This window comes from Scyliorhinus torazame, chromosome 16 (assembly GCF_047496885.1).
Source record: "Scyliorhinus torazame isolate Kashiwa2021f chromosome 16, sScyTor2.1, whole genome shotgun sequence".
Taxonomy (NCBI): domain Eukaryota; kingdom Metazoa; phylum Chordata; class Chondrichthyes; order Carcharhiniformes; family Scyliorhinidae; genus Scyliorhinus; species Scyliorhinus torazame.
Window position 1 is genome coordinate 154,527,070 of NC_092722.1, and position 72,089 is coordinate 154,599,158.

The window sequence follows — 72,089 nt, forward strand, 5'->3', positions numbered from 1 at the left end:
GGATATTGTCAGAATGACCACAAATTCCCCAGTTTGAGTTGTCATGCAAATGACCTACTATTCGAATTCAAAATGTTTAAACAGAGTGCAGAGCTATTACTTCTTGATTCAGGTGTGTTTCAACCAGACAAGCAAGCCATAAAATTCACCATGCAAATTGGAATGAAGGTCCACACAGGTTGAACATGACAGGATTAACAGAAGAAGGATCCCCAAACGTGCTGGAGTGCTGCTTTGGGCTGCAGTAGAATGCTTAAGTTGCGGTTTGATGACTGAGGGATTTTGGTGAAGAGGACAGGTGGTGCTCCTTTCCTTTTTTACTTTCCCTCAGAGAGAAGAGCAGTGGCCTTTGTAAGTGGGACCTGCTGAGCATTTAATATATCCTAAACTAAAGGAAGTAAAAGTACGGCAGCACAGTAGCACAGTGGTCAGCATAGTTGCTTCACAGCGCCAGGGTCCCAGGTGCGATTCCCAGCTTGGGTCACTGTCTGTGCGGAGTCTGCATGTTCTCCCCGTGTGTGCGTGGGTTTCCTCCGGGTGCTCCGATTTCCTCCCACAGTCCAAAGATGTGCAGGTTAGGTGGATTGGCCATGATAAATTGCCCTTATTGTCCAAAAAAGGTTAGGTGGGGTTACTGGGTTACGGGGATTGGGGTGGAGGTGTGGGATTGGGTAGGGTGCTCTTTCAAAGGGCAGGTACAGACTCGATGGGCCGAATGGCCTCCTTCTGCATTGTAAATTCTATGTAAAGGGAGCAATTTAAGGGTAAAGTAAAACATAACTAAATAAAAAAATTAAATATTTATTCGGAACACATTAAGGCTTTGCAGGATAGGTGATGTGTCACAGCTTCAGCATGTGGGAGTTCCTTGATACCAGTTCAATCCAGGGCAAACATGTCTGCAGTGTTTGAAGTTCAAGCAGCTTGTACTCAGAGTCTTTGAGCTGGAGGCTGAACTGCTGACACTAAGAAGGAGGAAAGTTACCTGCATTAGAAAAAACTGGCTTTCGAGAGACTTTTTCTGCAGCTGGGTGTGACTAGCTGCTGCTACTGCTTTGCTTTCCCCAGTTATTATGCTACAAATATATAATTATTTCCCTTTAATTTTACCCTCCCTTTGGACCCGGCTTTTAGCATACAAGCGTCAACTTCCTTGTCTCTCAATTTTGAAGTTACCTTTTCTATACCCCATTGTTTTGCACCTACTTTTCTCACTGGTATGCTAATTCGCATATCAAAACCTCTTATCAATTCACCTTTTTATTTTATCTTAATTTTCCCTAATTCTTAAAACCTTGCCTCTTTTAAAAATTAAATGCCATGACTTGAAAGACGATTCAATTTCTCAACCATTTCTTTTCAGTTCTACATCATCTCACAGTACAAAGATTTAAAAGCAACCATTAACAAGTTTTCACAAACATAGGCTGGATTCTCCGTTCCTGCAGCTAAGTGCCGACGCCGGCATGGGACCCGTGGTGTTTCACGAACGGAAAATCGGCGTGAAACCCTCACTGACTCCGGTACCAATGAGGGGCTAGCAGCAGCGCTGCGTGAAATGTCTGCAGATCGCGCAGAAAATGGCTGAAGAGTGGCCAGGCATGGCCCGACCGTGCTCGTAACCTAACCCACAAACCTGGACCCCTAGCCACCCCCCACCAGTCCCCCCAGCCTTTGCAGAAGCCCCCCCCCCCCCCCCCCCAGCCAGCAACACGGATGCTGGACAAGTGTGGCGGCGCTGGACACAGTCTGTGTACCGCGCCATCACGAACTCGGCCCATTGGGGACCGAGCATCATGGGGGGCCAGCCGATGACATGCCAACGGTGTTGAAATGGCACGCGGCGCATGTCACGGTGACGGCTGTTTGCAGGGGGTGGAACTTGGCGGACCAGGGCCAAACCGACGCCGGCCCGATTTCAGCGCAACAATCCATTCTCCGGCAGATTGCCGAACACGAGTTCGGCATCGGGCTAAGGAGAATCCAACCTAATGTTCTTTTACAATTGCACCAGCAATTATGTTTTCTCTCCCAGCCACATGAATGATTTCCAAATTAAATGGCTGCAGTTACAAACGATGTCTAAATAACCTGGTGTTCCCATTTTGAAACATCTGCTGGAACTTTAGAAGATTATGGTCCGTATCGATGATTGTTTCTGCTGAATTACTGGCAACATAAATCTCAAAATGTTACAATGCCAGTACCAAACCTAAAGTCTCTTTTTCAATTGTAGAATACAATTGTTGATGAGGATTTAATTACAAGTTGTTGAGGATTTAATTTCATTGAGAAATACCCCACAGGCTTCTCAATTCTAAATTAATCTTCCTGTAACAATACAGCCCCCACATCAGCATCCACAGCCAGTTTAAACTGTTTGTCATAATTTGGTGTGGCTAACACTGGTGCTGTTGTCAACACAGTTTTTAATTCTTGGAATGCACCCCTCCATGCAGTTAAATTTCTTGTTCTTCTTTGAGTTCTGTTAGTGGTGCTAACACACTGTTAAAGTTCGATGCAAACTTACGATAAAATCCATTCATTCCCATAAATATTGAAACTTTTTTCTTGTTGTAGGCTCTGGAAAATCCCAAATGGCCTGTATTTTCACATCTCATGCAGCCATCTGACCATGCCCCATGATGTGTCCTAAATATGAAATTTGAGCTTTAGTAAATTCACTTTTTGCCAAATTAATGACCAGATTAACTTCAAACAGTATTTTATCTATTGCAAATGTATTACCTCCCCATCTAAATATTTCTTATACATTATTTGGGTCTCTTTCAGGCAGTGAGTTAGAGACTCCCACCACCCTCTGGGTGAAAAGGTTCCGCCTCAAATCCCTTCAAACCTCATGCCGCTTACCTTAAATCTATGTCCCTGGTCATTGTCCCTCCTCCAAGGGAAAGGGTTCTTCCAGTCTACTCTATCCATGCCCCTCATAATTTTATACATCTCAATCATGTCCCCCCTCAGTCTCCTCTGCTCCAAAGAAAAGAGAACACCTCTATCCAATTTCTCTTCATATCTAAAATTCTCCAGCCCAGGCAATATACTGGTAAATCTCTTCTGCACCCTTTCCCGTGCTGTCACATCTCCCCTATGATGCGGCAAGGGCCCTCCCTGTTGGTTCCCTTATTTCCCCTTTCTTTATTTTTGCTGTTATCATTTTGATCCATGGATGCTGAATGGACCTGTATCTTTAAGTCGAACAGGGGAAGAAATTAATTCAGAAGTTACAAAACAGAACACTGTGCTAGCCTTCAGACAGCTGAACTCAGACTGTTTTAGCACCCATGAGATCGGTGGGCTCGGTTCGATTGGTTGACTGGTAGCCAATGAATTGGTCAAATGAATGCATTCTGCCCGGTAACAGGTAGTGAGTGGGTCCTGCCTGAGTGGGATGATTCTCAGAGAGCCAGAGGAAAGACAGTTTGAGTTCTGGACAGTCAGAGGGAAAGACCTGCTCTCTTTTTTCTTTCTCGCCAGAAAAGTTATGGGCAGCACGGTGGTGCAGTGATTAGCACTACTGCCTCACGGCGCCGAAATCCCAGGTTCGATCCCGGCTCTGGGTCACTGTCCATGTGGAGTTTGCACATTCTCCCCGTGTTTGCATGGGTTTCACCCCCACAACCCAAAGCTGGGCAGAGTTGGTGGATTGACCATTCTAAATTGCTCATTAATTGGAATAAAATGAATTGGATATTCTAAATTCTCAAGAGTATTGAAAGTCAGAGAGATCTAGGTGTACAGGTCCGTCGGTCACTGAAAGGGGCAACACAGGTGGAGGAGGTAGTCAAGAAGGCGTATGGCATGCTTGCCTTCATTGGCCGGGGCATTGAGTATAAGAATTGGCAAGTCATGTTGCAGCTGTATAGAAACTTAGTTAGGCCACACTTGGAGTATAGTGTTCAATTCTGGGTGCCACACTACCAGAAGGATGTGGAGGCTTTAGAGAGGGTGCAGAAGAGATTCACCAGGATGTTGCCTGGTATGGAGGGCATTAGCTATGAGGAACGGTTGAATAAACTCAGTTTGTTCTCACTGGAACGATATAGGTTGAGGGGCGACCTGATAGAGGTCTACAAAATTATGAGGGGCATAGACAGAGTGGATAGTCAGAGACTTTTCCCCAGGGAAGAGGGGTCAATTACTAGGGGGGATAGGTTTAAGGTGCGAGGGGCAGGGTTTAGAGTAGATGTACGAGGCAAGTTTTTTACACAGAGGGTAGTGGGTGCCTGGAACTCGCTGCCGGAGGAGGTGGTGGAAGCAGGGACGATAGTGACATTTAAGGGGCATCTTGACAAATATATGAATAGGATGGGAATAGAGGGATACGGACCAGGAAGTGTAGAAGATTGTAGTTTAGGCGGGCAGCATGGTTGACACGGGCTTGGAGGGCCGAAAGGCCTGTTCCTGTGGTGTACTTTTCTTTGTTCTTTGTTAAGCTGCTGTATTTCTGAAATGATATAGACCTGAATGAATCTACAGTGAAAACCACTACAGACTGGAAACAGAAAATCTCGAACTGAAAGCCTTGAAGGAAGGTGTGCTAGAACCATCCATATGAAACAAAAGCTCTTATCTTTTTACCTTAATTATTATTTTTACACCCCTTTTCTCCCCTCTGTGTCTGTCTGTCTTGTGTATGAGTATAGTGGGTGGGGAGAGTTTAAGAGGGGGTTAGGAATTAGATAATAGTTAACCTATTGTATTTGCTGCATATTTAATTATAGTTATTGTTGTCAATAAACTTAATTGTATTTACCTGATGACTGTAGTTATTGGGCAGCTAAGGGCCAAAGACTTTGTGTGTTTTTCTGAGAATTATTTTATAATTTCAATTGTGTTGTGACTCCAGGTCAAGTGGGGCTGGAATTGACCGCGCACCAGCCCATGGCATCGTAACAAAGTGAATTCCAGACCTGCGCACTATACTCCAGCTGTGGCCTAACCAACCTCTTATACAGTTCCAGCATAACCTCCCTGCTCTTAAACTCTATGCCTCGACTAATAAATGCAAGTATACCATATGCCTTCTTAACCACTTTATCCACCGATTCTGCAATCTTAGGTGATCGGTGTACATGTGCACCAAGGTCCTTCTGATCCATAATGCTTCCCAGGGCCGTTCATCATGAATTCCCTTGCCTTTTATCAACTCACACTTATGCGGATTGAATTTCATTAGCCATTCTTCATCTGACCAACCTGTCTATAGCCTCTTGTAATCGATGGCTATCCTCCTCACTATTCACCACCCCGCCAATTTTCGTATCATCCATAAACTTACTGATCAACCCGCCTATATTCAAGTCGATATCATTTATATAAACCACAAACAGGAAGGGCCCCAGCACTGATCCCTGCGGGGTCCCACTGGACACAAGCTTCCAGTCATAAAAACACGCTTGATCATCAATCACCCTCTGATTCCTGCCACTCGGCCAATTTTCCAAATTCCTTGGTTCTTTCAGCTCACCAACGATAGTATCAGATAACCTTATTTCACTTTTCTCATCCTGTGCTCTTAACTCCTCCTTCTTTTGTCTCATCTTATGTGCCTGTGACCTCGGTACCACACAATCAGGAAACACTCCAGGTTGGTCCTATCATATTACTACTGCTGATGGTAATGTTATATTGCTTTGTGCAATATATGTTACTCATTTGCTTCTTGTCAGCATGATTTTTAACTCGATGTTGATTGACACTCGTAGTCTTCCAATTCGAGCAAATGCTTTACAGAGTAACATTGACAAATTAACTGTGAGTTTGTTCTCTCTCCAATGCTTAAACTAGATGTTACACGAACAAGATTAAATAAGAAATACTTTTGATGATCTGCACCTGCGCTGAGCTGTCTTTGTCTACCTGTGGTCACTAGTCCCTGTCCTTGCGAAGAGGTGGATCTTGGCTTGAGTCTGTCTCTTTATACCTGCCTCTAGTGCTGCCCTCTGGTAATTACTTAGCTGTTACGTCTATACATTAACCCCTTGCGTACATGCAGATATGCAGATCACTACAGGTCCATTTGCAATTATACAGGAAGGTTAATGATGGGGAGGTCTTGAGAGTTGAGGGTAATAGAGGGCAGGTCAAGGATGAAAGGGAGGTGGTTGAGGATGATGGATATCAGGTTGAGGGTAATCGGGCAGTTGCAGGAATACAAATTCCTCACAGTCACACTGGTGCTGCTGGATGACAAGAAGTTTAAATATGGCACCGAGACCTTCCACCCCGTGAAGTAATGATGAGGCTGGTGACTCCCTCCCATATTATTTACCAGGGGCCTTACCTCTGCATATATAGTCGGCTTGCTGCTGAATATATGTGACCAGCTGCTGCCCTCTGAGTAAAAGCGCCAGACGCTTGCAGTCCCGCCATTGGGATCCTCAATATAAGAAAGAGATACTGCCTTGTGTGTGCAACACTCTGCAGTGATGCTCACACCCTAAACCTCAGTTTCACAAGCAAGAGTGTTACCACTGAACCACAATTTTTGGCTTAGAAGGCATATAGATGTAGCCAAGAAAATGTAAGTTGTTAATTTCTCACACAGATGAAAGAAACTGGCATTTTGAAAACAAAGATGACCCACTAATGAAGAAAAGAGAAAAATAGTGACAAGAATTACTTCATATCTTCGTAAAATTGAACACAAACAAAGCTAGAGAACAAAGAAGTGGACAAGACTGCATCAGGACATCAATGTAAGAACAATGCTTATCAGAACAAATGCAAATGGGAGAACTTGGACTTTAAAAAACTGCTAACAAAAAAGATTTACCCAATTCTAAGATTTCATCAATACTATCACAATGATAAAAGGAACATCTACAAAGAAGAAGAATGATCAAATGAGCTTACTCACCAACATAAGAAATAACTGCAGAGCAAGCTCTGACAGCGAGAAGATTATAGGGTATGGAAATGAATCAAAGGCCACTTACTAAAGTATGTGAACAAATCCTCCATTTGTCAATCATGCAGTTGGTTCTACCCTCCAGCAAGAATTCTTTGCCAGCAAATAAATGTTTCTCACCGTTCGCTTGTTTAGAGTTTTCCAGGAATGAAGAAGGTGGAAGGGGACATCCTGGAGTAACCATCCTTCAACAACTCTCAAAACAAAACCATTTTTGGAATTGAGATAACGCCCCATGAGACCCACGTGGGTGACTCGATTAATCGTCCCATGAGCCTGGTGGAGTATCAGCTCCCTTGTTGAGGGGTGGAGGCCGATCATTGAGCAAGTCAATTCAGTACCATAAAAGCCAGCCCAGGTAGGAGCTGAGCTGCAGAGTGGTCCCGGCCGGCACTGGGACTGTTACTTGTAAATATGTTCTTCTCGGAAATAAACCTTGTTTTTGACTCTCCATTCCTGGTTCCTTCATGACTATTAAAGGAGTTTAGACATTGAAGATTAAACAGCTTAGGAAACACAACAGGGGCGAGAGGGGTAGTACTTTCGACTCTGGCCATGGATCCTGCTTGCCAAAAACGGCAGCGGAAAACACGGTCCACATCAGCAGGAATTTCCTGCAGCAATCGTCCCCGCACCACAGCAATAACGCAACAGGAATCCCAAAGTTCACCATTGGGATCCCCATTTAAATACAAGTAAATGTGATTATCAGGCCTCTGTGCCTGATTGTCCATTAGATTGTCCATTAATGAAGGCGTGAGGACACGCTGACATGACGGGTCTCCCAGGGTGTGCACCTGGCAAGTAAAACCTACCAGAGGGGTTCAGGTGAGTGCATCACTCAGGGGCAGAGGCTTATGCCCAGGCACTGCCCCCTACCACTGCTGTCTGACACTTTCCCCGGCACTACAGTGCCACGGGGCAGTGCAGGGGGTTGCGGGTGAGGGGATATTCCAAGGGGGGGTTGCAATGGGTGGGTGTTCTTGGGGGTTATGGTTCTACCTGAGGGTCTCTGTAGGGGGTGGGGGAGCGGTTGTTGGGGAGGAGGAGTTCTGAGGGGCGTTGTGTAGGGTACTCTGGATCTGTGGAACACATACAGGTCACCAACACTTGAAATAGTGCAACACCATTTTATTGAATCATTAACTGTTTAACGGTACGGTAGCATTGTGGATAGCACAATTGCTTCACAGCTCCAGGGTTCCAGGTTTGATTCCGGCTTGGGTCACTGCCTGTGTGGAGTCTGCACATCCTCCCCGTGTGTGCGTGGGTTTCCTCCGGGTGCTCCGGTTTCCTCCCACAGTCCAAAGATGTGCAGGTTAGGTGGATTGGCCATGTAAAAATTGCCCTTAGTGTCAAAAATTACCCTTAGTGTTGTGTGGGGTTACTGGGTTCTGGGGGTAGGGTGGAGGTGACCTTGGGTATAGTGCTCTTTCCAAGACCGGTGCAGACTCGATGGGCCGAATGGCCTCCTTCTGCACTGTAAATTCTATGATATGACATACTCTGACTGTGGGTTAACACGATACTAGCTTTAACTAAAGCTAACTGTCCTAACCAGTCGATGCACTCAGCACATAGTGAATGTCTGTGCTGCAGGCTGTGAGCTCTGTCCTCCTAGCTAGCTGCAGCTCGAATGAGTGGGAACTCTGATGCCCACCTGTCTTTATAGTGCATGTGCTCTAACTGGTGATTGGCTGTGGTGTTATGTGTGTTGATTGGTCCCACTGTGTGTCCATCAGTGTGTGTCTGCACACTGATGGACACACCTCCAGCAGAGGGCAGTAGAGCGGAGCGGCTGATTGGCCGTTGCAGGGGAAATTTGCATACGTCCGTGTGCTCACCCTAACTTGGAGGCGTACCTGAACAAGAGACCCAGCTGTTCAAGTGAAGACAAGCATCCAGCAGATGGCCGTAGAATGGAGCTGCTGATTGGCCGTTGCAGGGGAAATTTGCATACGTCCGTGTGCTCACCCTAACTTGGAGGCGTACCTGAACAAGAGACCCTAGCTGTTCAAGTGAAGACAAGCATCCAGCAGAGGGCAGTAGAGCGGAGCTGCTGATTGGCCGTTGCAGGGGAAATTTGCATACGTCCGTGTGCTCACCCTAACTTGGAGGCGGTTTGTGGAGGAGCTGTTGTCAAGTGTTTCTTCAATGTTTCCCTCCCTACCCCCTCCTCTAACCCCAAAAAAACAACCACTGTAAGGATCAAGAGGAAGGCTCGAGGGAGGTAGCAGTGGAAAGTTGAACCGTGACGTCATAGCCTGCAGGTAAGGGACTGGTAAGTCGTTTTTCTTTTATTTTCCCTCAGGTGTTATTGTGCGGGGCGCAGAGGTTTCTGAGTGAGTGTTTGCTGAGAAGGGGAGTGAATAACAGGTAAGCTCTTTCTTTCTTTTTCTTTGTTTTTATTTAGAGGGGATGACAGGGAAGGTAGTGCAATGTTCCTCCTGCAGAATGTTTGAGGTGAGGGACGCCGTCAGTGTCCCTGCTGATTTCATCTGTGGGAAGTGCACCCATCTCCAGCTCCTCAGAAACCGCGTTAGGGAACTGGAGCTGGAGTTGGATGAACTTCGGATCATTTGGGAGGCAGAGTTGGTCATAGATAGAAGCTTCAGGGATGTAGTTACTCCGAAGAATAAAGATAGGTGGATGACAGTGAGAGGGGCAGGGAAGAAGCAGTCAGTACAGGGATCCGTTCCCCTTAGTAACAAGTATACCGCTTTGGATACTGTTGGGGAGGGGGGGGACTTACCAGGGTTAAGCCATGGCACAGAGTCTGTCCCTGTTGCTCAGAAGGGAAGGGGGGAGAGTAGAGCATTAGTCATTGGAGACTCCATAGTTAGGGGGATAGATAGGAGATTCTGTAGGAACGAGAGACTCACGGTTGGTGTGTTGCCTCCCAGGTGCCAGGGTGCGTGATGTCTCGGATCGTGTTTTCAGGATCCTTAAGGGGGAGAGGGAGCAGCCCGAAGTCGTGGTCCACATAGGTACCAATGACATAGGTAGGAAAAGGGATGGGGATGTAAGGCAGGAATTCAGGGAGCTAGGGTGGAAACTTAGATCTAGGACAAACAGAGTTATTATCTCTGGGTTGTTACCCGTGCCACGTGATAGCGAGACGAGGAATAGGGAGACCGAGGAGTTGAATACGTGGCTACAGGGATGGTGCAGGAGGGAGGGTTTCAGATTTCTGGATAATTGGGGCTCATTCTGGGGTCGGTGGGACCTCTACAAACGGGATGGTCTACACCTGGACCAGAGGGGTACCAATATTCTGGAGGGGAAATTTGCTAATGCTCTTCGGGAGGGTTTAAACTAGTTCAGCAGGGGCTTGGGAACCTGAATTGTAGCTCCAGTATACAGGAGGTTGAGAGTAGTGAGGTCATGAGTAGGGTTTCAAAGTTGCAGGAGTGTACCGGCAAGCAGGAAGGTGGTTTAAAGTGTGTCTTCTTCAATGCCAGGAGCATCCGGAATAAGGTGGGTGAACTTGCGGCATGGGTTGGTACCTGGGACTTCGATGTTGTGGCCATTTCGGAGACATGGATAGAGCAGGGACAGGTATGGTTATGGCAGGTGCCGGGATTTAGATATTTCAGTAAGCTCAGGGAAGGTGGTAAAAGAGGGGGAGGTGTGGCATTGTTAGTCAAGGACAGTATTACGGTGGCAGAAAGGACGTTTGATGAGGACTCGTCGACTGAGGTAGTATGGGCTGAGGTTAGAAACAGGAAAGGAGAGGTCACCCTGTAGGGGTTTTCTATAGGCCTCCGAAAAGTTCCAGAGATGTAGAGGAAAGGATTGCAAAGATGATTCTAGATAGAAGCGAAAGCAACAGGGTAGTTATGAGGGATTTTAACTTTCCAAATATTGACTGGAAACGCTATAGTTCGAGTACATTAGATGGGACCGTTTTTGTCCAATGTGTGCAGGAGGGTTTCCTGACACAGTATGTTGATAGGCCAATGAGAGGCGAGGCCATATTGGATTTGGTACTGGGTAATGAACCAGGACAGGTGTTAGATTTGGAGGTAGGTGAGCACTTTGGTGATAGTGACCACAATTTGATTACGTTTACTTTAGTGATGGAAAGGGATAGGTATATACAGCAGGGCAAGGGTTATATCTGGAGGAAAGGCAATTATGATGCGATGAGGCAAGACTTAGAATACATCGGGTGGCGAGGAAAACTGCAGGGGATGGGCACAATGGAAATGTGGAACTTGTTCAAGGAACAGCTACTGCGTGTCCTTGATAAGTATGTACCTGTCAGGCATGGAGGAAGTGGTCGAGTGAGGGAACCGTGGTTTACTAAAGCAGCCGAAACACTTGTCAAGAGGAAGAAGGAGACTTATGTAAAGATGAGACATGAAGGTTCAGTTAGGGCGCTCGAGAGTTACAGGTTAGCTAGGAAGGACCTAAAGAGAGAGCAAAGAAGAGCCAGGAGGGGACATGAGAAGTCTTTGGCAGGTAGGATCAAGGATAACCCTAAAGCTTTCTATAGATATGTCAGGAATAAAAGAATGACTAGGGTAAGAGTAGGGCTAGTCAAGGACAGTAGTGGGAAGTTGTGCTTGGAGTCTGAGGAGATAGGAGAGGTGCTAAATGAATATTTTTCGTCAGTATTCACACAGGAAAAAGACAATGTTGTCGAGGAGAATGCTGAGATTCAGGCTACTAGACTAGAAGTGCTTGAGGTTCATAAGGAGGAGGTGTTAGCAATTCTGGAAAGTGTGAAAATAGATGTCACCTGGGCCGAATGGGATTTATCCTTGGATTCTCTGGGAAGCTAGGGAGGAGATTGCTGAGCCTTTGGCCTTGATCTTTAAGTCATCTTTGTCTACAGGAATAGTGCCGGAAGACTGGAGGATAGCAAATGTTGTCCCCTTGTTCAAGAAGGGGAGTAGAGATAACCCCGGTAACTGTAGATCAGTGAGCCTTACTTCTGTTGTGGGAAACATCTTGGAAAGGTTTATAAGAGATAGGATGTATAATCATCTGGAAAGGAATAATTTGATTAGAGATAGTCAACACGGTTTTGTGAAGGGTAGGTCGTGCCTCACAAACCTTATAGAGTTCTTTGAGAAGGTGACCAAACAGGTGGATGAGGGTAAAGCAGTTGATGTGGTGTATATGGATTTCAGTAAAGTGTTTGATAAGGTTCCCCATGGTAGGCTACTGCAGAAAATACGGAGGCATGGGATTCAGGGTGATTTAGCAGAGAGAGAGAGTGAACTCTCTGAACTAGGTTCAACAGCTTGCATGCCTGTGCGCCAAGCAGGGAGGCTTTCGAGGAGTCCACGATTTCAAAAGGAAGGATTGCTTTGCGTGACCTGTGCGTTACTTCAAGTTGGCACGAGCCGCTAGCAACAATGGCATTGCCATTGGAATCCAGTAGCTGGCAGGCTGATGGAAGGATGGATGGTTTGACACGAAGGCTTTGGAAGTCAGACCGCACAATGAGATTGGCGGAGGCACCAGTGTCCAGGCGGAATCGTATGTGGAACCGGTTGACCGTCAGGGTGGCACACCACTCATCGTCTGGATCGATGCTGTATACCGACAGCGACTGGTGTCTTTGCTCGGGGACACACTGTTTTTTGTCACGACACCAACTTGAAAAGGCTCCTTTGGGTCCTCGGTGTCACTGCTGTGTGGGAGGTCCGCATCGGACTCGGTGACCGTGGGTTGAATTGCCCGGACATTCCTGCGAGGCTGGCTGAAGCGATATGAATTGGCAGGCTGAGCTGCTCGGCAGAAGGCAGCACAGTGCCCAAGTCTGCCACATCTTAAGCATTGTCGAGATTTGGCAGGGCATTGCCGGTTTAAATGGGCGGAGCCACAGTTGCCGCATGTCGTAGCGTCAGCACATTTGCTGTGCCACTGCGCATGCGCGGTGCGGTCGTGCGTGGTGCGCGCCTGCGCATTACATTCTTCGACGTCGCCGTCCCCTTGTTTGGTGCGCACAAGTGCGGGAGTTCGCGAAAAGCGTGCAAAATAGCCACCCTCGTCCAGGCTGAGGCCCTGGAGTTTCTCAATCGCTTGGACCCGTTCCACCTCGTGGGTACCTTCCGTTTCAGCCGCTTGAATGTGGGAATACCGACTCGTGGCGTTTTCGTGTAGGACACAGGTCTCAATGGCGGTCGCTAGGGTGAGCTGCTTTACTTTGAGGAGCTGCTGTCGTAGGGGGTCTGACTGAACACCGAAAACGATCTGGTCGCGTATCATGGAGTTGGAGGTGGGCCCGTAGCTGCAAGACTACGCAAGGATGCGGAGGTGAGTGAGAAAGGATTGGAAAGGTTCACCCTTACCCTGCAACGCTGTTGGAATACAGAGCGCTCAAAACTTTCATTCACCTCTATGCTGCAGTGAGTGTCAAACTTGAGGAGGACCGTCTTGAACTTTGTTTTACCTTCATCATCCGCAAAGGTGAGATAATTGAAAATGTGGATGGCATGGTCCCCGGCCATGGAGAGGAGGAGAGCAATCTTCCTGGTATCCGAGGTGCCCTCCCTGTCTGTGGCCTCAAGGAAGAGCTGGAAGCGCTGATTGAATATCTTCCAGTTGGCCCCTAGGTTGTCGGCGATGTGGAGCGGCAGCGGCGGGCAGATGTTGTCCATGTTGCAGGATGACGGAATGCTGGCGGAAGGCAAATCACTTGCAGGTAGGTCTAAGAAGTGCTAATATCTCTCAACTCCTGGTATCATGTTGTGTTGGGTGCTCTGGATCCGTGGAACACACACAGGTCACCAACACTTGAAATAGTGCAATACCATTTTATTGAATCTTTAACTGTTTAACATACTCTGACTGTGGGTTAACATGATACTAGCTTTAACTAAAAACCTTTGCCTTGTCCTAACCAGTTGATGCACTCAGCACATGGTGAATGTCTGTGCTGCAGGCTGTGAGCTCTGTCCTCCTAGCTAGCTGCAGCTCGAATGAGCGGGAACTCTGATGCCCCCTGTCTTTATAGTGCGTGTGCTCTAACTGGTGATTGGCTGTGGTGTTATGTGTGTTGATTGGTCCCACTGTGTGTCCATCAGTGTGTGTCTGCACCATGATATACTGGTGTATATTATGACAAGGGGCGGGGTTATATTTTACATTTCTTGTATAGGACAGTTATTGGTGGTGTGGGCTCAATCGGAGCAGGCCCCGCCGGTGTGGCATTGTGGGACATGCCCCTTCATTTTTGCGGCTATGAGCTGAACACTTTTTCAGGGATGGATGCCTTTGGGGCTGGTGGCTTCCTCACCATTTTTCCTGCCCGCTGCACCATTCTGCCTATTTTTGAGAAAATTCTGCCCCAACAGTTGTGTTTTTGATGTCCATAGGAACAGCTGGTGGGATCTGCCACTCCCCCCATTGGTAACCCCTCTGGCAGATTCCCTGGTGGTGCAGCCGGCGAACAACGCAAAATGTTGTCGAAACCGGCGGGACTGGTAGATCCTGCCGCTGCCAACCAATGGTAAGCTGCCTCCGGCACGGGATAACATGCCGTGAGGGAGGGGGGGGCACACCTCCCTCCAGGTAACGCGTGCCAACTTCTTGTGCTTTTCCCTGTTCTCAGTACTGAGCGATCTTGCCCTCTGGTTCTGCCTTCTACCAAGAGTCGAATCCGAGAATCTGAAAGCCTTTCCAGCTGCTGACAACCTTCCCTCCAACCCCCATTCCCCCTCCCCACCACTCCAACACATACACACACACACACTCACCCCCAAAGGGTGCTGCTGCAATTATACAGACAAGTAATCCTGTCTTTTCATGCAGCCTCAAAATCCATCTTGGATAGCATTTAAATGAGGGAAGGCCTCACCATTCCCAGCCTTTCTCGGTTCTACCAGGCTCCAGCGCAGCCTTGAGACTTCCCTGTTAATGCTGAGGCCAATGTAATCGGATTCAGCAGGCTCTAGCATTCTCCCTGTTTAAATAACTTGTGAATGCTGCACGTTTTGAAGCAGTCAATAAACAGACATTGGGAAATTGGCTATACCGTTGGTAATTAAGAAAATTTCCCCAAATGCGTTCCTGGGCAGGATCATATTGTCCATAGTCAGTATTGATACCAATCCATTTAGTGCCTGCTCCCAAAAGCTGTAATAAAATAAATTAAGTCTGACAGCAGTAGCAATAGCTGACCTTGAGAGAGAATTTGAGAATAATTTCTCCTTATGATATTGTTCTCCTCACACACTGTGCTGAAACTCCAATTATATAGATTTACAATTGGAGATTATATACTCCAGTGCCACAATGCACAAAAGGAATAGCAATATTGTTTGTTTGAATGCTACCATGTTGGAATTACTCGCATGAATTCAGCCACTGTTTCTGGATTGCTCGCTTAATGTAATTTGATGCACATTGTTCAAACCAAAACATTACATTTGCAGTAAATAAACTACAGGTGGCATGCTTTTGTTTAAAACAAAGGAAGAAAGATGTGAATTTACTACAGTATATATTAGGATCTCAGGATACCCTGAAGCACTAGACACTTTGAAGTGTTACCACGATGTAGAAAATGCAGCAACCAGTTTGCGCAGGGCAAGCTCGCACAAAGAGCAATGCGATATTGACTAGATACTCCATTTCTCTCATGCGATGTTGATTGAGGGATACATATTGGTCTAATTCCAGGGCTAATTCCCCTTCGTTAATCTAGCGCCATTGGATCTTTTATGTCCAGCAGGGAGGGTAGATGGTGCCCCGGTTTAACATCTTTTTCGAAAGACACACCTTTTGATAGTGCAGCATTCCTTCAGCACCCAATTGAAAAGTTGGCTTAGGCTTTTTGTGCTCAAGTCCCTGGCGAAGGTCTAACCCACAATCTTCTGGCACACAAGTGCAAGCACCAACAACTAAGCCACAACCGACTCCAATATTTATTTCTTGCTGTCAATTAAAATAACCTCTCCATACAGATGCCTTGGCAATCACAGCCCTTCCAATCTCTCTGTCTGTCATCTAGCTGACATTCCTCTGCCTATCCATTATTTTTTTTCTGAGGAACCTATTTCCCCATCCATCACAAGTCCTAAGGATTAAGTACACTACAGGTGACACAAGATATACAATCATCAGGAATTTTAAAAATTCTATTGCCTTCCCCTTCTGCACGTTGGATATTATCATTATTTTGTTTTCAAATCAATTATCTCAATAAAAAAATAATTGACGGAGTAGCCTGAATAATTGTAGCAGAATTAATGGCAGCTATGGATTGCTCGTCTTATGTCGCAGCACAAAATTGTTTCCCTTTGTAAACCAGCTACAACATCCAGGACTGCGTTTGAAATCTGCAATACCTATTGTGATGAACGGTTACTGCCTTATCATCATGTAAGGTGATGTCCCTTTAAGACTGGGCTTGTAACCCTGGGGACTCCGCCTCTGGCTCCGCCCATCTGGGAGCCATACGTAAGGACTGCCTCATGGGCTGTAACAGTCAGCTCTCGTCTCTAGCTCTAGCATAGTTATTAGTCTAATAAAGCCTTCTTTACAGTTTAATCTCTAAGTGTCATTATTGAGGGTACCTCAGTTTATTAGACTAAACTAGATTCAGGATGGACGCAGGCCTAAAACCACAGAAGTTCAATCTGGAAGCACGAACGGCAGAGGCGAAGGAAATTTTTTAATACTGGCTGCGGTGCTTCGAGGCCTACCTGGACTCCGCAGAGACTCCCATCCTGGGGCCACGCAAGCTGCATCTACTCCACGCCCGGGTGAGTCACAGAATCTCCGCCACGCTCGAAAAGGCGACGGCTTATGAGGAAGTGATCGAGTTGCTCCGCAAGCGGTTTGTCAAACCCATCAATGAGGTGCACGCCCGGTATCTGCTCTCGACCTGCCGGCAGCGCTCGGGGGAATCGCTCAACGAGTTTGTTGAGAAACTCACCGCGCTTGCCAGGGACTGTGACCATCAGGATGTGACAGGGGAAGTCCATATGAACCTGCACATCAGGGACGCTTTCATGTCTGGCATCTGCTCGACCTACATCCGGCAGCGGCTGCTCGAAAATGGGGCAAAAGACCTCCAGGAGACGCTAACGCTCGCCTCCTCGCTGGAGGTGGCCCGACATAACTTGGGTACGTACCCCGCGGACTCTGCCAGCCCCCCCCGGACTTCCTCAGACTCAACCGTATTACAGGCCTGCGCCACGCGGCGACCCGCTCACCATGGGGACACACCATGCTACTTCTGCGGGCAGGGCCAGCACCCACGCCCACGTTGTCCAGCCCGCTCCGCGATCTGCAGCGACTGCGGGAAGAAAGGGCATTTTGCGAGGGTCTGCCTGGCCAGACCCAGGGGCCAGAAAAACAAAGAACAGCCGGCCCGAAAATCAGGCTCTCAGGCCCGCAGGCCTCGCAATGCTGCTGCACACCGACCCGACACGCCCTCTTCTGACGCGTCATCAGCCTCGTGCGAATCATGGGAGCGGCCATCTTGTCGGCGGCCATCTTCTCGACCCGACACGCGCAGCCGGCGGCGGCGGCCATTTTACAAGTCCGACTCGGCTGACGACTCCGACTACCCGCGACTGGGTGCGATCACCCTCGATCAAACTCGGCCAAAACACCTGCAGAACTCCATGATGCAGGTCCAGGTCAACGGGCACGACACTGCATGCCTCTTCGACTCCGGGAGCACTGAGAGCTTTATCCACCCTGAAACGGTAAGGCGCTGCTCCCTACGCACCCATCCCGCATCCCAAACCATAGACCTCGCATCTGGGTCCCACTCGGTACAAATCACGGGGTACTGTATTGCGGATCTCTCGATCCAGGGTGCCAAATACACCCGTTTCAAATTTTATATCCTCCCTCACCTCTGTGCCCCCCTGCTGCTCGGACTGGATTTCCAGTGCAGCCACCAAAGCCTGACACTAAAGTTCGGCAGACCCTTGCCTCCCCTCACGGTGTGCTGCCTTGCGACACTGAAAGTCGCACCCCCCTCGCTATTCGCTAACCTCACTCCTGACTGTAAGCCCGTCGCCACCAGGAGCCGGCGCTACAGTGCCCAAGATATGGCTTTTATCAAAGAAACGGATGGTCATGGATTATAGCCAGATCATAAACCGATTCACGCAGCTTGATGCGTACCCCCTTCCTTGCATCGCGGAAATGGTAAATCGGATCGTCCAATACCGAGTCTTTTCCACGGTCGACCTCAAATATGCCTACCACCAGCTTCCCATCCGACCAAAAGACCGCCCCTATACTGCCTTCGAAGCAGCCGGCCGGCTCTTTCACTTCCTCAGGGTCCCCTTTGGTGTCACAAATGGGGTCTCCGCCTTTCAAAGGGCGATGGACCAAATGGTGGACCAGTACTATATGTTCGATAACACGCAACGGGGCAAAATAAAAAACAATAAAATTTTGAGGTGGAGGATCGAACTCTCCACCTACTCGTACGATATCAAGTATCGTCCAGGGGAGCTCAACGAGCCCCCAGATGCCCTGTCCTGCGGCACATGCACCAACGTGCAGGAGGACCGCCTGCAAGCCATCCACAATGACCTCTGCCACCCGGGGGTTACCCGGCTAATCCATTTCATCAAGTCCCGCAACCTACCTTACTCAACCAAGGAGGTCAAGGCCATGGTCAGGGCCTGCCAAGTCTGTGCGGAGTGCAAACCGCACTTCTACCGGCCAGACAAGGTTCGGCTCGTGAAGGCCTTGGGCCCCTTTGAGCGACTGAGCGTGGACTTCAAGGGGCTCCTCTCGTCCACCAACCGTTATGCCTATTTCCTCACCGTGATCGATGAGTTCTCCCATTCGCCATTCCCTGCACCGACATGACCTCAGCCACGGTGATTAAGGCACTGCACAGCATCATCACGCTGTTCGGTTTCCCCGCTTATATCCACAGCGACTGGGGTACATCGTTCATGAGCGATGAACTGCGTCAGTATCTGCTCAGCAAAGGCATCGCCTCGAGCAGAACGACCAGTTATAACCCGCGGGGAAACGGGCAGGTGGAGAGGGAGAACGCGACAGTGTGGAAGGCTGTCCTTCTGGCCCTGCGGTCGAGAAATCTCCCAACCACCCGCTGGCAGGAGGTCCTACCCGATGCCCTACACTCCATTAGGTCACTCCTCTGCACGGCCACGAATGAGACCCCTCACAACCGATTGTTTCTCTTCCCCAGGAAGTCTACCTCCGGGGTCTCGCTTCCACCTTGGCTGATGGCTCCGGGACCTGTTCTTCTCTGGAGGCACGCGAGGAGCCATAAAACAGACCCCCTCGTTGAAAAGGTCCGACTGCTCCACGCCAACCCCAGTTACGCCTACGTGGAGTACTCCGACGGCAGGCAAGATACGGTTTCCCTCCGGGATCTGGCACCCGCTTGATCCTCCACCACAGACGCCCCTTCCCGCACCGCGCCCCTGCAGGACCCGTCGCCCCTTACAACACACCCCCTTCCGGCCATACCACCTGTTGGTGAGCCCCTACCGTGCGTCCCCCCCTTGCGCCCCCCCTTTACACACCCCGCCGGCGCCGGCTCCGCTACCCCTGGCCCTGCCTAGTTTCCCTGCCCCGACCCGGACCGAAGCTCCGACCGCTGTGCTCCCGGATGTGCCCTCAACCGGGACGTCCGTGCCCGCCGCACCACCGCCCGAATTGAGGAGGTCGAGGAGGACGATCCGGCCACCGAGACGGATGGACCTATGATGGCACTTCACCCCCGCCGGACTCCTTTTTAAACAGGGGGTGAATGTGATGAACAGTTACTGCCTTATCATCATGTAAGGTGATGTCTCCTTTAAGACCGGGCTTGGAACCCTGGGGACTCCGCCTCTGCCTCCGCCTATCTGGGAGCCATACATAAAGGGCTGCCTCATGGTCTGTAACAGTCAGCTCTCGTCTCTAGCTCTAGCATAGTTATTAGTCTAATAAAATCTTCTTTACAGTTTAATCTCTAAGTGTCATTATTGAGGGTACCTCACCTATTATGTTGTTTGTTTCAAGGCGAAGATTCAGATAGATCCATGAGAAACAGGCTAGGATTTCCTATTGTTAGGCGTCGGCCTGAGCTGTGCGTAGAGCTTCCCCCAATCTCTAGCCTTCTTCTCTGGTGTCTTGAATTCTCCATCTGCTGTGAATAATAGTAGCATTTTTAGGGTGACAGGCAAACCCTAAAGAAACCTCATCTAGATCCCGAACACAGATAATACATTTTGTTTCAGGCAAAATTGACTTCAGAGCTGAGTGGATGGTAAGAAGAGTTTGGATGTTTCGGCCAAAAGTCAGGTGTCGACTTATGTATGTAATGTATGCAAAATGAAGGATTTTTGGCCAAAAGTTGGGAGTGTCATTTACATGAGATCTCCTGTTACTTGAGTACATGCAGGATTCACTTTTTAAAAAGTCCCCAATTCATTTTTTCCAATTAAGGGACAATTTAGTGTGGCCAATCCACCTACCCTGCACGTCTTTGGGTTGTGGGGGTGAAACTCACATAAACACGGGGAGAATGTGCAGATTCCACACGGACAGTGACCCAGAGCCGGGATCGAACCTGGGACCTCGGCGCCGTGAGGCTGCAGAGCTAACCCACTGTGCCACCATGCTGCCCTAGGATTCACTTTTTATTAAGGGTCAATACACATGGGAGAGAAATAATGGCCTGGATTCTCCGCCAGCCGCCGCCGGTAACAGGGTCCTCGATGCGGCGGAGAATTGAAAAATTGGGATCGGTGTCGGGCGCCTATGGGCGCCAATCGAATTGTGATGCTCTGGCACCCCCACTGGTGGTAGGATTGGGATTCATGCCTGCGCTTCAGCAGGGGATGTAAATGGATGCAAATGGGTCTTAATGACCCACTTGTATCCACTTCGCGGGCCAGACACCCTATTCTCCAGCTCTCCGTCATTCCCCAGTCTCCTACACCGGGAATCACATGGGCAGGAATCACAACAGGTCTCGCCAAATGTGAGCCTGACATGTCGGTCCTCGTGGTGGGCCAAAGGGGTAACTCATTGAGGGGGTTTCCCCCAAAGTCCATCCAAGGGCCACGCTCCCCCCACACAATGCATGCCCTTATCTACCAGGCCCCATACACCCCCCCCCCCCAGAGACTGCCTAAAATGGGAGACCCACCCAAGAGACCCCCTTAATAGGGAGGTCCTCCGGGAACCTCCTTAATAGGGAGACCCCCCTAGGACCCTCTAACTAAAGTAAGCCCCCTGCGCACAGCGACTTTCTACCCAAACAAGCCCCCTACAGAGACTCCCTATCTAAAGGAACGCCCACAGAAACTCCCTAACTAAAGGATCCCCCCACAGTGATCCTCTAACTAGAAGGGCCCCCCAACAGCGGCCCCCTAACTCGACAGATGCCCCACATGGACCCCCTAATTAGAGGGACCCCCGCAGGGACCCCCTAAATAGAGGCCCTCCCTGCCCCCTCCCCCACAGACCCCACAGAAAAAAGACCCGTTTGGAGCCGAGAGAGCAGTCACGACAGGGGCAGTGACAGAAATTACAGTTGTAACACTTACCTGGAAGCACCATGTGTCTATTTCTGGAAATAGACCAGCTGTAGCCTGTGTCCAAACCCCTAAGATCTATTAGCTTCAACCCATTCATTAATTTCTAGTAGTGATTGAGAGCTTCCACAAAACTGCTGCAGCTTTGATTCATTCATCATCCTTCATGGGTGAGTGACTCTAAGTGCTTAAACCCCAATGTTTATAAACATCAACCACATCAAAGAGAGATAAGTACTTTCCAATTACTCAAAGCTTTGACAAAGTGTCATCCAGATTCGAAATGGTAGCTCCCTTCCCTCTCCACAGATGCTGTCAGACCTGCTGAGATTGTCCAGTATTTTCTGTTTTTGTTTCACTCCCATTGACTGTTAGGGTCACTTCAGCCTTTATCTTTTTAACCTATGATTTGTTTCCAGCTTACTTCCTGAATGGGAGAGTACCCTGGAGTGTCAAATTGCATAACCCTTCTCACACTCATCCAGGCCATATGCTACTGTCATTGCCTGGGAAAGTGACTCTGTGAGGGTAGAGTTTCCACCCGAGCACTAAGCTGGCATTGCAAATCCACCACCTTTTAAAATAGAAACCACACCATTTTCATTGATTTCAAGTAAAACATTATTCCCTGTACTGCAAAGGGAAATGCAATTAACAAGAAAAAAAATCAAATTAATGTTTTCCCTCCACTGTGAGTTTAACCCTGACAAAGGCGGCAGGTTATAATTAACCTGCTGCTGTTGAGTTTGTTGAAGCTATATCGATCTTGCCCAAGCCGTCATTGAACATTCTCAAGTGGCATATTCCCTATTATTACATTTTATGACCAGCCATACATACCCCACTGAGATTTCATTTCCTATTCGCCTCAGAGTAAGCTTTGCCATGTTATATTTTTTTAATATGGAGTTAGGTCACAGATTGTGCGGGTTTAATTGAATGGCAGAACAGGTTTGAGGGGTTAATTAGCCTACTTGTGTTACTGTGTTCAGTTAGTCCAATGCTGTTATATCATGGTCAAGCTTTCCCAGCTGCTTTTCCTGAAATTTTTGAAAAAAATGAGATTAATGATTCTCTTTTATACAAAGAGAAATTATTTGACTGAAAGTTCCATTTTATTATTTATAATATACTATCATCTGACACTTTTCCTCGCAGTCATTTTAACTCCTGCTGCTGATTCATTGCCCATTCTCAGCTGTTTCTGTGATTTCCCCTGGTCTTGCTTTTGTCCTTTGTTTTTTTCCCTTTTTCTTTCATGTTTTTGCCGTTCTCTCATTCTCTTTCTTTGTTCCCTCCCACCTCCCCCCCTCCCTAACAGGGTTTTTCTCCTATCACATTTGTCTCTCATTTAATTTGACTTTTTGTCCAAAGAACGTGTTCTCTGCAAAGTCATTGCTTGTGGAGAAAATAATTTTTCATTTTGCCCTCGGAAATCCCCGGCTGATTTCAAATTTCTCCATTGCGATAGAAGGTTTGAGGAAATCATTGATTGTGGTGGGGACGTTCCGTCATTTGTATCCATTTTGATTTTAGGATGATGTAGTTAACCTGTGTTAAATTTGGTTTACGACTGAACTGCTGCCGTTACCCGGCGGTGGGTCGAAAATGCCTCCATTTACCGGCCTGTTTCCATGGTCTTCCTCGGGGACTTTGTCAGGATGGCTAAGTCATTCCCCTGATGCAGTATGTAAAGTGGGATCCTGAAGTGGTTGTAGGAGCCTGGGGCAATTCTGAGGTGCTCACTCCAGCCATTGGCACCAAACATCGACCAGCTTAATCATCCTTAAAGGGACCACTGTGGGCCCCTACAATACACCAATTAATGAAAATGTTTGCCCCACAGAAAACTTTCAGCCAATTCTCATTCCATTGATACCACCCTCCACAATTGCCCTCCCCTTGTGGGTTTTTTGTTGTTCCTTTGAACAGTGCCCACAGACTATATGGCCAAATTACCTTTGCCTGTCTGTTGGATTGAACAGGCAGTAAAAGCAAACTGCTTCCATTGCAGCCTGAAATCAGTCTATACCCATAGTCTTTTGTGCTAATAATTCAACAGCGGTGCCGTCAATGCCGATGAAATAATCTGACAAAAGTAATAAGAATGCCAAATAATCGACCAAACTCAAACGTAGCATTTCAAACACATGAAGCAACTGATGGTAAAAGGAGTGTGCGGATTGCACCAATCTCAAAGGACCTTAGCTGGCACTCACTGAGGACACAACTAAAACTGACATAAGCCAATATTAATGCACAATATCAAATCTATTTAAGGGTAAATGGGGGATGGACATGCACAGTACAGCCTGAAGTAACAATCTTTATTATTGTCACACATAAGCCCACATAATCACTGCAATGAGGTTACTGTGAAAATCCCGTAGCCACCACACTCCGGCGCCTGTTCAGATACACAGAGGGAGAATTCAGAATGTCCAATTCACCTACCAAACACATCTTTCGGGACTTGTGGGAGGAATCCGGAGCACCCGGAGAAAACCCATGCAGACCCGGGAAGAATGTACAGACTCCATACAGATAGTGACCCAAGCCGGGAATCGAATCTGGAACCCTGGTGTGTGAAGCAACAGTGCTAGCCACTGTGCTACCGTGCCCAGCCGACCTCTAAAAACAGCCACATACTGTGCGCATTTGTAATGCTAGGCTTCTTACAGATTGATTGGTTAAGCCACTTTGTCATTCCAGACAAAACTTAGTTAATTCCGTCTGCTGAGTCCAACCACCTCAGGCAGACAATTAGCTGTTAGCTGCTGAATTCTGTTGGCAGGATTTCTGTGCTCCAGATGTGGCATAGTAGCTGTTGCTCCCGTATGGATCAGTACATGAAGTATTTAATCTGGCATGAAGCTGGTTAAAGAGCTATTGCTGATAACAGAAGACAGCTTGTTATTCTAACCACTGTTTTGGTGGATTTACTTCAGCATTGCCAGTTTAATGGTGATATTTATGATTAAAAATTGTAACTGAGGGAGACAATTTCACTATTGTGGACCCTTAATTATTAGTTTAATTTTTAATGTAATGATAAGCAATAGGCATTAACAGCAGGTGGACAATGCAAACTGGCACAAACGGATTTACTATCCGCCTGCAGCCACACCCCACCCGGCCCAAGAAAGAAATCTCTTTAACATGAGACTCGCTCAGATGATATTAGTAGGAAAAGCTACCCTTCAGTTTTTAAGGGCCAGAGTCAGATGTTACAACAACATTTCTTATACTTATTTTTACTCGATTTTGCGACTTACAAAAGAAAAACACTGATCATTTCTAACTTAATTACATTCCCTTGCCAATGCTGAGAACCCTGTATGGGCTATATGTGCATATAGTTTGTGTAACGTGGCCACAAGTGTTTATTTATCTATTTGGAGATCTGTTCACTGTAAGTGCTGACTGTTCAAGTTTACAAGTTTCAGTCAACCATTTTCAGTTTCCAGCTGAAAGTTGTTCATCTTGCTCTGATGTATTAAGGACATGGCCCCAGTGAACTTTGGGCACAGCTTCCTTTATCAATAAATGAAGTGAGAAGAGAAGCGAGTAAGGCAAAAAAACAAAATCAATACATTTATTTTTTTAATTGGTGACATGCATTCTAACAAACCAAGCATTCACTTTGTTTTTATTTGATGAATGATCCATTTACCTTTTGTTTATTGCCCAGTTTGCACATCTGTGATCACCACTCGGGTCTTCAGACATATAGAAGGAGAGCGCACATTGCTGCAGCAGATGTGCCATTCTAAGGCAATAAAAACAGTGCACATTGGCATTTGGTACATAATCTTGCTTCCATTGCTGCCACCGCTGACTCCCACACACACCCCACTCATTCTCTCATTCCTATCATGGTATCAACAATCGGCCATACAATCGGTATGGTAGCACAGTGGTTATCACTTCTGCTTCACAGCGCCAGGATCCCGGGTTCGATTCCCGGCTTGGGTCACTGTCTGTGCGGAGTCTGCACGTTCTCCCGTGTCTGCATGGGTTTCTTTTGGGTGCTCCAGTTTCCTCCCACAGTCCAAACAAATGCAGGTTAGGTGGGTTGGCCATTCAAAAATTGTACTTAGTGTCCAAAAAAAAAGTTAGCTGGGGTTACGGGGATAGAGTGGTGGTGTGGGCTTGGGTAGGGTGTTTTTTCCAAGTGCCGGTGCAGACCCGATGGGCCGATTGGCCTCCTTCTGCACTGTAAATTCTATGATTCTCTGGACCTTGATGACATTTTAACAAGTGCAACTACTTCCTCTCAGAACCTGTGTTGTTCATTCTTGCCATTATTCCTTCATTCTCACTTTAGCTTCTATCTCTGGCCGCTGTATTGACTGTAGCATATAAATCTCATAATTTCCAGCTTTCTTGCTCATTTCTCTGTGGGTACCGTGATTCCTTTTTTTTGATATTCTCACACTGTCACAAACAATCTGGCCTGACTTGGATCTTCGGGTTAATAGTGGCCGGAATGCTCCGGTCGCTGCGGTTCACTCTTCCCGTCGGGTTTCGCAGTCGCCTGGGATAGTTACAATGGGAAATCCCATTGACAAGCGGCGAGAAGATAGAATCCCGTTGCCAGCAAATGACTGGGAGACCAGAGAATCCAGCCCAGTGTCTTTGTCTACTACAGTAGAGAAAGTCAAGAGGAAATTTAATGAAGGAATTAAAATCGGTGAAGGGTTTTACTAGGGCGCATCGAGAACTAAACTTTAACGTTAGATGGGCCACATGACTTTTTTGTGCTATAAAGTTCAACGCTTTTATTGAATACTATTTTTCAATGCTATTATCCAAATTGAGGCTTTTATCTTAATATGTTCCTATTTCTCTTCCAAAGAAAATGTGTTCTCAATAAAGGATTTCCAGAAAAACCTTCGTAAGATATTTTTTAGAACCAATGGTTTGTAAAGGTTTCCTGTTTTTGTTGAAAAGAATGACATTGATCTTACACTTCCCCCAACATGTCATCCAATTCTTCAGTTAGCCCAACGATCAAATATTGAGGGAGTTGTGGTTACTTTTATTTCCATAGTTTAATATATTTTCCAGATGTTACAATGGAAAACCTTTTGCTGATTTAGACATTTTGACTGCACTTCATGAGTGGTGAGGCTAAGGCAGCATTTTCATATGATTTTCCTTTGCTGCTGCTATGCTTCAGTTTTGCAATATTGCCAACCTATTCCCCTGAAGTACTGGACAAATGCATTTCAACATTATTCAGATTAAACATTGTGCTGGCGTTGTGCTCAACATTGTGTTTTAATCATGCGTTTAACTGTTATGTTTTTTCACAGTAATTTCATTGCAGTGTTAATAAGCCTACTTGTGCCACTAATCAAGATTATTATTATTGTATACTCATGATAATGAATCACTTTTGTGCCAAAACTAAATTTTCTTTAGCCATTCCTCGCTGCTTCTAAGGCCTCAGGCAGCACTTCAAGATAAAGGGGGCTACCAGAGGCTTATGCCCTCTAACAATAATGAGCAGGAGTGCGCAACTGGGATTTTCCTTCCCTCTTAGTGAGAACATGCCTTCCGTCCATTCAGTCATTCTGATAGCTTCACTGAGACCAACATCTCACAATGTTAAGAATTGCAGATGCTAGTTCACTTCCTACTAATCTATGGCGGAGTGAGTTGAGCAGACTGACCTTTCTAGACCCCCTCCTCTGAATTATAATGCAGCTTTCTTGCTGGCGAAATAATATTTGCAACTAACTGTTACCAAAATGGGGAACTGTAGGTGTAAAGTCACACGTTAACATTCATTGATGACATTACAATCCATCGTACACAGACATGGGATACTGCTTCGCCAATTTAACAGAAGATCAATTTGGAGTGCAAGGACTTCTAAAAGGTGCTTGCAAAAGTGCCACATAATAGGTTTGCCAGCAAGGAATAAAAGGGTAAAAGGGACAATGGCAGTGGTAATGTAGTGGTTCCCCAGCATCGGCACTAGAACCGCTGCTTTTAAAAATCTATATTAATGACCTAGATTTGAATGTGCAGGGTATAATTTCAAAGTTTTCAGGTGACAGAAAACATGAGAGTATTGTGAACTGTGTGGAAAATAGTGTTGGCTGCAAGGGGACACAGACTGGCTGGTGGCAGGCACAGGGGTGGGAGTGGTGGGGGGGGGGGTGGTTACATGTGCACAAACTGTTGAAGGTAGCAGAGCAGGTTGAGAAAGTGGTCAAACAGGCATACAGCTTTTATTGATCGAGGCATGGAGTACAAAATTAGAGGTGCCAGAAATTTGGCAGTTGTGTAAAGGTTATATTAGATATGGCAGAGAGGAAATTTAATAAGAAGATTTCAAAATCATGAGGGGTCTAGACAGAGTAGGCAGAGAGAAACTGTTCCATTGATAGAAGGGCCAAGAATCAAAAGACACTGATTTAAGTTGAATGGCAAAAGAAGCAATGACAATATGAGGAATGGGTCTTGCTGGGTTCTTGCAGAGAGACAGCAAGGACAAGATGGACCAAATAGCCTCATTCTGTGCTGCAACCATTCTATGCGTCTGTGATAAAGAATAACGGCAGCAGAAAGGCTGTCAGAATGATACATTTATACAAAGTTCCATGGCTCATGTAAGGGGAAAATTCGGGACAACGGATCAAGACCATAAATCATGGCTGACACTGTACCAGAAACAGGCAGGCAAAGGGTTAAATCAGATGGGTAGCACAGAAAGACCACACTTAAAAAGCACAGACACAGATCCTATCAGGACAATAAAGTATTCCCAATCAATACAAAGCCTGCATTTAACACCTCGTTATGAAACCCGGAACATATCTCACCGCCACCCAAAAGCCATCACCATTTAATCTAGTTAAAGGGACCTCTATTGTGAACCTAAATAAATCCTATTAAAATGCACGGTATTGACGTCAGAACCAGGAAGCCCGCGAAAAGCTATGAATGAATGAAATCATGAATGAATGGGCTGTGAAGTGGGAACCAGTAATGGCCCACTGAAACTAACCTACGATAAAACCTTCATGAATAAGCCCGCCAAGAATCATGTCTGCAGGGTAAACCTGTAAATATACATGAACCCAAAAGCCTGCCAAAACTTGTAAGAAATCTGTACTAGAAAAGATAAAGCCTTTCTGTATGTATTTTGAGTTCAGTGTGGACCGTGCTGTCTTTTAACGCCGGCCCGCTGTTCTGCCTGGAGCTTCAGATAATAAACCCTGTCTTGCGATTCAAACTTCTGACTCAGGCTGACTTTTTCCCTGCAACAGCTCGGAATTAGTGATTACATCGAAGTGGTCTGCGTGCAAATTCAAAACCTATTATTAGATTCTCCTTATTTTGTTTACTCTGTAAATGTGAGCTTTGCACGGCACGCAAAGGTAGGGACCCAAGGTGCTGCCTGCGCTCCCCGGGAATCGACAGAGGCCAGGATTTTCCAGCCCCTCCCTGCTGCTGGGCTCTTCCTGCCCTGCTGAAAGTCAATGGGTTTTTGGCAGGCTTGTGCATTCCTCACGGCAGGTCCCGCTACGGCAGGGTCGCAAAATCTCAGCCTTATTCTTTTATTGGTAGTATGGAAACGGCAGCACGGTAGCACAGTGTTTAGCACTGCAGCCTCTCAGCACCAGGGAACCGGGTTTGATTCCGACTTTGGGTGACTGTCAGTGTGGAATTTGCACATTCTCCCTGTGTCGGCATGGGTTTTGTTTGGGTACTCCAGTTTCCTCCCACAGTCCAGAGATGTGCAGGTTGGGTGGATTGGCCATGCAAAATTGTCCTTTAGGGTGGGGTTACAGGAATAGGGCGGGGGATTGGGCCTAGGTAGGGTAGCCTTTCGAAGGGTCGGTGCAGACGCGATGGGCCGAAAGGACTCCTTCTGCACAGTTGGGATTCTATGATTCGATGACATTTCTCCCTCAGGCTCTGGGATACTTCAGTTTCTATGTTGTAACATGTAAGAAAACATAGATTCCCACTAGTTTTAGTTTCACTTGCAGTTCTTTAGTAATATAATCCTGTGAAACAGGTGTCTTGCATTACCTAGAGAGGGAACAATCCGATATATTCCAACAATATTCCGTATGCGAACCGTTCTTTCATGAAGCCCTTTGTATTGTATGTAGCCTAAGATCCAGTGTGTGAAAATAATTCTCCTACTCCTCCAAGTAGTATTTCCAAATGTAATGCTTTTCGCCTTGTTTCCCTGCTGAATACACACCGTGGAACAGGAAAGCCTCAGGAAATTGAAAAGAAGCTAAAAACCTTAATGACTTTATTTCATAAAGTTCATTATTCCCATATCTATTCTGTTTCCTTGTTTTAATTAGTTGATGCCCAGCTGCAGAACAAGACTTTGCTCAGGGGGATGCATCAGGGAGCATAGTTTGCACTGAAATAATTGCTCCCGACATTGATTTCAGTTTTAAAAAATCAAGTTGCTGATATTGTACAGATAAAGGAAGTCTGGCAGGCGCCCACCAAAGCCGAATAAGCTTCCTGTTGCACAATTTCATTCATTTGACTAATCAGTGGCAATGTAATAATAAGACAGTATTCTAGCACTATTGCTTAATTTGAACAGAAAACTGACTTCAGCTTCATCGCATCCGGATGGGGCCAGTGGGAGGACAGATCCTCCTGGGAAGGGGGCTGCAGTGGTGTGCGCCAGTGAAAAAATGGTTGGGGTTGGTGGGGAGGGGGGGATCCAGCGGGGGACAGATCCCGGAGGGAGACCCTGTCTTGTCGGCCGTCGGGGTACACCACATAGGCGTACTGGGGGTTAGCATGGAGGAGATGTACCCTCTCGATCAGTGGGTCCGACTTGTGGGCCCGTACGTGTTTGCGGAGTAGGACGGGTCCGGGGGCTGCCAGCCATGTTGGGAGCGAGGTCCCCAAGGAGGACTTCCTAGGGAAGGCAAGGAGACGTTCATGAGGTGTTTCGTTGGTAGTAGTGCACAGTAGTGATCGGATGGAGTGAAGTGCATCGGGAAGGACCTCCTGCCGTCGGGACATTGGGAGATTCTTGGACCGCAGGGCCAGTAGGATGGCCTTCCAGACCGTCCCGTTCTCCCTCTCTACCTGCCCTTTTTCCCAGGAGTTGTAACTGGTCGTCCTGCTGGAGGCAATGCCCTTGCTGAGCAGGAATTGACGCATCTCGTCACTCATGAAGGAGGACCCCCTTTCGCTATGGATGTAGGCGGGGAAACCGAACAGGGCAAAGATGTTGTGGAGGGCCTTAATAACGGTGGCAGCCGTCATGTCGGGATAGGGGATGGCGAAAGGGAACTGGGAGTACTCATCAATCACGTTTAAGAAATGTGTGTTGCAGTTGGTGGAGGGAAGGGGCCCTTTGAAATCCATGCTGAGGCATTCAAAGGGGCGGGATGCCTTCACCAGGTGCGCTTTCTCTGGCCTGTAGAAGTGTGGCTTGCACTCCGCGCAGATTTGGCAGTTTCTGGTTACGGCCCTGACCTCCTCGATGGAGTAGGGCAGATTGCGGGCTTTAACAAAGTGGAAGAACCGAGTGACCCCCGGTGGCAGAGGTTGTCGTGGAGGGTCTGGAGTCGGTCTACTTGTACACTGGCACAAGTGCCGCGTGACAGGGCATCAGGAGGCTCGTTGAGCTTCCTGGGACGATACACGATCTCGTAATTATAGGTGGAGAGCTCGATCTTCCACCATAAGATCTCATCATTCTTAATTTTGCCCTGCTGTGCATTGTCAAACATGAAGGCTACCGACCGTTGGTCAGTGAGGAGACTGAATCTCCTGCTGACCAGGTAATGCCTCCAATGCCGCACAGCTTCGACGATGGCTTGGGCCTCCTTCTCGGCGGAGGAATGGCGGATTTCTGAGGCGTGGAGGGTACATGAAAAGAAGGCCACGGGTCTGCCCGCCTGATTGAGGGTGGCAGCCAGAGCTACGTCTGATGCATCGCTCTTGACCTGGAAGGGGAGGGACTCATCGATTGCGTGCATCGTCGCCCTGGCAATGTCTGCTTTGATGCGACTGAAAGCCTGGCGGGCCTCTGCCGATAGGGGGAAAACCGTGGACTGAATTAGTGGGCGGGTCTTGTCCACATCATTGGGGACCCACTGGGCGTAATAAGAAAAGAAGCCCAGGCAACATTTCAGGGCCTTGGGACAGTGGGGGAGGGGAAACTCCATGCGTTTGGGATCTGGGCCTATGACTCCATCATGCACTACGTATCCAAGGATGGCTAGGCGATCGGTGCGAAACACACATTTGTCCTTGTTATAGGTTAAGTTAAGGATTTTTGCGGTATGGAGGAATTTGCGGAGGTTGGTGTTGTGGTCCTGCTGGTCGTGGCCGCAGATGGTGACATTGTCAAGGTATGGGAACATGGCCCGCAGACCGTACCGGTCAACCATTCAGTCCCTCTCCCATTGGTAGACCGACACCCCATTTGTGACACCAAAGGGAAACCTTAGAAAGTGGTAGAGCCGCCCATCTGCTTCGAATGCAGTGTACTTGCGGTTGTCCGGGCGAATGGGGAGCTGATAGTTGGCTAATTTAAGGTCTACTGTGGAGAAAACCTTGTATTGCGCTATCTGGTTGACCATTTCAGATATGCGGGGGAGAGGGTACGCGTCGAGCTGCGTATACCTGTTGATGGTCTGACTGTAGTCTATGACCATCTATGTTTCTCCCCGGTCTTTACAACCACGACTTGAGCTCTCCAGAGACTGTTGCTGGCCTCGATAATGCCTTCCTTTAGTAACCGTTGGACTTCCGACCTAATGAAGGTCCGGTCCTGGGCACTGTACCGTCTGCTCCTGGTGGCGACGGGTTTGCAATTGGCGGTCAGGTTTGCAAACAGGGAAGGTGAGTCGACCTTGGGGGCCACGAGGCCGCAGACAGTGAGGGGGGGTATGGGGCCGCCAAATTTGAACGTTAAACTTTGCAGGTTACACTGGAAGTCCTGTCCTAGGAGTGTGGCAGCGCAGAGATCGTAGAGGACGTAGAGTCGGAAGTTATTGAACTCCATGCCCTGGACCGTGAGGTTGGCTATGCAGTACCCCCGGATCTCAACAGAGTGGGACCCAGAGGCCAGGGAGATCTTTTGTTTAATCGGGTGTACAGCGAGGGAGCAGTGTCTTACCGTATTGGGATGGATGAAGCTCTCCATGCTCCCAGAGTCGATCAAGCAGGATGTCTTGTGCCCGTTGATGAGTACCGACGTCGTAGCGGTTGAAAGCGTTCGGGGCCGAGACTGGTCCAGTGTCACTGAGGCAAGTTGTGACAGAAGCTGAGAGATCTCGTCGGACGATACACGGCCACCCGAGTCGGGGTCCTGAGGTGTCATCCAAGATGGCTGCCCCCATGAATCGCACATGGCCGGCTGGGAGATCTCATCAGGCGATATATGGCCAGCCGAGTCGGGTTCCAGAGATATCATCCAAGGCGGCTGCCCCCATGAATCGCACATGGCCTGTGAGGAGAGAAATGGCAGCGAGCCAGGTTCGCCTTTGGAGACAGCGGCAGCTGACCCGGCCTGGCATACTGCCACGAGGTGCCCCTTCTTCCCGCAGCCCTTGCAAATTGCGGATCGGGCCGGGCAGCATTGCCAGGGGTGTTTGTTTTGCCCGCAAAAATAGCATTGGGCCCCTCCCCGGGGTTTCTGACTGCAGCACTGCACAAGCTTGTGGGGAATTTAGGGGTTCTTTGAAATCGGCCGCGGGTGGGGTCCACCCTGTCCATGCGGGTACCGTGCGGTTGTACCGTGTGGGCATTGCGGGAGGCTACATCTAGGGAGTGCGCAAGTTTCCGTGCCTCTTTAATCCCTAGCATGTCATTTTCCAGCAGTCGCTGGCGGATTTTAGAGGACAGCAAGCCCGCAACAAAAGCATCCCGTATTAAGAGTTTGGTGTGGTCATTGGCTGAGACTTGTGGACAGTTATAGTTTCTACCTAACATTAACAATGCGCGGTAAAAATCGTCCAGTGATTCCCCTGGGATTTGCCGCCTGGTAGCTAAAGATGCCGAGCGTATACCTGATTCACAGTGCGGACGTAGTGCTCTTTTAACAAAGTCATTGCGTCCTCAAAACCATCCGCGTCTTCGACAAGCGTGTAGATTTCTGGGCTCACCCTTGAATGGAGGACTTGCATTTTCTGTTCCTCCGTGGGGGTAGTGGGGCCATCCTAATGTACCCATTTGTAGTGCAACAATTACTCACTCAAGTCGAGAAGTGATGAAGTCAATCGAGGCTTGATGAAGCAAGACTTGTTCCCCAGCAGCTCAGTTACAGAATGCGGCTGCTGGGAGAACTCAAGCTCTTATACTCCGCCTTCAGGGCGGAGCCAGCAGGCGGCAGATCCAACCAGGACCAGGGACCTGTCAGCCAATAGCCTCTCGGCTTCACAGGTACCGTACTACCCCTAATACATACCACCACACCGTTGAAACATGCCAGACAATGTTTAAAAGTTGCTGCTGCATTTGCTGCGTGAGGGTTGATTTGTAGACACACTGGCTTGATGCGGAGAACAGCCATTCTTCAATCTTGTTCATTAAATTGATGCACGATCACTACTGAAGCGAGATTGTAGTCCAATTGAAGGCATTAATGAACAAGTAGTTACCCCAGCAGCTCCGGTACAGAATGACTGCTGTGGATGTAACACAGACTCTTATGCTCCGCCTGCTGGGCGGACCCAGCAGGCAGGTTCCACAACTCATACTACAGTATAAGGTACATCCCACCTCGGTACCGCGATACCCCTAATATAGCCTACCACATGTTCTTTATTGCAAAGGGATTGGAGTTTGAAAATAGGAAGGTCTGTTGCAATTGTACAGGGTGTTGGTGAGGCCTCACCTGGAATAATGCGTACAGTTTTGGTCCCTTCCCAAAACAAAGGATATAGTAACATTGGAGATAGTCCAAAGGAGATTCACCAGGCTCATTCCTGGGATGAGGGTTGTCCTATCATGAGAGACTACATAGTCTGTGTCTGTATTCTTGGAATGACCCTATTCAAACATGTAAGATCCTGAGAGGGATTGACAGGGTAGATGGTGAGATGTTTTCACCAGTGAGAGAGTCTCGAATAAGGGGACATAACTACAAGATAAAGGGCCAGTCATTTAAAACTGAGGCGCATGGAGATTTCTTCTTGCGAGGATGGTGAATTCTCTTCCCCGGAGGGTAATGGAGGCTGGTTCTTTAGAAGTATTTCAAGTGGAGATGGATAAATATTTGACAGAGTGAGGAATAGAGGGCCGTGGGGAAATGGCACAGAAAAGGAGTTGAGGCCGGCATAGATCAGCCATGATCGCATTGAATGGCGGGGCAGGCTCGAAGGGCCTGGTGGCCTCCTCCTGCTTCTAATTCCTGTGTTCTTGTGCAGTGGATGATCTCATCTAACCTCACCAAAATTCTGATGCTGCATTCCCATCATCTCTCACAAATGGGTGGATGCCAATCCTTACACCCCCATCCACTACATTGGATTGTGATGAGTGGAGCAGCTATTGGGCTTGCTCTCCTTGAGATTCTCATGTTGTCACTGCAGCCGAAGCAGTGACCTCCACTAAAAGGGTTGCTTCTATATTTTTAAAAAATCACAAGAATCTTCCTGTGGAAGAGCTGGAATGTCATCTACCTCCTGCGTCTTATCTTCGGGCTGCTGATGGTGAATCATGTGGCCCAATATTCAACAGGGTCAAGTAGGTCGGCTGCCTCTGGAGGCATGAAGGTTCAATCAATTAATATAAACGGTTGGGTCAGCCCTGTCTGCACATCAATTGATATGCACCAGAAAGCAGACAACATGAAATCCCTAGGCCTTTATTTCTATTCCCTTTGGACCTTGGAGGAGTCTAAATAATTTGAAAGGTCGGATCCTTATTTGATTAACTCTGAGGATTCCTCATTGTTATTTGTTTAAAGCCCTTGAATGTCTCAGCAATCGTACACGTCATGTTGCGTGGCACAGTGCGACTGCAGACCAGGAAGGTCCAGGTTTCATTCCTGGCTTGTATTGCATTAGCTAATTTCAGCTAGGGCAATAATAATGCTAAGGGGTCTGCAAGTAACTGGAAGCACATTACTCCGATGTTCAGGAGCAGAAGGTGGCCTCAGGCTCCTCGTCTGCTGGAGGTTGAATATCCAGAGGCTTATCACCAGGGTCTGACGACGGAATGGCCCAGGAAGGGCATGAACCTGATTTGCATAAATTTGAATGCATCTTCAGATCTCATAGAATCTTCCCACCCACGAATTACTACTAGTTTTTAAAAACAGGAACCAGGTGCCATGACCTCCGAGAGGGAGAAAGGGGGTGAATACCCCTCTACACCAAGTACCAGGGGGTCCAAGGGGGCAGAGCCCTCAGCCCAGCTCCAGGTGTGGGTGTTAAGTGGGGAAAATGTGGGGCTCAGGATGGGGGTCACGGCTGATGTGGCGGTGGATGGGTTCAATTGTTAAAAATTATTGCAGTGCCTCTCCAGGAATCTTAAGTGTAATTCCTGACAGCAATGAGATCTCCGGATGATACAGCCTGAGTAAGAAAGATGCCTATTAGACTTGCCTATCCCTGATGTGGAAAGTAATTGTGCCCTCTAAAATTCCTGAGACTTACACTTGTCAAACAAATGGCACTCATGAGTTCACCATTAAAAATGTCAGCTGCCCACAATCTCAAAATCAAGGAGAAGGGTGGTAACTCATAGTTCAAAGATAGATGCTTGGGTGCACGTAATCGAGAGGGACTGTGTCTGCATAAGTGCTGAATCCCAGAGCTTGCCATTGAGAATCTATTATCCCTCAAGATGGACATTGCCACCCAGTTGACCCTCCCCATGAGGGAAAGGTGACCATTGACACCTCCTATCAGAACCCCCAGTGAAGTAGAGAATAAGGAAGAGGACACCCTGGGAGGCCAGAGTCAGTTCTGAAGGGGCGAGAGCATTGACCAGGGCCAATAAAGCAATGGAGATGGAAGGGTCCAGAGATGTGAGTGAGTGATAGCTGCTGGATAAGGTGCAGGATTCGCAGCTTCCAGGACTGGGAGGACAATGGGTGAGGGGAGGTACTGAAGTTAAGCAGCTGTGACACCAGCCTGACTCTCTCTCTCTCATCCATCCTTTGCAGCTTACCCATTGAGATCAGTATGGAGCCAGTCGAGCTGCAATTCTGCTAATTACAGCGCAGGAGGAGCACAGACTCCAGCAGCTATGACTGGAGGCACCCAGGGAGCACCCAGCACCAGGAGACCAGGGGCCACAGGGCAGGCTCAAGGGCCAGAAACAGCAGCAGCCAAACAGGGGGGCATGAAGGCAAAGAAGGAGACTGATGGTATACAGGGCCAGGGTGTACTTCCTGGAGCTGACAGACATGTGCCGCAGGAGACTCGGACTCACCAGGGAAACAGTGCGGTACCTATGCCACATTCTGTACAACTTGGTGGCACATGGAGGCGGAGGGCATCCCTCCCTTTGGTCATGAAGATCACAGCACCCCTCAACTTCTACATGGTGGGTTCGTTCCAGGGCTCCACGGGTGACCTGTGTGGCATTTCCCAGTAATCCGCTCATGAATGCACCCATGATGTCACTGTGCACTCTCTACGAGGGCATGGGGCTTCATCCGTTTCAACCTGGACCAGGCCCGGCAGGACAAGAGGTCTGAGGGATTCTGCTCCATAGCTGGTCTGCCACAGCTGCAGAGGGCAATCGAGGGCAGCACGGTAGCATGGTGGTTAGCATAATTGCTTCACAGCTCCAGGATCCACGTTCGATTCCCGGCTTGGGTCACTCTGTGCGGAGTCTGCACGTTCTCCCCGTGTGTGCTTGGGTTTCCTCCGGGTGCTCCGGTTTCCTCCCACAGTCCAAAGATGTGCAGGTTAGGTGGATTGGCCATGATAAATTGCCCTTAATGTCCAAAATTGCCCTTAGTGGTGGGTGGGGTTACTGGGTTATGGGGATAGGGTGGAGGTGTGGGCTTGGATAGTGTGCTCTTTCCAAGAGCCGGTGCAGACTCGATGGGTCGAATGGCCTCCTTCTGCACTGTAAATTCTATGATGCTATGACTGCACTCATGTCAGTCCCACTCATGAACACAAAGGGTTTCCATTCTCTTATTGTCCAGCTGGAGTGTGGCCATCAGATGAGGTTCATGCATGTGTGTTCATGTTTCCCAGGAGTGTGCATGATAACTACATCCTTGGACTATCGCAAAGTCTGGAATATTCGCTGGTCAATCAAGGCTGCAGGAATGGCTTGTTTGGGACAAAGGAACCACTGAGGTCTTGGCTGATGATGCCAGTCCAGAGGTCTGAGACTGAAGCAGAGGCCCGCTTAAATGAGGCTCCCAATGCCAACAGGTCTGTGATTGAGCAATGCATCAGACTCCTTCAGATGTGCTTCCGCTGCCTCAACAGGTCCGGTGGGCCTTATAGTACAGTCTCCAGAGGGTCTCCCGCATTGTGGTGGTCTGCTATGCCCTGCATAACTTGTCAGAGCAGTGAGTGACCACCTTACTGATGAAGGCTTGGAAGGCAGACCATCTCCTTGAATGGGGAGGAAGACCAGGAGGGAGTGGAGGAAGAGGCTGGAGAAGTGCCGGAGGATGGAGCGAGGGTTCGTAAGGGCAGAAGGACCAGGGCTGCCCTGGTAACATGTGCATTTGTGACATTTGATTAAAAAAACCAACTCTCTATGCCTAACCACCCATGCCCATGCTCTGCCCCTTACAATTCGTTAGCCTTGCAAACCCTCCCACTATGTCTAGGTGTATCTTCAGGTTTCACATCAGAATTGGAGGCAGCAGGGGTGGCATGGTGGCACAGTGGTTAGCACTGCTGCCTCGCGGCTCTGAGAAGTGGTTAGCACTGCTGCCTCGCGGCTCTGAGAACCTGGGTTTGATCCCGGCCCTGGGTCATGTCTGTGTGGAGTTTGCACATTCTCCCCGTGTCACCCCCACAACCCAAGGATGTGCAGGCGAGGTGGATTAGCCACGCTAAATTACCCTTTAATTGGAAAAAAAATAATTGGGTACTGTAAATTTATTTTAAGAAAGAACTGGAGGTGGCTCGCTGCCTTTCATGCCTGTTGCCTGAGATGCCCTTGGCATGCATCGCCTGGAGAGCCAGTACCTGGAAGGTGCTGGCCTACTCTCAGGAGGCAATCGTGTTGCCGCATTACCCTGTTCAGCCCATTATTTCTGAGATGTGGCGATATCAGGAAGGGTGGATTCAGAAGGGCTGGTCACTCACAAGCTCTCCTGGGTTGAAGGCCCCAGGAGGTGCTCCAGCAGTTCCTCCTCCCTCCAGGTGATTGCAGGCCCTTTAATTACTCCATGGGCTGGAGGGGCAGCTGGCGTGAGCTCCACCAGGCTGAACATCATCTGGCATTGCCAATCTTGGAGACACGTCATTGTCTGGGCCATGGTGTTGAACGCCTCAGCCATGATCGTCAGGAACTGAGAAATTCCTCGGAGATCAGCAGTCATGGATCTGACATCTTGGAGCAGGCTTTCCAATGTGGCTGCCACCTTTGCAGTGTTGGCCTGACTGCCACGCATTGCCGGCAACATCTCCTGTGACAGGAGGCTTTGAGAATCCTCCATTTGGCCTTGAAGTCACATAAAAGTCGCTGACAACCTCTCCTGGTGTTCGCAGCTCTGTCTCTGCATCTCAAGCAGCTGAGGAGTGAATGTCTCTCGAGGCACAGCACCTGGGGCACAGCTGTGATCTATGAACCAGCAGACCTCCAACTGTCCGAACTATGGGACATTCTTGCCTCCACCTGATGTTCATCAGAAGCAGTGTGGTGTTCACTAGAAAGTGCCTGCTAACTGTGGTATTATAGATATTACGGTACCTGATAGGCTAAAGCACCCTGGGTGGAAACTGTATGCTTTCTATTGGCTAGAGTGTATAATAGCTCCGCCCTGATAGGCGGGATATAAGAACCCGTGCCACCCCAGCAGCCCTCTTTCTGTACCTGAGCTGCTGGGGGAAACATCTAGCTTATTAAAGCCTTCAGTTGGACTACAACCTCGCTTTAGTGGTCATTGATCATGCATCACTGAGTTCATCCACCAAGGTGTGTGTCTCTGCAATGGTGGATGGTGCACATGATAGCTGTGACACTTCATCCGGTTCCTCTTCCAAGATATCCTCTGAGGTGCTTTCAAGCTGGCCCGTGGGGCACTGCTGGTCGACGAGTCAGGTTCTTCGGTTTATGCTCCTGCAAGGCAAGGGACATGGGTTTTAGTACATGGCCTGGTCAAGGGTTTGAACAATGACGCACTGACTTGTGACTGATCATCTGGGTGAAGGTGCAGTAGCTCCTCACTTCTCTTCTGCAGTCAACCACTCTCAGTGCAGTCCCACTCCTGCTCCTCCCCTGCGAGTTCCATGACCATCTCCTCAAATGGAGTCGGGATCCTCAGCTCGGGCATTCCCATTTCCTCTCTCTCTCTCGGTGGTTGTGGGTTATCTTCTCCTGCAGGGACACAAAAGGGGATAATGTGAGCTGGACGCCTGACAGATCAGAGGCTGATGACAACTAGCATGTGTGGGCGCAGCGTCTAAGCAGCAAGGGGTTCTGATGAAGAGTGCTGGGGGGGGGGGGGGGGGGGGTTCGAGGATGATGCTGGGAGTTTGGGTGCTGGAAACTTGAGAAGTGATAGTATGTGGGTTCCAGGTGACATTACCAAGATGACGGAAGCATGAAGTTCCAAGAGGAGACAGGGAGCACTTATGGGGCGGCACAGTAGCACAGTGGTTAGCACTGTTGCAGCACTGTTGCTTCACAGCGGCAAGGTTCCAAGTTTGATTCCCGGCTTTGGGTCACTGTGCGGAGTCTGCACGTTCTCCCCATGTCTGCGTGGGTTTCCTCCGGGTGCTCCAGTTTCCTCCCACAAGTCCTGAAAGACATGCTGTTAGATGAATTGGACATTCTGAATTCTCCCTCTGTGTACCTGAACAGGCGCCGGAATGTGGCGACTCGGGGCTTTTCACAGTAACTTCATTGTAGTGTTAATCTGGATCTGTAAAGATTTAATCACCTGTTAATGCTCGCATTCCAAGCATTGTCTGGCATCTTTGAATCTGTCTATATATATGTTTCTGGAACATACCTCTTCATTCACCTGAGGAAGGAGCAGCGCTCCGAAAGCTAGTGACATCGAAACAAACCTGTTGGACTTTAACCTGGTGTTATAAAACTTTTTACTGTGTTAATTTAAGCCTACTTGTGACACTAATAAATATTATTATGGGCGGCACGGTAGCACAGTGGTTAGCACTGTTGCTTCACAATGCCAGGGTCCCAGGTTCGATTCCCAGCTTGGGTCACTATCTGTGCGGAGTCTGTACCTTCTTCCCGTGTCTGCATGGGTTTCCACCAGATGCTCCAGTTTCCTCCCACAAGTCCCGAAAGACGTGCTTGTTAGGTGAATTGGACATTCTGAATTCTCCTTCAATGTATCCGAACAGATGCCTGAGTGCGGAGACTAGGGAATTTTGGCAGTAATTTCATTGCTGTGTTAATGTAAGCCTACTTGTGACAATAATGAAGATCATTATTATTGTTACCCTCGCTGGTTGCAGTTGGTCATTCATCTCCTTCCGACACAGCACTCTTGCCCTCTTGGGCAGGCTGCTGGGACTGAGCAGTGCTCCCACCTTCTCCGAGGTGGAATTCATGACTTTGCTGGAGGGTCTCCTGCCAGTCTGAGGATAGATATTTGCCCTTCTCTCCTCCACAACATCCAACACTCTTGCGAGGGCTCCCTCGGTGAATTGTGGAGCTGGATTCTTGGCTGTTAACCTCTTGGCTTCACTGTGAGCAACTTCTGTGGAGTCATTTAAATGCAGTGCTTCCTTGATTGAAGTGTTCAGATGACCCCTCGGGCTGGTGAATCAGGGTGTTTCATGTAGGAGAGAAGATTGTGATCTAGACCACAGCGCCGGGACCAATGGGAATCACACTGATTTTCTTGCCGAAAGTGCCACTTTGCCAGTTTTGGGGAAAATTGCCCCCGCTGTGTTGGCTCATTATTTCCATCTTTAAAAGTATTTTGCTCCATGGGGATTTTAACTCACAGGATTACATAAATGCCTTCCTGAGATATAAACTGAAATAAAATGAGCTATAGCTGGAAAGAACTAACCACCCACAGAAGTTGGGGAAACAGTCTCATACTATTCCTGAATGGAGCACTATTCATATTCCATAGCGAAATGTATTTATGGAAGATCATACTTAATGTCTAAGGCGAAAAGAGAGAGTCCATTTACTAAAAAAATAACTTTGTGATATATCTTTTTAGGTGATCAAGGGTTTATAAAGAATCTTATATGGTTAGCACATACAAATCCTGTGCTTATTGCTGTGTCTGGAAACTGCATGCAAGGTCTCATGATAGGGTGAATGATGTATTTATTGGCTAAATTAGAAAAATAGTGAGTCATGATCTTCCAGGAAAGTGGCTCAAATTATTTACATCACACTTAACTGGTTGAAAGTTCAGCTCCCAGAGGTGGTGAGCATTCCAACCGCATGAGCGAACGGTACAGAATTTCATCTCGCATTCCCTTTAACCTAAGTCCTAAAACTGAAACAATAGAAAAGTTTATAGTTGCTAAATACTGGAATTAATTAACGAGATCGGTCAAAATCAATTACATTGTCATCCAAACTGAAATAGATGTGCACTTGCTATTCAGGAATGTTTATCCAATTGTGTTCGTTTGAATCTAAGCTGGGTCTTAACTTCATCAATGGAGGCTCCGGAGTGGCCAGTGACACAATGGGGGCGATTTTCTGCTGGCATTCGCCACAGGCGCAAATGGTGACACCGGCAGAAAAATCTCATGAGACGGTGGGAACAGGGATCCTGGTGGCCAGATCTGTCTCTGATTTTCCTCTCCTCTCGCCAGTGACGCAATGAGGTTCCCGCGTTTAAATTAATTTTCATAAATTAATATATGGTTAGGGGTGGAAGAGGCGGCATTGCAGGAGCGTTGGGGCTGAGGGATAGTATCAGGGGAATGCAGTCGAGGAAGGCTACAGGCCGGATGGATTTCCAGCGGAGTTTTATCACGGAAAGAGTTGGCCCACCATCTGTTGGGGTTGTTTAGTGAGGCAGTGGAGAGGGGTAAGTTGTCTCAGGCATTGATTTAGCTGATCTCAATGGAGGGGAAGGACCAACTGGAGTGTGGGTGCTACAGGCCCATCGCTTTGTTGAACACGGATGTGAACGTACTGGCGAAGGTGTTGGTGGGTAGGTTGGAAGGGTGTGTGCCAGAGGTGATCTCCGAGCACAGGTTTTGTGAAGGGTAGGCAGCTCTCCAGCAACATTAGAAGGCTGTTGAACATAGTTATGATTCGGTCAGGGCGGCAGGCACCGAAGGTTAATATATCCATGGAGGCGGAGAAGGCCTCTGATTGGGTAGAGTGGAGGCACCTGCTTGAAATTCTGGGTAGATTTGGGTTTGGGCGAAAGTTTGTGGCGTGGGTGCATCTATCGTATGCGACCCCGGTGCCAAGCTTGTGTATGAACAAAACTGTGCAAGGTATTTTGGGCTGCATAGGGGAATGGGGCAGGGGTACCCACTGTGAGTGGATTAGGTTGGAGGAAGAGTCCTGCAGGGGTTTTGATCGGAGGACCCTGGTGACGGTCCCATTGCTGTTAGCCCCGGGGTAACATACAGGGAGTCAGGAGGTGCAATGGACTATCAGCACATAGAACCAGTTGAGGAGGTATTTTAAGTTGGATAAACTGTCGTTGCTGACGCCATTGTGTAGAAACCACAGGTTTAAGTTAGGGGGGGAATGGATGGGATGTATGTGAAATGGAGGGAGATGGGGCAGGAGCGGGTTAGGGATATATTCTCGGAGGGAAGTTTGTGGGCTGGACGAGCTGCGGGAAAGGTTTGAGCTGCCAAGGGCGAGCATGTTTAGGTACATGTAGGTGCGGGACTTTGTGTGAAAGGAGTGGCAGACATTCTCCCAGTTACCGGACTCCACGCTGTTGGAACAACGGCTGCTCCCTGATGTTTGGGGAAGGGTAGGATTGGGGACTGTCATAACCTGCCCAGATCCAATTGGCTGGGGACAATTGGTTACACCATGTTCCTTGGGGAATATGAACTCCCCCAATGGATCGGGGCAATCATTAGCAGTGTAGCTGTATAAATAGAGCTGGCCAGTCTGGTACCGGCTAGAGAGGGAACCAGTAGTGAACTGCTGGTACTATGTACATATTGTTGTAAATAAAGTTATGGTTCTGTTTGACTCTACAAACTTGTGCTGGATTCTTTATGGCTCTCACAAAAGGGACATATAATGGGTGGTTGGGGGAGCAGGGCAAGGCACAGGTAGTGAGGATAAAGTGTCGTGGGAGTATGAGTAGGGGAGGGAAATAGGTCGGAGACTCTGGTGTGAGGCGATGCGGAATGTGAACCCCACCTCCTCCTGAACATGGATGAGCTTGATTCAGTTCAAGGTGGTACACAGGGTACAGATGACTCGGGCGAAGATGAGTGGGCTCTTCCAGGGTTGACCGATGGGTGTGAGAATGTGGGCGGGGGCCAGTGATTCTAGGCTCACATGTTCTGGGGTTGACAGAAACTAGAGAGCTTTTGAGAGGTGGTGTTTAGGACGTTGGCCAGGATAGTGGGGGCTGAGGTCAGGCCAGACCCTATGGTGCCAATCTTTGGGGTCTCAGAGGAGCCGGCGCTGCTGGAGGGGAAGGGAGCCATGTCGTGGCCATCGCCTCTCTGATTACCTTGAGAAGGATCCTGCTGAATTGTAGGTCGGATACGCCAACGAGATTGGCAGCCGGGCTGGGAGAATTGTATGACTTTCTCTGGCTGGTGAAGATAAAGTTCGAGTTGAGGGGGTCAGAAGAGGCCTCCGAGGTATGGTGGAGGACATTCATGACTTTCTTTGACGAGCTGCTCATCACAGAGGGAGGGGTGAGGCGGCGGGATGCTTTAAAGGGGGAAAACTGGACAAACTGTTGACTATGCTTTGATGGACTGTGTATTTTGTGAATGTTGAATATGTTTGGGATAAAATATCTTTTAAAAAAATGAATGTGTGGTTAAAGGGCTTCCCTGTCGTATGTTTCCCCCCAGATAAAGAAAGCCCCCGTTGTGAGTGGTGGGGGTTGCCCGGTTACTTGTGGGGGGGGGAGGGGGCTTCCCCCTTTGCCCATTGCTTGTGAGGGGGGTTCCCATATTCGTGGGGGAGGGGAGATGGGGGGGAATATTGCATTAACGCAGATTGACACGCCCCTTAAATTGCACCCCGATCAGGAACCGATGTTGCTGGCTCAATCAGACCCCGCCCCACCACCAGTGATGGCCGAAAGCACCCCTCCAGATTTCCTGTGCGCGCACGAGAATCTGGAGAGAAAACTCAGCTGTGCAGCTGGAGAGCTACATGTCGGCTCCTCTCTCGAGCCAGCACTCTGTGAAGAGTCCTAGATTCTGCCCCGAAAAGGTAAACTAATTAGCCATGATTCACAAGGGACCCTAGGCATCTCTTTCCACTCGAAAGACACAATTGTCTATGTAACATGAGGGCAGTCCTCCACATGAAGCATGGGGCAAGGCAAGGAGGCAAGCCTCGAGAAACCAGCCCAGTGATCAAACCCATGCTGTTGGTGCTATTCTGCATCATACTCCAGCCATCTAGCCAAATGTGCTACACAGCCCCCTGATGCTGAAGCCATCTGCCTGTATAGTTCCAGATTATATTTTGAGACAGAAAGTAAAGATGAAATATTTGCACTGAACATAGGAGGGGGTCCATGTGATCAACTTGAGATGTGAAAATATGTCTGGAATAATTTAATTGAATAAATTAAGTTATGAGTTTGCAACACCCTGTTTATACTTCTATCAATGTCACTAACTTATTATGGTCACTGCTGGAATTGGAAATTGCCATATATTACTTAATACCACGGGCGCGATCTACGTTGTGGCTGAAGGTCAGTGCGCCGTGACACATCGTGGCCGGTAGATGCCGTGAGACCCCGCTCCCAGGATCTACCTGGCTCACGAGACATCGCAAGGCCTAACGTGATCTCACGAGATGTCGCAATGTGAATCCCTCATTGTGGGTAGGATTACTTTCTGACAAATCTGCATGTTTGAGCGATACAGCTCGTCTCACTCTGGTTTTCAATGCTCTGAAGTAACCAAGGTGTTGGTATCTATCTCCTTTGCCTGGGAGATCTCGGGCGATCGCTGTTCAGTACCGGCTCCCGCAAACAGGGGTTGGAGGCCCCCAGCTGCTTGCCCTCTGGGCAGAGTGACACTCTACCACTACTACTGCCAGCCTGGCAACCTGGCAGTAATGCCTGGGTGCCAGCCTGGCACTTACAAGGTGCCCAAGTGACACTACCACCTGAGAGGGGCACTGCCAGGGTGCCAGGCTGGCACTGCCAAAGTGCCTAGCTGCCACTTTTTACTGGTAGAGATCAGGCCCCGAGGTTGCCATGTGCACATGAAGTGGGGTGCAGTAGGCCCGAGGACGCCCTTGTAGGTGAGTTGTGGATTTGGGGGGGGTTTACTTTGGGAGGTCAGGAGATTGGGCGCTATTTAAATACGCCATCCCAATCTCTCCTTGCACTGAGATCCGACTAGTGGGGCTCTTCAGTGCAGGAAATGGGACTAAGTGCAGCCTCAGCCACGCGTTCCCCGCAGTTCTAACTGGAGTCGCGTTAGATAACATTATGTTTCTCAGCGCTCCGAGTGCCAGGAGACAGGCAGCTAAATGTGCTCGCTATGGGACTCTGTTCCCATTTGGTTAGATGGACACCTAAACTTCATAACATGAGGATAGGGATTTACATATTTTCAACATAAAAGATCAGTATTGATTATTTGAAACTACAGGCGCAGCAGTCTAACCCTGGGGTGCAGCTGCTTCGAACACATTCTCTAGCGATATATGAAATACTCAGATGGGATAGAATTTTACAACTTCTTTCAAAGTATGTGCCTCATCCTGTCTACTTATTTTATGTGAACGTGGAGGAATCCTTCATTTTATGAGGAAGACCAGTATTTTATTTGCATGAAATAGCAATCAATTTGTGGGGAGGGTTGCTAACGTAAGGATGGATTGTCTGATTCAAAACTAGAGGAATGCAGTGTGCATGTGAAATATATCCTCCATGCGCAAAATGTAGCTTCCTCTCCCCCTAAGATTTATTTCGCTGTTTAATGTTGTGTAAAAGAATTGATACTCACGTGGGTTGTATCTGCCACTTTGGAACAGATTACTCATGAATAAGACACTGAGGCAATTAAGGAAGAAACAAAGAGAAGAAAATGAGGGTTGTAAGTAGAAAACAGTTATTTAAGGTGAAATTCTCTTCAAATATTTCTAAGTGTGGTCTCTGACGGGAATGAGGTGCGATTCCCGTCAGGTGGTTGGTTTGATCCGAATCACAATCCACCCACACTTGTACATTTTTATGGAGGTGAGCAGGTTTTGCACCAGCACTGAGAGAGGCGGAGCCTAAACATGTCGGCAAGTGCCGCTTCACAGAGATCGGGGCACCATCTTTAAAGAGCACCTGGATCGCTAAGTGACAGTGAAAGTCCCCCCAAACTCCCAGAATCGAGGCTTCAGTGACCCCCATCCCCCCACCATCCTCGCTGGCATCATTCCCCTCTGACCCACCAAAGGATTGCTGGCACCGAGGGATCGGGACCCCCCCACTTGATCTCCCTTCAGACCTCCGCTGCTCACCAGCATCAGGCTCTCCTCCCACCCCCGCCAATTGCCGGTACAAATGTTCACCCCCCCAAGTGTGTGACTTCCCGCTATGGGGCCGCCAGGTGCCCACCCCTCTTAATGTCGCCCCTTCGTTCCTCCTTCAGGCCCGCTTCCTTTAAGCCCTGCCCTCTTTCAGGTGCCACTCTCTTTCAGGCCCCTCCCCTTGGCAGTGCCAACCTGGTACAGCTTCCGGCATCCTTGGCAGTGCCAAGCTAGCAGTGCCAGATTGGCATCGCCAGGATTCCAGGGGGCAGTGCCAAGGGACTGCCCTGCTATGTCCCTGACCACCCAGGGCTCCAATGCTCTCCGAACCCCTGGCATGGTCATCACATCTGGTCTCCAGCAATGGAGACCGGCAGTGATTCCTGCCCGGCCTCATGCAGCACTCCGGAGGGCTTGGGGTGGGGTGGGTGGGGTTAATACTAGGAGCCGGGATAATCTGGCCCAAAATAGTTGCGGCATATTTAATATGCTGGGCATGAACCTGATAATGGCACTTGCAGCAGGCCGGAAGCATCTCGTACTGATTGACGTTCGGCGTGAACCCAGCTTAGGGGCTCGCCCGCTATTTCCCAGGAACAGCAGGATTTGCACCGGAGAATCACCCCCTTTGTGTTTTACGTATAAGAAAAAAAAATCAAAAGTCTAAAATATTACTTTGTAATATGCACATATCATTCCGATCTTACACATACCCATGTTCAAATCTTCACACAACTCATTGAAATCCACTTAAAGTTGATTGAAAGTTCAGTAACATTTGAGCTTAAATTTGTGACCGAAGTATGACTGAGAGGGAACAAAGTTTTTGTTTGCACCAAAACAGGGCATGCAAACAATGACTCAAGTCAGTTGAAATTGTAGCCTGTGGATATGTAAACGCACTTCCAATGTATTGTAGTAAATCCTGTGTTGTTAAGCCAAAAAGGTGGTACTGTCTACATGCCATGCATACTTTCTTAGTTTAAGTACTTACCAGAAGGACACATTTTTCAAAGCAAATTATTGCCACAATTACTGAATAATGGCTTGCATTTATATAATACCTTCAATGAAGTAAAATGTCCCAAGGCGCTTCACAGAAACATTTTAAAACAAATTAAGATGCTAAACCAGGTGAGGAGGTATTAGGTCAGATCACCAAAAGCTCGATCAGAGATGGAGGGCGCGATTCAGCAGAAAAAAGTTAAAGTTCACGTTTGATGGGATGCTTCTTGGCAGCTGCAGCACCGAGGATCACTGGCTGTTCACTGGCACTTGGCCGGTTTTTTAGACCTCGGGGAGTTTTCCCCCGCCGATTCCACACATAGGCAGCCTTCCTGCACTGGTGAGCTGATCTCGCCAGCAGGTCTGGCTCCTCGCAGATCGGGGCGCCATTTTGAACACCCCCTCCACGGGCCATTTCTGGGAGCCTAGAAAATCCCCTCCCCCTGCTTTTATGGGCAAGGCCCCCCCCCCCCCCTCTCCCCGCTGGGCTCAACCTCTGAGACTGCCAACCTGGCACCTGGGCAACTTGGCACTGCCAACCTGGCACAGCCAGCCTTGAACCGTGGCAGTGCCCTTGTTGCCCTGGAAGTGCTACCCGGACACCATGGCAGTGCCAAGCTGGCACTGGCAGGGCACCCAGGTAGCACAGCCAGTGTGCCATGCTGGCGGTGCCAAAGTGTCCAGGTTCAAGGGGAGTGCCAGGGTACCATCCTGCCCTGTTCCTGACCACCCAGAGGTCTCTAATAGCCTGGGAAGCCCCCAAAGGTGCTTTGTACGCCTGGTTTGTGGAAACCAGTGCTAAAAGGCACCCTGCTGAGCTTTCGCAGGTGTTGCCATTGACCCCCGGGAACCGGGTGCCGATGGTGTCTGGGTATTTAAATGGGTCTGATGGCTCTTTAAATATCATTGTCTGAATCTCTCCCTGCGAGCATGAGATATAAATCGCGCCGGACGGAGCAAGTTGGCGGAGTGATCCTTGCCGCCGTGCGGAGCCCAATTTAGGGATCTTGAGCGATCATAGAATTTACAGTGCAGAAGGAGGCCATTCGGCCCATCGAGTCTGCACCGGCTCTTGGAAAGAGCACCTTACCCAAGGTCAACACCGCCACCCTATCCCCATAACCCAGTAACCCCACCCAACACTAAGGGCAATTTTGAACACTAAGGGCAATTTATCATGGCCAATCCACCTAACCTGCACATCTTTGGACTGTGGGAGGAAACCGGAGCACCCGGAGGAAACCCACGCACACACGGGGAGGATGTGCAGACTCCGCACAGACAGTGACCCAAGCCAGAATCGAACCTGGGACCCTGGAGCTGTGAAGCAATTGTACTGTCCACAATGCTACCGTGCTGCCCTCATCCGTTCATCCCTTGAACGGATGAGGGCAGCACGGTAGCATTGTGGACAGTACAATTGCTTCACAGCTCCAGGGTCCCAGGTTCGATTCTGGCTTGGGTCACTGTCTGTGCGGAGTCTGCACATCCTCCCCGTGTGTGCGTGGGTTTCCTCCGGGTGCTCCGGTTTCCTCCCACAGTCCAAAGATGTGCAGGTTAGGTGGATTGGCCATGATAAATTGCCCTTAGTGTTGAGCCTGGATGCGTACAGGGTGCAACACAGTTGCTGAATCACGGCCATAGGTTTTAAGGAGTGCCTTAAAGCAGGAAAGTGAGGTAGAGGGTGGAGAGATTTAAGGATGGAATTTTAGAGCTTGTTGTCAAGGCAACTGAAATCAAGACCACTTGTGATGGAACAATTAAAGCCAGGGCTGCTCAAGAGGCCAGAATTAAAGGAAAGTATATCTCGGGGGGGGGGGGGGGGGGTTAAGGGGGGAGAGGAAATTACACAGATAGGGAGGAGTGAAGCCATGGGGGGATTGGGAAGCAAGGATAAAAAAATTTAAATCAACACAGTGCTTGACAAGGAGCCAATATAGGTCAGCAAGCACAGGAATGATAGGGAAACAGGACTTGGTGCGAGTTAAGACTTGGGCAGCAAAATTTTAGTGAACCTCAAATTAATGGAAATTGAATGTGAGAAACAAGCCAGATGTGCATTGGGATAGTTGAATCTAGAGGCTCCAAAGGCATGAGTGAGGGTATCAGCGGCAGATGAGCTGAGACAGGGGCGAATTCGCGCAATGTTATGGAGGTAGAAAGAGTCTTACTGACAGCACAAATGTATGTTTGGAAGCTCACCTTGGGGTCAAGTATGATATCAAAGTTGCAAACAGACTGGTTTACTCTCAGACAGTTGCCAGGGAGAAGGATAGAGTCCTGAGCCAGGGATGAGATTTTAGAGCGAGGTTCGAAAACAATGTGATTCGGTCTTTCCGACGTTTAATCAGAGGCCTATTTTGTATATTGTGAAATGTTATGATCCAATAAGGAAAAATTTCTACAGGGCCTCGCATTATAACTTCAGTGGAATCCCTGGAGAAACAACATAAACGGACATTTTTATTCACTTACATAGTTTCTTCAAGGTTTAGTCAAAGGTACAGCAGCAGATATATCAAACCCTTAGAAATTGGTGAGTTTTTCATCTGTTCACTGCAGGTTTATCTTGTGTCCTAATTTGTACAGATTGTGCAAGATCAGCGTAAGCCAATGTCAAAGTGTATCAGGTTGCATCATTGAGTGACATCCAATCTTGGGCCATCCATTTAGCACACATGGTACTGTACACATGGTACTGTTGGATAGTCTTACCTTGCCAGTTTGCTTAAAGTTTGTTGTCTTTTCCTGAATTTGTTCCTGAGTCCTACAGGTATTGCACACAGCATTGAGTCTGTCTGTCACCTTCTGTCAGGCATGTTGCACTGTTGCCTGAAGGCACAATGCCCTGAATGCCAATCAGGGCAGCGAACAAAAATATTTTCAGCCTTTCTAAAAGCTGGAAGACTTCTTGCCCTTGTCCACTTACATCAAAGTGGCAGCATCCTTTCAGATGTTCCCAGAATTTTTAAGAGGGTGCAGGGAAGATGTTATAATCACACATGATCTGAAGCAAGGTCAAGGCTTTCCACCCTTAACTTGCTGTGTCCACCACAATGACAGGACTACATAATGGTGGTGTTTGCCCTCTTTATGGAGCGATCTGATGACAGGGTTACGTGGTCTGGGTAACCAACCAGGGACCAGGGTGGGGGACTGCCCTAGCAAGCTTGAGTTTCTGTATCAGTTCGATCCAGGAAGCTGACTTGCAACCACGAGGCTCTGAATTGCAGTTATATGTAAATAAACATTGCACTTGTTATTTACCTAACTGGTGAACAGGGCACATGACAACAATTAACCCCCTAGTCCATTTCTTCTTATGAATTATTTTGCCTTTATTAATCACTCAGTTGTATACTTGAATAAACTTATTGATTTTTATGCATAATGATATCATTCCTCTTTGTTGTTGTGTGTTTAATTAGGATTTCTTCACTCCCTGTTGAAAAGTAAATAAAGATTCAAAACAAAATAAAAATACTGTTCAAAGTTTATCATGACAGTGCTTTCCTTGCAATGTTATTGCAGTTTTGATAATAACAAAGTTTACTAATTATAAAATTCTTCCAGAAATATTTAGTTTAAACACAACTTCCAGAACACTAGAATGCGTAAGATTCCCGGTGGCCGTCAATATGACAGTCACCCTGAACCTCTATGCCACAGGGTCTTTCCAGGCGCTGAGTTGGGATCTGTCTGGGATCTCACAGACGTCCGTGCAAAGGTGCATCTGCATCATCACAGATGCCCTATGTGCCCAGGCAGCCACTATATCAACTTGAATGTGGATTGAGCTCACCAGGATGCCGGGGCAGTGGGATTCGCAGCCATCGCAGGCATGCCCCAGTCCAGGGGGTGATCAATGGGATCACGAGCACCGGCGCATGAGGGAGTGCCATTCATCAACCAGAAGGGGTTCTACTCCATGAATGTGCAGTTGGTGAGTGACCATGGGCTGCCCCCCACCCCACCTCCCCCACCCACCCAGTGCACCTTCTGCACACAGCCCATTGTCACACCCCACAGAAAGAAGACCGAGGTAGTTTGGAACATCAGTGCATAGGTGTTTATTGTGGTATATATACATGTATTGTGCCCTAGCCCCAACCTGTGTGCTTCACTCGTGCCAACTTAACTGCTGTCCACCTTTCTAAACTTACATGTCCTCATGCTCCGTCTAGGTTGGTCCACAGGTCTGATCTGGAAGCAGCCTGCTGCGTATTCTACCCTGTGACCTGGGTCCCGTTTGGCAGCCGCCCTCTGCAGCGACTGGTCCTGGATAGGCCTGGCAGTATTCTAGGTGTCACAGGTGGTGTGGTGCCACTCTGTCCTACCTGTTGCCCATTGGTTGCACCAGAAACAGGTGGGGGGATTCAAAGATACTGCGGTGTTCCAGCACCTCCCCATTGGGAGCGACTGGCAAGGGCCCCATCACCTCCTCCTCCCTCGGGGTGCCTGATGGCTTGGGATGGGGGTGCGGCCGGAGCAAGCTCCAGGGACTCTGCCATCACCTGGTGCTGCCAGTTCTGGAGGCTCGCTCTCATCTCGATCAGGGTCTCAATGCTCGCGGCTATGGAGCACAGGGATGGTGCCACGCCCCTCTGGGACTGTGCCATGTCACTCAGAATATGCCAGTTCCCTCTGTGCAAGTCTCAGGTCAGTCACGACGCGCGCAGCCAAGATCTGGAGCGCCACAGCAATATCCTTGTGGCCCTGGTGCATGGCTGCCTGTGACATGGTTGCCCTGTCCTGCACGTAGCCACCGCCCACACACTGTGCCCAGACCATGGACATCCTGACCCATGGCCGTGACCCTCGCACCCAAGGCTTCTACCATGGACACCACCCTTGCGGTGTTGGTCTGAGTGGAATGTATTGTCGGCACCGCCTCCTGGTCCTGTCGGCAATTGGCACCTTCAGGGACGGAAAGCTGCTGACAACCCCTTCAAGTAGTCCCTGGCTCTGCACCTGCATCTCTAACATTAATGGGATCGGCCTTTCCAGATGCCCAAGACCGTCTGACGGCAGCTAGTCCTCGGGGTCAGTCAGCCCTCTGACTGTCTGCCCCCCCTGGGGTTCCTACCTCCACCCGATGTACTGCAACATGTGTGTCATGCACACCAGAGAGTGCCTCTGGAGCCTCCTCACTAAAATGATCAACTGAGGTTAGTGTCTCTGGGATGGTGGAGAGTGTTGCTGTCAGCAGTGATGAGAAGCGGGTGTCCCCGGACTGGTGCTCCGGAGTGTCGCGGGGTTGCGTTGGGGGGCGAGGGATCCCGGACGATTCTGCCTTGTCCGCAGGCGAGTTGTGGAGTTGCGGCTGGGGCGAGGGACCCTGGGTGAGCCTGCCCTGTCAGGTGGTGATCCTGCAAGACACAAGGCAAGATGCATGGTGTGATCTCGGGTACGCATGGTGTGGGGGGGAATGACTCACGTGCCATAGGGCCATCGAAATTCACCAGGGGCTCACTTGGTTGTCCCATGCTGACCTCTGCCTCTGCGACTGCCCGCTCTCCCAACCCACCGACCAAAAGGGGTGGGCTGAGGGTGTGTGGGATGGGCATGGTGCCAGGGGCACAGAGCTGCTGACTCATCTTGAGTTGCCCATCCTCAGCCAGCACTGCCTACTGGTCCACCTTGTGGGGGCCGCATGCGTGGGGGGATGATGGGTGTGTGGGACGGGGGTGGTGGCAGGGGCACGGTGTTGGTGACACACCCAGGCTGCTCTGAGGAGATTCTTACTGCACTGCGGTCATCGCGATGAGGTACCCGGCGCTCATGGCCTCTGCCAACTTTGCCCAGGTCAGGTAAACACTGGCGGGTGGCAGCCTCCTTCCTACCCCAGGGGACAGAGTGTCCTGGCTATCCTCCACGGCACCCAGCAACAGCTCCACTGTGCATCTGCAAATCTCGGGGCTTATATGGAGCTGCAGTCTGTCGGGTTCTCCAGTGCCATTCCTGACTGCAGCAAATCAAACACTGGCGTGCATTGGTCTTGCTCTAGTTCCATGTGGCGCGAGTGCTGGCTCATTAGCGTGTCCTGAATGGCTCCGGCAGTCTCACCCCCATCGGGATTGTGGAACACCGGCCACTCAGTCCTAACGTCATCACTTAGTCTCTCAAAGGGAGAATCCACTCCTCAATTACCCATTGGACAGAACTTTATGCTTCTCTGCCACTGTGATTGAAGGTGGGGGGTGTTTTGGTTTTAACATGCAACACTACGATATTTCCTGTCCAGCTTGCAGTGGTCATATGACCTCTGCCATGAGGCACTCACTCCATAGGCTGCCATTTTAGATCAGCTGAATAAAGACCTTCCACTGAGAAGACACTGAGAACACTGCTGCCTTTGAACACAAAAAAGGGGGGCTTGTAAAATGCAACCCCTGGCCTTCCCTCCTCCTACCCACCCATCTGCTACCTGTCTCCATTTTTCCAGGGAAGTGGGGGAAACATGAGGTGATCGACTTACCCATCCTTGGGCCCACTGAGAACCTTAAGTGGCAATTAATGGCCATTTAAGTGCCTTATTTGACCCTGCTTGTATTTTACATGTGGGAGGGTGAGGTCCACATCAAGCAGGTAGCCTGGCAGTTTATAATCTGCAGGCTCATTTCAAGTAAGGGGGGTGGGAAATTGCCCTTTGAGTGAGACCTGTGCCCTTGGTGGCAGCTCTACCAGGCTCATTCCCTCCTTAACCTTCCCTCCCCAGACTTTCAAACCCAACCCCCACTCCCCTCAAAGCCCTCACTGGAGCCTGCCACCCTGGACCTGCTGATCCCCAGGCTTACCTGATGTCTGGCCTCCATAGGCTCCTTCTCTGGCAGATCCACCTGTAATCCCAACAGTGGCCACTGCTCAAATCCGGCGCTGCTGAGACTACAGAGCTGCCGGCCAATCAGATTGGCCGGCAGCTCTCCATAAGGCAGGATTTCCTCCTAGATGGGAGTTGAGCTTGCGCCCTGAGACGATTAGCAGCCTGCCGAGCATAAAATATAATGTGGGGAATCCGGCTTTTCATGAGCATCCCCTGACTACCGTTTGAGCTGGTGTTCGGGTGAGAAACAAACGGCCCAGTAAATTCGAACCCATTGGGTGAAAACATTTTGATTGACTTGCCCTTTTCCTTGATATTTGGATTCTTTACCATTTTGCTTGTACAGATGCAACACTTAGCTGTGGCATTTAGGTGGCATGGTGGCACAGTGGTTAATACTACTGCCTCACAGCTCCAGGGACTCAGGTTCAATTCCGGCCTTGGGCGACTGTGTGGAGTTTGCACATTCTCTCCATGTCTGTGCGGGTTTCCTCCGGGTGCTCTGGTTTCCTCCCACAGTCCAAAGATGTGCAGGTTAGGGTGATTGGATATGCTAAATTGCCCCTCGGAGGGGTTACGGGTATAGGGAATGGGCCTAGGTAGGTTGTTCTTTCAGAGGGTCAGTGCAGACTCGATGGGCCAAATAACTTTCTTCTGCACTGTAGGGATTCTATTAAAATCTTCCATTGGATCACTTCAAAGTGTCTTCTTCACTGAAGAAAAAAGTATGGATTTCCTGAAGCTTTCCTCATCAGTTAAATCCCTGGTATCCAAAATCATTGTTTCTGTTTTCCTCTCTACCCTATAAAGCGCAACAATAAACTTCCTAGAGAACCAAAACTGCACACACTACTTTAACTGAGTCTAGCCAATGCCCTTAATGTAACCTAGTACATCCTGTGGTTTTTGTGTTTAGGACTGGAGTAATGGTTTCGTAGAATTACCCAATTAACCAGGCTTCTAATTCATTTTTGTCAAGCGTGGCAAATTTATTCAAGTCCGCTGGTCATTTAAATTTTTTTGCGTGGCCCCGTAGACAGTAACTTAGAGATTGACAAAAGCCTGTCGAGGTTTTTGGGAATATTGACTGTAACTCTTCAATCTCTTTTCCAAGCAGTGCAGCTATCGCACAAATTATTTTACACTCACATTATAAAGTGCATGCCATTATTCGGCCCATTTAACTGAAAGATATAAATCCTTCCAAAAATGGTTGTTTTCCAGCATTTAGCCCGGATTCAATTTTGATTTCATCCGCAAACTTGGAGATTTTACTTGGAATCTTTGAATGCTAACAGGATAGAATGAGCTATTTTGTCCATGAATAGAAAAACCTCTTGTCTGCTATTGTCAGCAGAAAAGCCATTTGACAGGACATTAGTTTAGTGTGAACAAAAAAAAAACGAATGTCCAAATTAACACAGGTCTTACTTTGTTCATGGCTGGGCAGCAATTGGTAAACAAAATATAAGCCAAAACAAGAATATTTAATGACATTAGCAATTGCTAATAGACTGATGTTGAACTAAGTGTCTAACACAAAACCATTTCCTTTGTGTGTGCCACTGGGATTTGCATTGTAGCCTTTGATTGTTGATGGCAAAATTCTTTGATTTTGTTAAATGTCTTTTGGGTACCATACAGATATGGCTGCATCTCAGTCTACATGTCTTGAAGTGATTTTGAAAATACTCAGCTGTATTTTTCAGTTCTTCCTCCTTTCCACTCCTGACATATAGACTCCAGTTGCAACATGGTCAATTGGCACGTTCTAAAATGACCATTCTGAATTTAGATAATCAGTATATGGAGGAGTATTCAATTATGGAGCACATCACAACCAAGTTAGATTGTGTCCTGGTCTCACCTAACATTCACCAGCATGCATTTTCAAGCAGAGTTCACTGGTTAGGAATCAGGGGCTTCATTCTCCGACCCCCCAGCGGGTCGGAGAATGGCCGTTGGCCGCCATGAATCCCGCCCCCGCCGGTTGCCGAAGTCTCGCAGTCTGAATGTGTGGGGAGAGGTGTGTCTAGGGTTGTGTGTGTGTGTGCGGCGGGGGGGGGTGGTTAGAGTGGGCTGGGCTCCGGGGGAGTGCCGGGAGGGGGGTCAGTGCCGGGGAGGAGGATGGGGGGTCTGTGCCGGGGAGTGGGATGGGGGGGAGTCCGTGCCGGGGAGGGGGATGGGGGGGTCCGTGCCAGGGAGGAGGATGGGGGGTCCGTGCCGGGGAGGGGGATTGGGGGCCGGGGCGGGGAGGGGGATGGGGGGTCTGTGCCGGGGAGGGGGATGGGGGGCCTGTGCCGGGGAGGAGGTTGGGGTCCGTGCCGGGGAGGAGGATGGGGGGTACGTGTCGGGGAGGGGGATGGGGGGGGGTCCGCGCCGGGGAGGACGATGGGAGGTCCGTGACGGGGAGGAGGATGTGGTCCGTGCCGGGGAGGAGGATGGGGGGTTCCGTGCCGGGGAGGGGGATGGGGGGCCCGTGCCGGGGAGGGGGAGGGGGATGGGGGAGTCCGTGCTGGGGAGGGGGATGGGGGGGTCCGTGCCGGGGAGGGGGATGGGGGTCCCGTGCCGGGGAGGAGGTTGGGGTCCGTGCCGGGGAGGAGGATGGGGGGTACGTGCCGGGGAGGGGGATGGGGGGGGTCCGTGCCGGGGAGGAGGATGGGAGGTCCGTGCCGGGGAGGAGGATGGGGGGTCCGTGCCGGGGAGGGGGATGGGGGGCCCGTGCCGGGGAGGGGGATGGGGGGTGTCTGTGCCGGGGAGGGGGATGGGGAGTCCGTGCCGGGGAGGGGGATGGGGTCCCATGCCGGGGAGGGGGATGGGGGGGGTCCGTGCCGGGGAGGAGGATGGGGGGGTCCGTGCCGGGGAGGGGGGTGGGGGCCCATGCCGGGGAGGGGGATGGGGGAGTCCGTGCCGGGGAGAGGGATGGGTGTCCCGTGCCGGGGAGGAGGATGGGGGACCCGTGCCGGGGAGGGGGAAGGGGGGGGTCCGTGCCGGGGAGGAGGATGGGGGTCTTTGCCGGGGAGGGAGATGGGGGGCCCATGCCGGGGAGGAGGTTGGGGTCCGTGCCGGGGAGGAGGATGGGGGGTCCGTGCCGGGGAGGGGAATGGGGGGTCTGTGCCGGGGAGGGGGATGGGTGGCCCGTGCCGGGGAGGGGGTTGGGGGGTCCGTGTCGGGGAGGAGGATGGGGGGTCCATGCCGGGGAGGGTGATGGGGGGACCGTGCCGGGGAGGAGGATGGGGGGTCCGTGCCGGGGAGGGGGATGGGGGTTCCGTGCCGGGGAGGAGGATGGGGGGTCCGTGCCGGGGAGGGGGATGGGGGGCCCGTGCCGGGGAGGAGGTTGGGGTCCGTGCCGGGGAGGAGGATGGGGGGTCCGTGCCGGGGAGGAGGATGGGGGGTCCGTGCCGGGGAGGGGGATGGGGGGCCCGTGCCGGGGAGGAGGTTGGGGTCCGTGCCGGGGAGGAGGATGGGGGGTCCGTGCCGGGGAGGGGGATGGGGGGGTCCGTGCCGGGGAGGAGGATGGGGGGTCCGTGCCGGGGAGGGGGATGGGGGGTCCGTGCCGGGGAGAGGGATGGGGGGCCCGTGCCGGGGAGGAGGTTGGGGTCCATGCCTGGGGGGAGGATGGGGGGTCCGTGCCGGGGAGGGGGATGGGGGGGTCCGTGCCGGGGAGGAGGATGGGGGGTCCGTGCCGCGGAGGAGGATGGGGGGGTCCGTGCCGGGGAGGCGGATGGGGGATCCGTGCCGGGGAGGGTGATGGGGGGTCCGTGCCGGGGAGGGGGATGGGGGGGCCCGTGCCGGGGAGGAGGTTGGGATCCGTGCTGGGGAGGAGGATGGGGGGTCCGTGCCGGGGAGGAGGATAGGGGGTCCATGCCGGGGAGAGGGTGGGGGGGGGGGTCCGTGCCGGGGAGGGGGATGGGGGGCCCGAGCCGGGGAGGAGGTTGGGGTCCGTGCCGGGGAGGAGGATGGGGAGTCCGCGCCGGGGAGGGGGATGGGGGGTCCGTGCCTGGGAGGGGGATGGGGGGTTGTCCGTGCCGGGGAGGTGGATGGGGGGTCCGTGCCGGGGAGGGGAATGGGGGGTCCGTGCCGGGGAGGAGGATGGGGGGGCGGGGTCCGTGATGGGGAGGGGGATGGGGGGGTCCGTGCCGGGGAGGAGGATGGGGGGTCCGTGCCGCGGGGGGGGATGGGGGATCCGTGCCGGGGAGGGGGATGGGGGGTCCGTGCCGGGGAGGGGGATGGGGGGCTCGTGCCGGGGAGGGGGATGCGAGGGCAAGTGAGTTGGTCTACCTGGCCAGGTGCCAGCCTCCAACAGTTGGACCCATGCGGTCCATGCCACCTGGCTGGGTGGAGGAGGGGATATGGGGCAATGATGACATGTTGTTGTCCCCCCCCCCCCCCCCGCCACCAGGCCGTCATGTTTTCTGATCATCCAGCGATGTTGGCCGCCGTGGCGGCAGCCGCTAATGTCTATGTTGCCCTAGATGAGGAGGAGGAGGAGGAGCGTGCCAGAGAGGCGGTGCAGGCTGCCGCAGAGGGGCAGGCGGCAGCCGCCCAGGCAGGAGGGACACCTGACCGACAGGACGAGGAGGGGGAGGATGACGTCGCGGCCCCACGGCAACGGAGGCACCCGAGGGCGCCCCGTGTGTACCGGCCCCGGCAGTCATACCAGGACCTCACAGACCGGGAATGCAGGAGGAGACTCCGGATGAGGCGGGAAACCGTGGCACACATCTGCCACCTGCTGGCACACCTGTTACCGCGTGGCACTGGCGGGGGACACCCTCTCCCCGTGTCCGTCAAGGTTACGGTGGCCCTGAACTTTTATGCAACGGGATCATTCCAGGCACCGAGTGGGGACCTGTCCGGCATATCGCAGACATCGGTGCATCGGTGCATCCGGGCAGTGACAGATGCCCTATATGCCATGGCGCACCGCTCCATCCGCTTCCCTGTGGACCGGGCCAGCCAAGATGCCCGGGCCGTGGGCTTCTCTGCCGTGGCCGGGTTCCCCATGGTCCAGGGCGCGATTGATGGGATGCACGTCGCCGTGCGGCCACCTGCAGATAACAGGGCCGTGTTCACCAATAGGAAGGGGACCTATTCGATGAACATACAGGTGGTCTGCGACCACCGCATGATGATCCTGCACGTCTGCGCCCGTTACCCAGGCAGTGTACACGACTCATACGTGTTGTCGCGGTCATCCATCCACGGCATGTACGAGGGACGCCATCCCCGGCTGAGGGGCTGGTTGCTGGGCGACAGGGGCTACCCATTGCGATCGTGGCTGATGACGCCTATACGGAGGCCACATAATGAGGCGGAGAACCGCTACAATGATACCCATGTAGCGATAAGGGGAGTGATAGAGAGATGCTTTGGCATGCTGAAGATGCGTTTCAGGTGCCTGGACCTCTCTGGGGGCGCCCTCCAGTATCGGTCAGATAGGGTCGGCCGCATCATTGTGGTGTGCTGCGTCCTGCACAACATAGCCCAGCAGAGGGGCGATGTGCCGCAGGCAGAGGAGGGCGGAGTGGAGGAGCAGCAGGAAGAGGCACAGTCCTCCCCAGATGAGGGGGATGGGGGCAATGGTCAGGGCAGACGGGCTAGACACAGGCGGGTAGCTGTCCACCGTTACCGGCTGGCCCAGCGGGCACAGGACAGGCTGATAGCCGCCCGCTTCACTGACTAGATGGGCGTGGGAATCGGGTAGTACGGCCACAGACCGCACACCATGGCAACAGCCGACCACCCACACCCCCCACCCATCCACCCACCCAGCACCCTCACCCCTCTCCCCAACCTCACCCACCCCACCCACATGCACACCACCACCCAAATTGCCGATCCACCTGCGGCACAATGGCCGGGCTCACACAGTTGCGGGTGGACGCGTGTCTATTGCAGGCCATGGAGGATGATGACAACCCGCCTGGCGATAAGCTCCTGGCTCCACATCGTTGGACTATGTCTGACCCATGGCCACAGTACCACCATCCACCCGGACCATCCCTGCATGCGGCTGTGACACTGCAGCGCACGGTCCCGTCCTCTGCCCGGGGGGATGTTGATGGCGGCACAGGGGGAAGGGGCAGACTCACCTGTGGCTGAGGTAAGACCACCCCTCACACACACACTTGCGCTCAACGTACATGACACCCCCGCACGCTTTGGACAGAGCACAAAGGCAGCTTCTGTAGGTGTAACATTGACTTTAACAACCAAAGGAGTTCATGCACGTGCCCTAGCCCCTAAAACTTACTCAGTGCCTAATTGTTTGGCCTTACGGGCACTTTGACTACGTCTACGTGGTTCCCCAGACGGTACAGCAGAACTGGAGGTGGATTCCTGTGATTCCTGCCCTCTGACACGGGATCCCTTTGGCGGCCGTTTCCTGGGGCGTCCTGGCCTAGATGGGCCAGGCTGCGGCCCGGGCGACTGGGATGGCGAGCTGCCAGCCTGTCCTGCCCGTTGCCCACCCGATGCACCTGGGACGGAAAGGGGGGAGTCCGAGGTGTCGCGGTGTTCCGGGACCTCCCCTACAGGGGGACCCGGGACGGACCACACCACCTCCTCCTCCCTCGGGGTGCCCGATGGCCCCCAGGCCTCTACATGGGTGGGGGATGCGAACGGACTGGCCATCCGACGCCCCCCCGACATCTGGCGCTGCTAGTCCTGGAGGCCCGTGCTGGTATCGACAGGGGTCTGCAGGTTTGCAGCCATGGAGCCCAGGGGATTGGAAAACCCTGTCTGTGACAGTGCGACGACGGCTCGCACATGGCCAATGGTGCCGATGCCCTCAGCGATGGCCTGCTGAGACTGGGCTATGGCCTGCAGAGACTGGGCTATGGCCTGCTGAGACTGGGCCATGGCCTGCTGAGACTGGGCTATGGCCTGCTGAGACTGGGCTATGGCCTGCTGAGACTGGGCCATGGCCTGCAGAGACTGGGCCATGGCCTGCAGAGACTGGACCATGGCGTTGCCGCCTCTGCCATCTGGCGCTGGCACTGGCTCATGGCCTCCTGTGAGAGGGCAGCCATGTCCTGGGCCACAGACGCCGCCTGCACGGAAAGCCCCAGGCCTCGCAAACCATTCCCCATGTCTGACACCGTCGCACCCATTGCCTCCACCGCGGACGCCACCCGTGCGGTGTCGGCCTGGGTGGCACGTATGACCGGCACCACTCCCAGCTCCTGGACGCGGGTGGACTCCTCCACCTGCGACTGCAGCCGCTGCAAGCCGGCCGTCACCCTCTTCGCTCGTCTCCGGGTCGGTGGTTGCATCGGATCTATGGGTGGGAGTGGTAACTCCAGGAACCCGGGATCCATCTGGGCGGCAGATGTTCGCTTGGGCTGGGCTGCCCTCCGACCGCCCGGCCCCTCTGCTGCTCCTACCTCCACCTGCTGTACCGGGACGGCTGTGTTGTGCGCACCAGTGAGTGTACCAGACGCCTCATCACTAAAGTGCCCAACCGAGGTGAGTGTTTCTGCGATGGTGGAGGGTGTTGGTGACAGCAGTGGCGTTGTGTCATGCTCTTCATCCCACTCTGAGTCCATGGCACTTTGGGGTGGGGGTTCATCTCCACCCATCCACTCTGTGTCACTGTATTTTGTCTTCCTGGGTAGTGCTGTCCCGGGTAAGGGTGTCCTGGGTAATGGTGTCCTGGGTAGTGGCGTCCTGGGTAGTGGTGTCCTGGCTCGGCTGTGACGGGGGCCTGTGGCTGCCCCTCTCGTCGCTGGGTGGCACACGCCTGCGTCGTCGCACCCGCACGTGACGGGGGCGTCGTCTCCCTGTTGCTCCAGGTCTCTCCGTCTCCCGTGGTCTCCAAGGGACATCCTGCGGGCGTCGCATGCCGGAGGGTCCGGGTCTCTCCGTCTCCCGTGGTGTGCGAGGGGCATCCTGCGGGCGTCGCATGCCGGAGGGTCCGGGTCTCTCCGTCTCCCTTGGTGTGCGAGGGGCATCCTGCGGGCGTCGCATGCCGGAGGATCCGTGTCTCTCCATCTCCCGTAGCCTCCGAGGGGCATCCTGCGGGCGGTCTGCATCTGCGGGGATGGGTGCCTCGACGTTTGCTCCTGCGATACACAATGAAGCATGCATGGTTAGACACGCAGGCAGTGGTCAGGTGATATGAGGGAGGGGGATATAGGGGAGGGGGGATATGGGGACGGGCTGTCGGTGGCTCACTTGCTAGTATGCCCCCGACCTCTGCATCAGCAACCTCCCGGTCCTCAGGTCCGCCAGCCAGTTCCAGGGCCCTTTCCTTGTGTTCGGCCAGTGGCCTCTCATCAGCGGGGCCTCCTCCAGTCCTCACATGCTCCCTGGTATTGTGTGCGCATTTCTCCTGTGGCGGGGCAGGGGTAAAAGGCAACAGTGTTAGACAGGTATATGAATGCACGCCATCGGTCGCGCATGTATTGCAGAGGTTAAGGTTAGGGCTGGATTCACTAGGGGATATGGGGGAGGGGGGATATGGGGGATATGGGGGAGGGGGGATATGGGGGATATGGGGGAGGGGGGATATGGGGATATGGGGGAGGAGGGATATGGGGGATATGGGGGAGGGGGGATATGGGGGATATGGGGGAGGGGGGATATGGGGGATATGGGGAGGGGGAATATGGGGATATGGGGGAGGAGGGATGGGGGAGGGGGGATATGGGGGAGGGGGGATATGGGGGAAGGGGGATATGGGGAGGGGGATATGGGGGAGGGGGGATATGGGGAGGGGGGATATGGGGAGGGGGATATGGGGTATATGGGGAGGGGGATATGGGGAGGGGGGATATGGGGGAGGGGGGATATGGGGAGGGGGATATGGGGGAGGGGGGATATGGGGGATATGGGGGAGGGGGGATATGGGGGATATGGGGAGGGGGAATATGGGGATATGGAGGATATGGGGGAGGAGGGATGGGGAGGGGGGATATGGGGGAGGGGGGATATGGGGGAAGGGGGATATGGGGAGGGGGATATGGGGGAGGGGGGATATGGGGGAGTGGGGATATGGGGAGGGGGATATGGGGTATATGGGGAGGGGGATATGGGGAGGGGGATATGGGGGAGGGGGGATATGGGGAGGGGGATATGGGGGAGGGGGGATATGGGGGAGGGGGATATGGGGAGGGGGGATATGGGGAGGGGGATATGGGGGAAATGGGGGAGGGGGGATATGGGGAGGAGGGCTATGGAGGATATGGGGAGGGGGATATGGTGAATATGGGGGAGGGGGATATGGGGAGGGGGGATATGGGGGAGGGGGGATATGGGGGAGGGGGGATAAGGGGGATATGGTGGAGGGGGATATGGGGAGGGGGATATGGGGAGGGGGATATGGGGGATATGGGGAGGGGGGTATGGGGAGGGGGATATGGGGAAGGGGGGATATGGGGATATGGGGAGGGGGGATATGGGGGATATGGGGAGGGGGGATATGGGGGATATGGGGGAGGGGTGATATGGGGGATATGGGGGAGGGGGGATATGGGGAGGGGGATATGGGGGATATGGGGAGGGGGATATGGATATCGGGCAGGGGGGGCGCTCACCCTGCCTGCTCTGACGAGGTCGTTCACCTTCTTGTGGCACTGGGTGCCTGTCCGTGGTGTCAGGGCCGCAGCGGTGACGGCCTCTGCCACCTCACTCCACAGACGCCGGCTGTGGCATGGGGCAATTCTGCGGCCGTGCCCGGGATACAGGGCCTCCCTCCTCTGCTCCACAGCGTCCAGGAGGGCCTCCACATCCCGTGGCTGGAACCTCGGGGCTGAGTGGCGGCCAGCCATCCGGTCGGGTGTTCCGGTCGGGTGGGGGGGAGCAGCGCGCCGTTATGAGCCGTCACGCCGTGCGGCGTGTATGACGCTGCACGGCGTGAACCACGTGAGCAAGCGCGGATCCCGTCATGTCGCTGCTAGCCCATTTCGGGCTGGAGACTTCGCGACGATTTTTGCGGCGTGACGCAAGTCGGATTTGCGCCGTTTTTTGCACCGATCGCCCCAGGAGTGTGAATTTAGGCAAATGTATTTCCCTCCCTCAGTCTAACCCTTAAGCAATGAAGTCAGTTGTGCTGCCCAATATTCTGTTCCTGCTTACTCAGCCTGTAACTGGATGGCAGTCTGATGTTCTGGTCTTTACATTAGTATTACACAAGTTCTGTTTTATTCATTTACGGAGGTATCACTGGCTGGGTCAGCATTTTTGCCCATCCTTAATACCTATTTTTAGACTTTTCACAGTAACTTCATTGCAGTGTTAATGAAAGCCTACTTGTGACAAGAAAAGATTATTCTTATTATTAAGTTGCAGAATTTTGATGCAGTAAGATTGAAGGAACGGCGATATGATTCCAAATCAGGGTGGTGCATGACTTGGAGGGGAACTTGCAGTTGATGGCGTTCCCTTGCATTTACTGCCCTTGTCTTTTTATTTGGCACAGGCCGTGGGTTTGGAAGATGCTGTTGAAGAAGGTTTGGCGAGTTGCTGCAGTGCATCTTGCAGATGGCATGCATTTGTACAATTTTGCATTAGTGATGGAGCAAGTGAATGTTTAAGGTGATGGATGGGGTGCCAATCAAGAGGGGTGCTTTTCCCTGGATGGTATGTGCTCCTTGAGCGTTATTGGAGCTGCACTCATCCAGGAAAGCGAAACGTATTCCATCACAATCCTCACTTGTGTCTTGAAGATAAAAGTTTTGGCTCGGAGATAGAAGAGTAGTGGTAATGTCACTGGACTAGTAATCCAGATGCCTGGACTAATGCTCTGAAAACATAACTTCAAATCCCATCATCTTTCTCAAATTTGTAATTGTGCAACAAATTTTGATTAATAATAGTTAAACAAATGAATCACATATCCTCTGAACATCTGGTTTTGACAGGAGTAATGGACATCTAACATGATATTTTAGGTTTATTTTGTATTGCATTTCCTTAGACGATGTCAATAATGTGTTTCACTAGATGTCAACATAAAGCTCCTCCTTATTTATAAATATGGAATTATGCCTCAATGAAAAACCAAAATAACTTGATGTAGTTTAAAACATGGATAATTTCAAAAGTATTTTGCAATTCTTTGTTTGCATAAATAAATCCATTTGTGCATGAGGTGACATTGCCAAAAACCATTAGTAAACACTGGCTGACTACTGTATTGATTATCCGGGTCAACAGTTAAGCATTTAAGGAACTATTTTCTGTGAGAAGTGCACAAGCACATATATCGAGGCACTTCACAACTTCGATGTGAGCAGGAAACTTCTCGAGACTTTCCGTGGGTTGATCTTATTGAAAGTAATCATGCTCTTCTGCTGCTGACCTGGTTGACTACTGGTAGAAACGAGGGACGGGCAGTGGGAAAACTTGGCTAAGGCGATTAAAATTGCTATTGGTGCACATCATGGCTGCAGATGCACTTGCTGTGAGGGAGAATTTCCATTTTTCTGAGGCATTTTTTAAATGGTGGCCCAAGAGACTGCAAAGGTCTAGGGAGGAGGGGTGGGGGGCAGAAGTGCTCCCTTTTCTGGCAGCTTGCAACTCATAGTGAAGTCGGAAGTACAAAGGAGGCTTGTCACTCAGGGCCCCCAGGAGCAGCCCCCTGACAATGCAACTATCTGCTTTGCATTTAAAGACATGACTTAGCAGGAGCCTACAGCTTCTGGTATCAGCAGATCTTCGAACGAGATGTAGAAAAGTGATTTAACAGAATGAAGAAACTTGCCGAGGAACTCCGTCATCAGTTATCAGCAACTAGCATTTTCCCCTCAACCAACTGCATACTCACACAGGGCGTTGTCTCATATTTACAGATATCTGTTCTCGTTCTAACATTATTCACAAATTGATTGCCTTGTGATATTGAAACCTTTCAGATTGCATCATTTTCAGTCGGGCAGTTTTCTGCACGTTCTTGCACCCTTGTTTTGGGAAGCACAGTGACCAATAGCATTAAAAAAAGGCAAGACTCATGATTAGGTCAGCACCTCACCATGATCTTCAGGAAAGAAATGCACGCTGCTGATTGGAGGAGGTACACTAAAGATTAACTCTTTAAACTGCCAGGAAAAAAATTAGTTCTGCAATATGTGGGACTCAACTCACTTTAGAGTGGGAGCCACAAATGACCAAACTACGTGTGCAGATTAGTATCTAATCTGACAGCTTTTTCATCCATCAATGAATTTGTCAGGTCTTCTGTTACCAGGACACTTCTCAAGCACCATAGCTTTATAGCATGGAACGTACTGGTTATTTAAACTTATTGGGGCATTGCAGATTATAACATATATTTCTTCTGTTTGAAAATTCATAGGTCAAACTGAGGATCATCAGGCACTTAGGATCCAGGGATTATCTGGCTAACAAAGCAGTCACTGACTTCAATTGCGGCAAGCACCAACCCAGGAATGTCAACTCTGAAAATGGGCAGACAGCACCAGATGAAACACAAATGGGCCGAATGTTCCATGAAGTGGTATTCACCGTTGGATTACCACTCCATTCTAATTTTCTTATCTTAGACTGAAGGTCCACGTTTCTTACCCTGATGTCCAACCCAGGACTGCTGAGCAATGTATAGCACACCTGTTCCTGAGTCCTTCCGTGTAGAAGCATTGGGGGGAACTAAGCCAGGTCCCCTTTTTAGGGTACTAGCTGCCGCATAAGCTTAAATGTCTCAACTACTCTGAAAAGCTACAATAAGAAGGTGTATGTGTGAAGTAAGTGGATGAGGAGTCAGGATGGGTCGAGGTGCAGTGTTGAGTGATTAGGGGGATTGGGTGGTGGGGGGGGCGGGGGGGGGGGGGGTTGCTAGTAATAAGACTGCCAACCCAGGCTGGAATTGAACCCGGGTCCCTGTTGCTGTGAGGCAGCAGTGCTAACCACCATGCCACCCCTATGCCACCGTGCCATCCCTAGGGGTATGTGACTTTTCATAAGGACATGCAGGAAGGAAACAGTGGTGGAGTAGCTTTATTATGAGATGGAATACATACAATAGTACAATAGTAAGAAATTATCTTGGATCGGAAGATGTAGAGTCCATATGGGTGGAGGTAAGAGGTAACAAGAGGAAGAAGACACTGGTGCGAGTATTCTATAGGCCCCCCAACAGTAACCATACTGTAGGACTGAGAATATATCAGGTGATAATAAACACATGTTAAAAAAGGCAGTAATTTACAGAAACATACACAGAAAATAGAAACAGGAGGAGGCCATTCGGCAGAAACAGGAGGAGGCCATTCGGCCCTTCGAGCCTGCTCCACCATTCATTATGATCATGGCTGATTATCAAATTCAATACCCTGATCCCCCCTTCCCTCTCATATCCCTTGGTCCCTTGAGCCCAAGAGCTATATCTAATTTCTTTTTGAAATCACAATGTTTAGGCTTCAACTACTTTCTGTGGTAGTGAATTCCACAGATTCACCACTCTCTGGATAAAGAGAGTCCGCACATGCACACTTCCCTAAAAGACTCGTTTTTAAAAAGGAGTACTAATCGGCGCCAGCATGATCACTTGCTGGGGAGGCCGATGAATAACAGGAGGCAGTTGGATATGGGGTGGCTCCCGTTAATTGTATGGAAATGGGCCTTAAGTGGAGATAATTGGTTTCTCCCTGTAGTGATCTCTATATGTGCATGTACATAAGGGGTTAATGTGTAATCAGTAGCACCAGATGATCACTAGAGGGCCGGACCAACAGGGTTATCAAAAGCAACCACATTGGGTCTCTCGCTCTCTCTTGGGTGCACTGTGACCAGGGCAATAGCAGACTAGTTCAGATGGCTAGTGGAGTTACATATTGTTACCGTAGTTAGATCTTGTTAACCTTATTACTAGTATCAAAGTTAAAGAAAAGGACTCATGCAATTATTGTTATAGTTACTCAATAAACCTTTTGTTACTACTGGACGAGTTTGAGTCTCCTTCATCGAGATTCAGAAGACCTCATCACTAACCAAGGTTTGAGTAGCACATGTTACCTACCACACAGGTAACAAATATGGTACCAGGCATGTTGGCTTTAACAGAACTAGTTTGATTAGTTAGACAAAAAGAGAAGAAAATTCAGACCGGATATTCGACTGTGGAAGACTTTGTAGCAAATGGATCCTTGACGACTAACTATGGGATACATTGGACCTCGAGGGTAGCTGGAAACAACCGGTAATTTAAGTTATGACTGGAGAGGATTTGAACAGATATTCCAAATATTTATACACAGCTAATGATTTAAGCATGGTCTCCGACGCAACAAAAATAGCACTACTATTCTCAAATAGAGGGCATGAAGCTGGAAAAATATATAATTTCTTTAATTACTTAGAAGGTGAAGGCAACACCAAATTAGAAGTAATACTCAAAAAAATTGATGAACACTATAAGAGTCAGTCTGGTGAGATGCTGGAAAGACTTAACTCTTGTCATAAATGCCAGAGAAATGGAGGGCCCATCACTGATTTTATTACAAATCTCAAGTTAATACCACAAGGCTGTGATTATGCTGATTTCAGAGACACTATGATAATGGATCAATTAATTTATGGGCTATCTGACAAAAATTTGAAGAACTTTCACAAGATAGGTGTCTAACTCTAGAAACTGCTATACAAAAATGCCTTGCTTATGAACAAAAACAAAATCAATATTGTGAGTCTTTACAAACACAGATTCAGTATCTGGAAAACAAAATCGGTAAAAATGGCGCGAATACTCACCACGAGGAAGAGGCAGGGTTGAAATTTAAGAAGACGGAAGTTCTGAGCGCAGCCATCTTGCGGATGTGCAGTCTGACCAGTCCCCACATGCACACTTCCCTAAAAGACGCAAACCGGCAAAATAGTGTTCTGCGCATGCGCAAGAAGCCGCACGTGCGCAGTTGCGAAAAGAGCGCACAGTACAGGAGACTCGGAGTGCGCATGCGCAATCGAGTCCTGCGCATGATGTCACGAGTGTCATGATGTCAGAGGACCAGGACCACGCCCACTTAAAAGGGAAATGCACGAAAATGAACAAAAAGAAATTTAAAGCTGCAAAACCTAATTTTCTTACCTCAAAAGACAGAACAATGCCTGAACCTACGCCAGCAGTTGAAAATAACTTCCACAACACCCTGGAACAAGCAGTCTGCACCACCCAAAGTGAAGAGCACAATGACAAATCCGAAACCAAAGAAGATGATTTGTTCATTGAACATGAAGAGAACGATAACAACGCCAAAACAAAAAGAGATGATTTGTCTGTCGAATAATACACACAATACTACTCAGACATGGCTGAGTTATTCGGATATGCTGATCACAGCATCAGCAACACGGTTGAAAAGCTCAACACGACTCTTTCATGGTAGATGAATCCAATACCATGATGCCATGGCAGATCGTTGCTACATTGGATAACAGCAATACCCAAGAAGAAGACAACACCACACAGAGAGCACAGAACAACTCCGTTGAGAGAGCACAGATCGACTCTACAGCGAGAACACTGCACGACGCCACAGTGAGAGCAATGACAGACTCCACAGAGAGCGCGATGACAGACTCCACAGAGAGAGCAATGAAGGACTCCACAGAGCAAGCGATGAAAGTCACAGAGAGAGCAATGAAAGACTCCATAGGGAGAGCGATGAAAGGCTCCATAGAGAGCGATGAAAGACTCCACAGAGAGAGCGATGCAAGCCTCCACAGACAGCTCGGTGACAAACTCAAAAATGGAAGAAAGCAGACACTTTATAGCGAACTCTATGCATGAACAAGACTATGAAAGTCTACCAAGCTCACATGAACAACAAAAAGACTATGACAGTCTACCCAGCTTATTTGAGCCACCAGAAGAAGACTATGAAAGTCTACCCAGCTCATTTAACCAACAAGAAGACACTGAATGTCTACCTACTATGTGTGAGACAAGTGACGAAGAAATCACAATTCCCATACAGGATGTGCAGGATCAAAGCAAGACTGACAGATCTCAGCTCATCTGCACAGAAGCACTCAACAATCGGAGGAGGGCTACTCATGAGTCCAGAGAGACCACGTCAAATGAAATCGTGAGGATTTTGATTCCAGAAGAGGAGCACCAAGAGTCCAGAGAGACCACATCAATAGAAATCTTGAAGATTTTGACTCCAGAAGAGGAGCACCAAGAAACCAAAGGTGATTCAAATGAACCAGAAATAACTCCAGAAGAGGAGCACAAAGACATCACAGATGATTCAAGTAAACCAGAAATGACTCTAGAAGAGGAGTACCAAGGAAGCAAAGAAGAGAAATCAAATCCACCACAAATGACTGATGTCACCAACATCAAATCATTCTCACAATTCTCAAGAAGATACGCTCAATGCAACAGATACCACAAAGGACACTGACACCAATAACTGTGACAATGACTCACATCATCCACACGGAACACTCATTGAGTGCAACAGGAACAACAAAAACCGCAAGAAGCACAGCAGAAACAACAGCAACAACGAAAACAACATGCTGCGCAACAAGAGCAACAACAACAACAAGAAGCGCTGCAGAAACAAGAACAACGACAGCAACATCAAAAACTACAAGAACAACAAAACCAACAAGAAACGTAACAAAAACAGAAACAACAAGCACGAGAAAAACAACAACAAGAACGACAACAACCAGAACGACAACGAAAATGACTAAGACAGAAACGACAAAAACAACGACAACAAAAACAACAAAGACAGACATGATAGAAACAACAACAATGAAACAACGACCTGTACAACATGGTACAACTCTGCACATGAAGGACAATGCCACAGCACAACTGCAAAACAATGACAAGACTACAAGCATGCCAAGGCATGACAAAGAATCTCACAAATTCACATCTGCTCCAATCAAGCAGGCCAGCGTTCAAGGCAGATGACACATTAGATCAATACCGCAAGCACAGGAAAAATTCCAGGTCAGACGACAAAGATGACATACAGAATCAATACCATAAGCACAGGAAAAAGTCCAGGTCAGACAGTGGTGTAACACAGAATCGCTACCACAATTTTAGAAAAAAAAGAAAGTCTAAATCAGACAACAAAGTGATTCGACC

General features: G+C 50.0%; 1 long non-coding RNA gene across 1 annotated transcript; it reads right to left on the reverse strand.

The window, feature by feature from the left end:
• Positions 1-2,536: 2,536 nt before the first annotated feature.
• On the reverse strand, positions 2,537-41,989 carry LOC140392437 (uncharacterized). The gene is made up of 3 exons (XR_011935353.1): positions 41,924-41,989; positions 19,879-20,024; positions 2,537-2,652 (listed from the first exon to the last, which is right to left on the reverse strand). It is a non-coding gene; the product is annotated as an uncharacterized lncRNA (long non-coding RNA).
• Positions 41,990-72,089: the final 30,100 nt, after the last annotated feature.